Consider the following 72089-nt stretch of genomic DNA (forward strand, 5'->3'; position numbering starts at 1 on the left):
AAATAACCAAAGCAAACTTCTCCCTACCCCTCCAAGGAAAAGACAGGAAGCTAATCTAAGAGGAAGGCTAAGGCATACGGGTTTACAGCAGCAAAGGACAGAGTCAAAGAAATATAGAACACAGACAAACTGGGCTGCATCTAAAAGGGGAAAGCACTGAGAAATGCTGCCTGCAAACAGAGGAAGACAAAAAGGGAATCAAGGGAGCAGAAATCAATTAGCACATGAATCAGATTCAGGGCGGAGGAACAAGAAAACAGGAACTAGGTACAAAGGCAAGGAACAAGGGACTAGTCACAACAGGAACACTGCAAACGATGACCAGCGCTGGACTGAAGTAAGACTGAGGCTTTTAAAGCTGCTTAACGAGCACACGCCTCAGGTGTGCTGACTGCTGCACCTGCAGCCACAGGTGTTGCCTATCCTCCACCCAACCTTGTCCTGCAAGGGTGGAGGTGAAGCAGTGGGCCAGGCATTCTGGGAAGCATAGTCATTTGGTTAAAGAAGCATGCTGGCTGCCAAAAACCTGGAATGGATCCGGAAGGGAAGTAGCTTGGAAAATAGGGATTTAGCGCTCCCAATTCATCACAGCACTGTAGCATAAGGTTCGGAGGAAAGGTCCTGTAGGGAATAAACCCCAAATCATGCCCCCAAGTGGTGGGAAAGGGAGCGAAGGGAGCGAGTCGTGACACCACCCCCCAGCAGTGCCCCCACTCATGTCCCCTGCACCCCACCCCTCAGCAGTGCAAGGCACCTGCCAGCAGGCCCCCACTCATGTCCTCCTGCATCTCCATTGCTTCATGTTCATAATAAAAAAAAAGAGAAATCAATCCATAGTTCTCCTATTTACAATCCATTGTCCGGAAAATGATCCCAAACAAACAAATGAAACCTACCTAACAAACTACCTAAAAATATAATTATATACAAATTTGTGTGGCATTGTCCATGGACCACAAATAAAAGGAAAACGAAAAGGAAACCTAACTCTCAAAACTATTTACAAGGGCAGCGGGCTAGTCCGAGGGCTCACTTTTGGATGTCCCGGGCCAGGGCATCATCGAACTCCTGCTCGATGTCCCGGAGGCGGTCCTCTTTCATGACCCCGAGGGTTCGCAGGGACAATGACATCTGGACCTCCAGGTCCCTGCGAATTGCCTCGAGGCACTCGGCCCGCCTCAGAGCCCTACGCATGGAGTTCTCCGCCCTGACCATCGTGAGCCGTGCCTCTTCTGCCAGCTGCCGCTCCGCATCTATAGCATGGCCTAACCGCTGCCACACGGAAGACACTTCCAGTCCTGGGTTCTCCTGCCCTCTGGCCGATGCCTGCCCCTCCGATGTTGAAGGCCCCGAGCCATCATGACTCCCACCTTGTTGCTGCTGCTGGTGTTCCTCTGCCTGTGCCCTGGCTCTTGCTGTCTGCACATCCTCCTCTGGCTGGGGAGCAGTTGTTGAGGTGGCCACCCCTACTGGACGTCCGACTCCCGACTGTGGCAGGGATGTGTCCTCCACCAGTCTGGCCGCAGGGTCAGAGGCAGCTCCACAGGGTACCCAGGTGATACATGGGTGGGAAGAGGCATGGAGGACGACTGGCGCATAGGGGGTTCAGGTGAGGAGGGGGTCGGAACAAGGTCCAGCAAACGGAGGAATCCGCCGCTGGTGAGCTGTCCCAGTAGGTCTACGCGGTCAGCGAGGCATTCGAGATGACGTGCAGTGTTCTCACCAAAACACTGCATGTCACCTCGCATGCCCCGTTGACGCAACGCCATCCCACTCAGGACAGGCTCAACCCGGTCCCGGATAGCCACGTCCGCAGGGAGAGGAAGGCCAGTTGTTGTAAGCAGATCCCCTCCCTGAAAACGGGTCTTGACGTAGGCATCCCTGCTGGTGCAGGATGATGCAGTCACAGGATCGGGGACAGGATTACACACAGGCACCTCCGCAGTGGCCTGTGCTGCCTCCTGTCCCTGCCCCTGCACTGCACCACTAGCACCAGTGGAATCCCCACCTCCAGACCCTGTGTCTGTCCCTTGCACGGCCTCCTCCTCCACCAAACCCCCACCAACCTGGATGACTCCGTGCCATCTTCCTCTGTCGGACCCTGTGGGGTCTCAACTGCCCCTTGTGCTGCCGAGGAGTCCAACTCCGACCTCCGCCTCTTGGACCTACCCTCGGCAGCTGCGGCCTGGGACGCGGCACCAGACTCCTCACGCCCTGACGAGATCACAACCTGGGAGGGGAGCCGGGCCTTGTGTCTCCAGCTGGCAGTGCGATCCCTGCCGCTGTGCTCCACAGCACCCTCTCCGCCCTCTTCATCAGTTGACGCTGTCGACAAGGAGAGATAGGACACAGGCATCAGGGCACTGTACAATGGACTGAAACACACATGACAGTTGCACATGAGTGGCAGTGTCAAACTTCAGACATGGCATCACAATCCCCAACACACATGTCATTTCAACTCACACACATGAGCAATTCCACAGCCATATCACAACAGCCAGCACCATCCATACACATACAACAGCATGAGCATCCAAAGGTGAGGTGAGCCACCCATCACATGAAACACAGGGAGTGCAGTAGACATGCACACATGCCACCACACTTACATGCATGTCTACATCTCGTCCAACTGTTGCAGTGATGAGATCGCCATACATGTCAGATCTGCCATTCAGCCTTCTACATATCAGTGTCATATGCATCCATGTTGCATCACAGTTGCACACTTGTCAAGTACACACACATGCACATGTACACAGTGCAGATACATGCATTAGGAACCACCATCCATGCCACAACAATGCCAATGTACATACACAGAAATTCAAACATGTGTGCTCCCACACCTGCATTTGTCCAGCATGCTTACCAACACATACACCATCAATGTGTCTCACACATGAGAGGACACACATGTGGCAGCCTCACGCCCATGTTCATACACATCCCTACATGGCCCTACAAAAACACATGTGCAACCTGCACACTACTGGCACACCACGACACGCACAGTGTCCAATCACTCTGCATGTACACTTACCGCTCGACTCCAGACGGGTCTGCCTCTCAAGGATCTGGACGTAGAGCGCTGGGCATATGCGTTCCAGGACCCTCATTTGGTGGTCCGACAGCTGGCCTCCGGCGCCCCTTGGCATCCGCTGCCTTTGCGAGGCACCGGGCCTTGTTGAGGGTCCTGGACCTGAAGTCCTCCCAGCGCTTCTTGACATGATGTAAGTCGCGGACTGCCACCCCCTCCGCGTTGATGGCAGTCACGATGTCCATCCAGATCCTGGTCCGTCCTTCATTGTCGGTGTGCAAAATTCCAAAGAGGGCATCATACTGCCCCAGGACTTGCTCCACCAGGACACCAACTTCCCTGGCACTGAAGCTGGTGGCCCTCTGCCTCTATGGCTGGGGGCTGCCAGTGCTGCCCGATGGTGTTCTGCTGGACATGGCAACCCCAGAGGCAGGAGTGGGTGGGCAACTGGGTCCTGGGGTTGGGCTGTGGAGCAATGGAATCCCATTCGGGAGTCTTCAGTTCCAGCAGGGGTGGTCACAGCAACTGCACCCCTGGCTGACGTGCAGGCAACAAATGGCAGGGCACGTGGGCAGCAGGCAGTCAGGCAGCAGCAGATTGCAGGTGGGAGCGTGCTCGGGGCTCTGGGGGGGCAGGAAAATGGCCTTCAGTGCAGGAGTGTGGTCTTCCATGTGTGTTTGCGTGGCCAGCTTGATACGGAGTGATTTGGCACGTGAAAAAATTGCACGTCAGCGTGTAATTCGAGGAAAGGCCCTTAGCGCATAAGAGCGTCAGCACACGTACGCGATTTCATTGGACCAAAGGCCCTTAGTGCGTAAGCGCGTCTGTGACGTCTCGCGCACGGGCGTTGCCCTTTCGCGTGTAAAACTTCCCGCGAACCCCAGGAATACACGTACCCCACTCGCACAGGGCCCTTTCGCGTGTAAAACTTCCCGCGAACCCCAGGAATACACGTACCCCACTCGCACAGGGCCCTTTCACGTGTAAAACTTCCCGCGAACCCCAGGAATACACGTACCCCACTCTCACAGGGCCCTTTCGTGTGTAAAACTTCCCGCGAATCCCAGGAATACACGTACCCCACTCGCACAGGGCCCTTTCGCTTGTAAAACTTCCTGCGCACCCCTGAAATACGCGTACCCTGCTGAAATCGCGTGTGAAACTTCCTGCGCACCCCCGAAATGCACGTACCCTGCCGAAATCGCGTGTGAAACTTCCCGCGCACCCCCGAAATACACGTACCCTGCTGAAATCGCGTGTGAAACTTCCCGCACACCCCCAAAATACACGTACCCCACTCGCACAGGGCCCTTTTGCATGTAAAACTTCACGCGAACCCCAGGAATACACGTACCCCACTCGCACAGGGCCCTTTCGCGTGTAAAACTTCCTGCGAACTCCAGGAATACATGTACCCCACTCGCACAGGGCCCTTTCGCGTGTAAAACTTCACACCAACCCCAGGAATACACGTACCCCACTCAGTATATGCGTGCTTTTTATTTGTGCACACTTTTGTAATGCGCAGGGACGCTACCGCCTGCCTTCGTGTGGCGGACATGTTTAGGCCTGTGCGTGTCTTTGCCCTATTCGATTCCATGAATATGCGTAGTTCGCGTGCGTGTGGGCGTTCCGTGTACTTCACAGCAGTACTTCCACCGTTACGCCTTCTTTTTCACGCGTTATTCCCTATTCCGCGTGTTACGCCCCCTGTTCCTCCTACTTTTGTTGTGTGTGCTACGCTATGTGCGCTTTCGCTGTGCGCTTAGTGCACGCTGTTTGGAGACGTGTGCGCCAGCGTGCACCATGCATGGATTTGGCGCACAACCAGTGGGAAAGTACCGCAGCGCCTTCCTTGAATCACACACGTGCGCGTGCGCTTGCTTTCTCACGCTTGCGCCTCCTTGCGCCTGCTTGCTCCATGAATCGGCCCCTCAATGTCTACAAGTAAGTATGAAGCATTTTAAATATTGAGCATTATATTGCGACATGTGCATACATCGTAGGCATAAGGTAATGGTACATAGAGTAGTATCTTAATAAGAGGATCGTGTTGTGTTTTACAAAATAAGATCTTGGACTGATACTGGCAATGATAGAATCCTATGCAATGACTGCAATGCTAGGAGCATATGTTCAGATGATACATCATACAGGACCAGGGATGACCAGCAAACAGAACACAAGTTGCAAGAAGGGGCCAGTCCCTGGTCACAGACATGTAGGCCCGCAACTACAATGAGATGATGGCTACTTTCCAATCTCTTTTGGACATGGAGGGTCAGAAAGCACTGTCAGTATCCTACAGCAACAATACCATAGTCCATCTACAAAAAAACACACATGGAGTCAGCACCCATACAATCCTTGCCTACATCAGCATTAGCAGAGTTGTCACGCCCCTGTCTAGGCAAGGATTGCTCCTGCTTATGCACTGCAGGCTGGTTTCTAGAGGGCTTACCAATAGGGGTGTAGGACTCTTGGTCATTCTAGCATCAGGCTCCGTCTTGGGAGGGTAGTTCAGCGGCAACATGTTCGCCTTGGAAACATGACACCACGGTGCAACACAGGTTCGATCCCCGGGTCCGCCGCTTAGAAACCTCTGGGTATTAAGTGCGTTATAAATAAATTATCAGAATCAGGCCCAGATTAAGGTCCGGCCCATTCTCTCCTAGCCAATGTATCAGATGCATTGATTGGAACCTAACATCATCTTTATCTGGTTCATTCTCCCCCTTAATATCAGTCCGGCTGATGGATCTCCCTTTCTACCTCTATTTCAATATGGCTGCGATGCTGGAAAACTATCATGCCTGCTTAAGTCCCTCTTCTTCTGCTCCCTTGTCAACAGCCAAATATAAATAGGCCCTTGGCCCCACGTAACCCAGGCCTTATACCCCCATAACTCACTGAAGCGTGTGCAAGTGCCCAGGAAGCTCGGCAAAGGTAGAATGTGCTACGGGTAATGGCTCTTTGCAGCCTTGCTGAGAAGGCCCTACACTCCACATAGGCCTGGCTTTGACTGCAGGCCGTGATCATTCTTCTGGTTGACTGTGAGTGCCTTTCCAGTGGACACTATCCAATTACATCCTCTAAGCCTAACCTACATTAGGCCCATGGACATATGATCAACCACTTCCTACCAGGCTTCATTTTTCAATCCTTTAAATCTACTTGCCATCTGTAATCTGACTCCATGCTTTTCTCTTTCCGCCTTCCTCTTTCCTATTTTTCTGTCGGAACGTTGAGTCTCCTACATCATGCAGTAGTCTTTCATTATGGTTTTGACAGCCCTGTTACCAAGGTAAGGACTGACAGCTTAGGGAGTACTTCAATTTCTGACAGCTCATTATACCTATTAGAGCAGAGAATACTGGGGAATCCCTTTTACTGGAGAGTACCCCAATTACCCAAGATCCGCTTAACATATATCCTTCAAAGTTGTAGGTTTTAGCCCACACAGGATCATTGACTGTGGGCTCTGCCTTGCAGCGGCTGCTACTAATTGCCTTTTCGCTTTCCATAAGTGTTCAAAATTTAAATCAAAGCCCATTTCTTCCTTCCTTGTGAACCATCTTCGCAGGCAGTTGAGGCAACCAGGAGTCTTTTCGAATGATAATGATTTAGGGATATCTTCTTAGCCTTACACTTAGAAAACCCCTTAACACGTAACTTGAGGCCGCTAACCCCTCCCTGCTAAAGTCAAACATCGAAGTGAAAGATGCATGGTGCAAAGTGCAGAGTGCAGAGTGCTAAGTGCAAAAATGCCATTGCCTTAATTTATGCAGAGATTCAGAAAGATAGTTCACCCTCATCAATATCCAGAGTTCTGCAGACAACCACAATTGGCTTTTGGGATTCCTAACAAGTAGAAGAAAATGGTAGGAATATCAGAAATCCATACAATAAACAGAATGCAATTGGTATCAGCTAAGAATCTAGCAGCGTGCAGCAAAAAGTTCTTAAAAAGTGAGATACTAAAATGGCTTCACATAAAAACATGGGAGTAGACTAAACCTATTCCGCGCCTCTGGGCTGCTAGTCAATACCATCGACATTGATAGTAACAAATTGAAAAAGAGGATGTCGAGTGTATGGATCAGGGTCGAGAAAACAGCCAATACATCAATAAATCAATAAGCATACACATACTTTATTCGGCAACGAAGCCATCAAAGTACAATACAGCAAAGATAACATATCATTGCATATGAAGGAGAATCCACAATTCATTGCATGCTCATACCGTAAAAGCATACCATAAACATTATAATTTTGTGTGATATAAATATAAATGTGAAATGTAAAACCATCATAAACCCACAGTTTATCCAGCTAAATCCCTTTCTCCAATCATCAACAGAGAAACCTCAATATGAATTAAGAAACAGTATCCGGACATAAGTTTCTAATAATCAATGCATTTACAATATATCTCCAAGAGTCAAAGCAGCATCCTCTGATTTGCACGCTTTAAGGAGAATCATTTCATTTGCTGTTCATCTAATGATCCCCAGGCTCTTAAAACAAGGGGCCAACCATGTCTTCTTTAAACTTTTATAAAGAGGACCTAATAGCATAACATGAATTACATTCTCCACTTAATCAGTTTAAAAAGGGCAATTGCTGCAGTGGGTTAACTGCTATTTGGAGACAAACTCGGGCAATGGCAGAATACCCAATCCAGGTTTCATCCATAAAGCTCTCACCTATGTAAACTGATAAAAAAAATAGGTCAATGCTTAAAACTTCTTTATAAGAAAATAATTATTAGTTGTGACCTATTGAATTACGTGAAAATATGCAACGTATCCCATTCGCCAATAACACCTATGGAGTCACAATTTTCTCAGTTAAAGTAACATTCTCACACCACAAATAACCAAACCCAAGTTAAATAAGGAGTGATTTAAGATATTTAATTGATTTCCAGGTAGACCCTTCCAAATCGTTTGCAAAATGCCAATAGATCTCTTTGTGTAAAGAAAGCTCCACAACTTGGCTGAAATGGATCCAGAATACAAGAGGCTTAGGGCGAGCTTCATATATGGGCAATGATAATAGTAACATTTAGTTCAGCCGACTCCAGAGGCTTCACTGATACATGACCCCATAAGTTGTCCCTGCACAGACTTGGAGTTTGCTTTCTATATCTCCAGAGTAGGCTGAATAGCCTTCCCACCATGGTCACGTGAATATATCACCCCAGCCCTCTGACAAAATACTATGGTTGCATCAAGACCCATTATTAGACAGTCGAATACCCAAATACTGGAAGCTTTTTACCAGGTGAATTTACATGCCAAACAAAGTAAATACAACTTTTCGAACGCTAACCTGATGACAAGGCATAAAAACAGTTTGAAAAGTATTAACCACTGAACTACACTCATTACAGGATTTTTCTAAAACTTGAAGTTGGCATCTTTTGGCCATAGAAGTTCTTGGATAAAATGGCCATGTCACCTACATACGTCAAAATGCCAAATATAGTCCCTTCGATATATGGGGCAACACAATCAGTGTCTTGTATACGTTTAGCCAGACTATTGATATATAAAATCATTAAAAGTGGGAAGAGGACACAATCCTGTCTTACACCACAACGCACAGGAAATGGATAGTACACACCCTGCCTTGACCACATCCAGATGAGTTATCATAGTAGAGAGATTCTATATCTCTCAATAAGGCTACCGGCACGTTCAACTCGTCTAAAACCTTCCTCAAAGTCCGCCAATTCCTGTCCTCAAAAGCAGGTCTAAAATCAATAAATATGGCATAGATTGGTTGATTTTCAATAATGACAAATACATTCATAACAGCACACAATAAAAAAGCTTGAAGGACTGTCGCCTTGCCCTTCCTAAAAACCACCTTGCAAATTTGGAAGTGTGTTAGGCTCCTGAAAATAGTCCTCTAAGGGCGTCAACAGGACCTTACTATAAACTTTTGCCAGACAGTCTATAAGGGAATTACGGCAATGGCTTTTAAGCAACATGTTTTCGTCTTTTTTACATATAGGCACTATAACCGCCATGCACCAACCGGAGGGGACTACATGTTTTATTAATCGGAATAAATAATTTTTTTAAAAAGCAGTCCCCACCTGGGAGAGAAAAATACACTGGACTATTATCAGAGCCAGAAGCCTTATGAGCTTTTGGGGATTCAAGAGCATAGACACTTCTTGTTCCATCCCTGTATCAAGAGAATTATTCCTGCAACTAAGATCAGATGACCTAATATCAAGAAGGGCACAAAAAGACGGTTGTGGACCATAAAGGTTAATGAAATGTTGAAAACCATATAGGTGCTGAGATTGAAGCGATAATTTCACCTCGATTCCCACATCCATTACTATTAACAACCAGACTCCAATATGTATTTTGGTCTTTCTTAACCGAGGCGTCTATGATATTTAACCAGAGCTGCTGTTGGGCCATATGTTTCTTCCTAGTCACTAATGATGTGTGCTTGCCCGAGAGACGACACATCAACTCTTTATTCATATGCCTGTCTCTTTAATTCTTCAACCAAACAGCCCTTAGCAAATTTACAGTCAGAATCAAATGATGCGTGGGGTTCTCTTTGGTTCCCCTTCGAAATTCTTCAAACTTCTATCACATGGTATCCCATTCCTTGCTGCACATTGGTAGGATTTGCCATGGCTAAACTGTTATCACTTGAAATCACATCTGGTCACGCTTGTTCACTTCCTCTTCTGAGCAGTGCTTATACTCTCGGTCGGGTAGGAGCCTTGCATAGGTTTATATACATATGTATGCATGTCTAGTTCTCTGCAGTGTGTTACCATTTTCTCCCACTGCACTTCAATGTATTACCTTACTTAATTTGTTTTGTAGGAAACACTGATTCATGGTTAACGTTTAGCGTAAAGGGTGACTTCCAGTGGTGCAAAAGTGCACTCTCTCTATGATGCACTCTACAAATGTATTATTTACTATTCATTATATTTCCCAATGGTCCCCCATGTCACAGAATAAGGTTAGGGCCTCTGTTACATAATGGTGCCCTCCCACTCTCTCCCAGCCACTGATTGCTATCAGAGTATGGATCCAGGTGGGAGGGATTTCATTTGTCATTTCGCCCTTTTTTTCCACCAACTTTTCTTTCAGCACAAAGCCAACTCTTGGCTCTGGCACCTTTGTCAGCTGGCTCAGTAGCACCAGGTCTCTCGAGGTCTCCTCAAAAGGAACATGATACAAGCATCTGGTGTCACTGCTTCCACAACATCCAGGAACTCTGGAGCACATTTTAAGGCCATCACACATCCATAACCTTACTTATAATTAAACCTACAATACGTTGTGCTGCTAACTGACAATATTGATTTGCCCATTATGATTCTTATCATGCCCGTTTGGCCCTAACCTATACTACGGTACACACATTCCAGCTAATGCAAGCACTCAGTCCTCATGGTATCCTCCCCTCCCCTTGTCACCTCTGTCTTCTGTTCTCTCTCTGACTTTCTCCCGCTGTTCCTAATTCTCGCTCACCTTTATCCTCATCTCCTTTTCACCCTACAGACTACGGTCCACTTTGCACACTCTGTGGGTGGTGTCACAGTTCACCCACACGGACATGGTTTTGGCACTCTTAGATCACCACGGTGGTGACCACGAATTGCCATAACCTGAAGGGTGTGTGATGTAAGGTGCAAGAGACCTATTCAAACACATAGGAGCCCATTTTATATGTATCGACTTACTGGAGCTGGAGGATGCGAGCTTTTCCTGCACCAGGATTAGGTTTGAATAAATAGAAGGAAGACAGACCCTAAATCAGACTAAGCTATTTTAGTATTTGTTTATTTTTTAATTAATCATGATAAAGACCATGTTATGACTAACACAGACCAGCAGAACATGATGTAAATTAATCTACTGGACCACAGGATCACGATCACCCTCCTGCCTCATTATGACCTCTAGTCCTTGTGTCAAATATCAACAGGCTGAGATAACTATAATCTATTCTATATGGGAATTTGAAACTTGCAGCTGCAGGACAATCACCCATCAGTCAACCATTGCCAGCTCTCAACCCTAGCACTGAAGAAACATTGGCAACATTGACAGCCTACCTATGTTGGCAGGATGGCAAACTAGCCTCTAACAGAGACCTCGGAAGGACAGACATTCGATTTTGAGTACACGTAAGAAGGGTACATTCCCCTGTCTTTCACGTAGCCACTGTAATAATGTGACTAAAGGGACTAGTTCCTCTCATCCACACACAGGGAAGAAGATACCCTTACACGATTATGCCACTTGTGTGACGCCTGGTGTTATTTACAGCATCAAATGTCCATGTAGGCTTTTATACATACAACAAACAGCAAGATCTTCATGTTAAAGATGGACGGAGCACAAATCTAATGTACGATGTAGAAGTCCTTAATCAACAGTGGGGAGGCCCTTTAATGAACAGAGACACATGTTGGATGTAATTTATCCTAGGGTTAACATGCCACGAGGTATAGGTTGCTTCTGTTTAGGAATTAGGAATTGTACTGTAGCATGTTAGATGACTTTGATTGTATAAAGGATACAAATACCGATAAGTTATATTCAAATGTGCCATGGATATGGCCTCAGATGTGTTGCCCATCCCCCTATATGATGCACATATGTTGAACCTATACAGCCACGACATAGAGGATATGTACAGTACACTGTGAGCTTAGAGTTGATTTTTATCACACAATGTTTAGGTCGAGACATCTCCACTACCCTAGAGTGGTACAAAATGTGTAAATTGAGGGGGCTTTTACTTTAGATACACCACTTTGGGAAATCAGCTGACCCGGTTCCGGCTAAAGGTTCCTTATGGAAATCACCATCACTTCCAGTTACACATGTGAGTACTGATGTGGGGCCACGAATTAGAGTAGAATACAGATACGTCTTTATCCCCTCTAAGATGGTGCACACGTTGGCCATCTATGTGAGTCTAGGTTAAGAATAAACATCCTCACGTGACGCACTATGCCTCACATGATCCTTCTAGGAAACACTTTATCGTTAAGTAGCGTTACAACGTGAATGCGAGAGGTGACACTCCCGGTGCACTCGAAAACTTACGGTGAGCAGAAGAGGGCACTGATAGTTACTTGTTTGCACTTTTGCCATATTCCCGTTGGAAGTATGAGAGTGGGTGGACACGGGAGCAGTGGGCTCGGCGTCTCATATCTATATCTACTATTTCTATTGTAGGACAGCCTTCTTTGGTCGTCGCCTATAAGCGGAAAGTATTGATGACTCCAGAGACTAAACTCCAGAGCTTTAGTGATTGGGAAAAGAGCATCCTCCCTCAGGGGTTTGAAGATACAGGTGAAACCTGCCCACATATTGGTGAATGGAACTGGAGATAATTGGATGTACACTGACCTAATAATTACGCTACTTGTGACTCCTACAGCTTTCCCTAAGTCTATTTACTGACTGAATGAAAACTATTGAAGAGGCTAGGTAGGCACTTTTTGTTATACCCTCTCTGCTCAACTGTTTGGGTGGCCCCTAAATAGAAAGTCGAATATATGGTGGTGACCTGATATATAAGAGTGTTTATTATGGTGGGTAGTCCCCCACGGTTGGTTACAACCAACCGAGGCATGCACACAGTGTACCATGGGCCATAGACTGTACCCCCTGGCATGTTGACCACTTGGGAATTTGGATGAGGTACACAATTAACAATATGGTGAAATGAGATGATATGTATCTAAAGAAAATTATGTGTAAGACATTGAGTTCATTTATGTTTGAACCCGCAGTTATTTTGCTCCTGAAGAAGGGGAAGACATCCTCGAAACGTGCAGAGCATCTTTGGCCTCCATCTAAATATGAAAGAATAAAGAACTTGAAATGATTTATACAGAGTTTTCAATTTGATGGTATTTTTGATGTTAGTCCTAATTAAAATATTGGCTGATTCGTCAGCACTGAGGTGTGCAGGGGACGGGAGTGTCCAAAGATTGGACACTATTTGTTCCTAGTGTATTACGGCTTCGTGTCAGGACTGGTATTCCTCCCCTGCACCCAAACATTAGTTGAACTATTGAATACGTCAAAGAATAGCTTGGGAGTTACTAGGTGTGCACCTATCTAGGTAGAAAACATTGACAGAATCCCTATGCTGCCAGGATGGCAAACTAGCCTCTAACAAAGGAATATGCCATACCTTATCTTCAGCATCTAAACATCCGAGTTAGCTATCAAGGGTTTCTGCTGCACATTTAAGTCACCAGTTACTAATAATACTGCAAAAACATTCTAAACTCATACAGAAGCCATTCTAAAATGTCAAGTGGTTTATAATCCAATTTGCCTCCTAATGGTCAGTTATAAATATTAAATTAAAAATTATTTGAACTTTAGAAGATGCTATACATTTTAAACACATTGAATCGGCATTGTAATTATCAGCAATTTCAACGGTGAAGTCCAGCTCATTCTGGACCCAGACTGATAGGCCCCTACTGGTTCTGCCTCTCTCACTTTTGAAAGTACAAATATCAACATTTTGGAAGCCCAGTTAGCAAACTGATGCTAATGCCCATGTTGCTCTGAAACAACCAATCGAGATACGTTTCTATGAAATCCATCCAATTCCCATCTCAGACTGTAAACCAGCAATATTCCAGGAAGCAATAGCTACCGACTGGAAGGAAAAAAAGGGTAAGCAGAGAGCTCTTTTCCCATTGACAAGCGGGGCCGAAGCTTGTCAATTAATGGTCGTATCAGTTTTACCAACCGCAGCAGGCTGACAATTAAAGGGATTTTTTTGGGGTAGTCCCTTGTCATTTATGCTTGTCAGGAATGCGGTAGCCTTCTTATGGGTATGCAGAATTGTGCTGTTCATGAAACTAATACATTCGTATCACAATTGATGCACCCTTTGGAGGCTATGACCTAATATTAATTGATAGTAACACTTCAACTAATCAATCATTGATCAATGTTACTTAAAACGAGTAAAGCAGGTCATTATTTGAATTCTGGTAATCGGCTTACAGAGATCATATTCCTTCTTAATATGTAAAAACAGCCTTTCATACAGCAAAATCAATCTATACCTTTGTTTGGCATGTTGTAGCAGTGGGGCTCCATAGCAGCCTCCCCAATTACAAGCAGAGAGACACTCTGGGCCATCAAAAACTCCCCCCTGCAAGAAAGGAAGAGTTAGCCATGGGGAAAAGTTTACTGTCCTTATTATCTAACAAAGCGACAGGGATCACACAAGAAAAACATTAATTCTCCAGAGTTCTTTTCTGAGCATGTGCCGCCTGGTTTTATCCAGGTGTGATGTCACAAAACCAAGCTCTGTCCCTGAAACATTGGTCAGTTTAGGTGAACTAGGTGTATGTCCTATAGAGGTTAATTCTACTATTGGATAGCCATATCTGGTGGCTCACTTGGGACCACCTCTGCATGTTTCAATCTACAATGTTGCAAGGTCGCAGGGAGACCATTGGCTCCTGCAACATATTATATTGTCACGTGAAAGGTGACTCTGGATTGGGTAGAGTGGGTCCTCCCAGCCCAGGGACCCTGGACGATTGCCAGCCTGAGTGTACCTTCCCAAGGCAATGAGAATGGACATGGAGGGGCTGTGTATTCCCTAATGTTGCCACCTCTGATCACCTAAGCCTGGGAGAGGGAAAATGCAGTTGGCAGTTCGTGAGCAACACTTGTATCTTTCCAAATAAGATTTGGTGGGAACAGCTTCTCTCTGTGTACCTCAATTGAATGAGCATTGTCTTGTTCTGTTGGGTCACGTAGATTGAGGCCATGAAATTGAGCTCTATTGCCTGTAATTATGAGAATTGTAGTCTGAATTCCTCGCAGGTGGATTATTGTCTTGGTAACCAGGCTTATTGTCTTTCATCCTTTCTCTTACTGCCAAGAGGGCAGCCTGGGCGGACTTATGAACCCGTTGAATATCGCTCAACAAAGCATCCACATCAGGAAATGCCGAAGATCTACAGGAGGTTGTAGGAAAGCAAACAGGATGGTATCCATTGCTGCACATGAAAGGACTAGTGGCAAGAGCTGAATGTTTTGCATTGTTGTAAGCACATTTTTCCAACGGGAGACGCCCTTCGGAACTGTCCTGAGCAGCAGAGATGAAACAATTCAAATAGGCTTCCAATGCCTGATTTAGATGCTCAGTTTGACCATTCGTTAGAGGATGGTATCCAAAACTCAATGCCCTTCTGATGTTTAATCTGGAGCAAATCTGTTCCCAATATCTGTAGATATATTAAGGACCCCTATCTGAGAAGATAGTTTCAGGTAATCCATGCTGAGAGAATATGGTCGATACAAAGTGCCTTGACATCTGAGCCACAGTAGGAACTGCAGGTAAGTCTACAAAGTGCCCCATCTGACTGAAATAATAGTTTTTTTATGTTGAATGACCTCTTTGTTAAGCTCTCATGTGAAAAAGACTGATTTACAATTGTCTGATTTTCTTTTGATCATAAAACCGCCATTGTAAAGGTCTTTTTCGCTCGAGAGCCTGACAATTCATTTTAAAAAAAAATATGTGTGGGGTTTCAACCCCCAAGCCTGCCATTGTTTCACCCCTCCCCCCAAAACTCCTGACCCCACCATCACCCTCTCCCACAGGATTTCCTTAAATTCAGGTGTTTTGCCCCCGAACACCTATCTCTCATCCTGTTGCCCCCTTCCCACCCAAGACCCCCCAATGGAGACACCCCTAAATCAAAACACAGCCAGACACACAACACACACACCAACACACACATGCACTCGCACTCACTTATCCGTTCTCCTCCTCCTGCGCTTCCTGGTGCCTCTGAGCCTGTCAGCCCCTGCATTCACTCGTGTGTGGCAGGGGTGTGACAGTTCAATTTAGAAAGACCCCTCCGTGCGGTCACAGAGTGGTCTTTCTAAATCGATCTTTTGTGAAAATATCTTTAGAAAAGAACCTTTTCACCTGGAACAAAATAATCGATTGTTACAATAACTGCTGTGTCTCTGTTACACTTCAGAAGAAAGACTATAAAATCAGTAGAAATAACATGCCATGGTCTAGTTGATACAGGCATGCTGATGAGATGTCCCAATGGGGGGTCTTCAGGGATTTTTAGTTTGAAGACAGACCATACAAAAAGAGACGTAGTCTATCACATCCGTTTTCAGTTCAGGTCACCAAAAAATGTCTTTCTATCAGCTGTAGTGTGTTAGAGATTCCTCAATGTCCGGCAGCTACAGTATGGTGACACATTCTTAGTACTTCCTTCTGTAGATCTGGAGTAGGGATGAAAACTTGCTGATAGTGAAAATAGTAGCCATTCTCCAGTGACAACTCATATTTTCTAGCCACAAGTCGACAGTGTCCGATGTTCTCTTTGGTCTTGTGTTGACCTGTTGTGAGAAAGTCTGACACCACACTAATTGTGCCCTAGGGAACGGCCTCTCTGTTTGGAATCCAATTGGGTCCAATTTGCCTTTGCGTGATAGAGCATCCACTTGTAAATTGTTTTTACCAGAGCTGATGGTGAACGTGATATTATATGGGGAAAATAAATGTGCTGATCTTGCTTGTCGACTGTTTCTGGTTTCTGCATATTGCAGGCTTTTTAGATTCTGATGGTCGGTGCGAACTTCGATGGGGTGCTGTGATCCCAACAACAGATATCCCCATTCCAGGAAAGCTCATTTGATTGCAAGAAATTATTTCTCGGAGCAGTGTAATTTAATTCCGAAGAAGAAAATGTTTTGGACAAATAAGCAATGGGGTATTCTACCCCAGGAGAAGTAATTTGTTTGAGAACCACCCCTAGAGCATTGTGTGAAGCGTCTGCTTCCACTATGAATGGTTTAGACTGATTCAGTGTCTGTAGAATGGGTGCAGATGAGAATAGTTGTTTCAAATGATCAAATGCTTGTTGAGCATTTCCTGTTCATTCCTAAACAGTTTCCTTCTTCAGCCGGGTCGGCAAGGGAAGAGTGATGTTCGAGAAATTCTTGATAAACATCCTATAAAAAATCACAAATCCTAGGAATTTCTGTAATTCCCTGACTGTCTGAGGTGCAGGCCATTGTTAAACAGCTGACACTTCACTGGGATCCATTGAGATCCCATGGGCCGATAAAACGTACCCTAAATACGTGACTTCTGATTGGTGTAATTCACACTTTTCAGGTTTACAAAACAAATGGTTCTCTTGTAAGCTTTGTAACACAGTCTGCACATGCTGTGTGTGTTCAACTTGACTATGTGAAAATATGAGAATATCATCAAGATATACTATCATGGAGGGGAGTAGCACAGCAGCAAACACATGATCCATAAATCTTTGGAATATTGCGGGGGCGTTGAAGAGTCCAACAGGCATCACACGGTACTCAATGTGCCCAAAGTGGTGTGAAAGGCAGTCTTCCATTCATCTCCTGCCTTTATATGGATGAGATGATAAGCTCCTCAGAGATCTAACTTGGTGTACACAGAAGCCCTTTTACCACTGCTAATATGTCTGGAATTAAGGGCATGGGATACTGATCAGGGACTGTGATTTTATTAATTCCCCTAAAATCCATACAAGGGCGAAGCCCATCTGTATTTTTCTTTGAAATAAAAAATAGAGATGTCCCTGCCGGGGATGTATATTCCGCAATAAGACTGCTCTGAAGATTAGTTAGTAGGTATTGTTTCAGAACTACCTTCTCCCATTCAGACAGAATATACATTCTCCCAAAAGGTATGGATTGCTCAGGCAACAATTTTACCTCACAATCATCTATGCGATGAGGCAGTAACTTAGCAAATTGTGGATCCAAAAAGATCTCCTTGAATACTCTGTATTCTTCCGGTATCTTCAGCAAATGATTTACCATCCTGGTAGGAGGGACCAGAGTAGCCAGAGAGGCAGTACAAAGTCCTACGGATCCTTCCGATGAACAATGTGCTACACAATATTCAGAACCTAGAAATAAGTTGCCTGCAGTCCAGTTTACAAAAGGATTGTGTAGTTGTAACCACAGTAACCCCAGAATGACCGGGTAGTGTGCTGCTTTGATAATATAAAATAGTACTTCCTCAGAATGGGAGGCAATGTACATCTTTATGGGGGCTATTTGTTCACTAATGGGTCCTATCCTGAACTCAAAGGACCACCATCCACTCCCTCTACAGGTATGGCCACAGACTTGGAGACCCATGGAATTTCTTTGTCTTGGGTCCACTGATCATCAATGAAGATGCCGGCAGCACCACAATCGATTTAAGCAGGAACATTCTGAAGTTCCTTGTCAACCAGTCAAAAAGTAACTTTCAGTATCAACATGGAAGGAGTCCAAGAAGTAGTTGAATGTATATTTTAATCTTGACTCTCATCCTTCACTGTGGTTCCCTCTACGGTTGGGATATGGTGTTTTCCGACTTCACTGGTCTCCTGTGTGGGTCTACAGGACAATTCCGAACCAAATGTTCCTTGGAGGCGCAGTACATACACAGCCCGGATGTTCTGTGATGATTACATTCTTCTGGGGTCAAAGGACCTCTAGTGGTTCCCAATTGCATGGGCTCTTCTTATTCAACCACCCGTTCGGGTGTCCTTGGTAGTTCGAGAGGGTATCTGGTACTGCAGCCCTTCCTTCTCCCAGAGGGCCTTTCCTGCCATCAATAATCTATTTGCAGAGCCAAAGTAATCATCTCAGGTAGCTTTACCAGTCTGGCAACCCTTGCAATCTCATCCTTTAGTTCCGCTGTGAGTCCTTGTCTGAATAGCGTAATTAGAGCATCATCAGGCCAAGCAGCATCCACAGCCAATTATTTGAAGCGTGTAATATACGTCAATACATCTTGGGATCCCTGGTTGAAATCCAGTAGCTTCTCCTGAGAGGAAACTGTGATCCCTTGTCAACCAAACATAGCCTTGACACTGTTGACGAATGCAGACTAGGAATCCAGGATAACTTTATTTGTCAAAATTAAATGGGTGGCCCAAGCCAATGCCGCTCCAGTTAAATGCGAAATCATGTATCCAACTTTGTCTCTATCAGAGGGAATGTTAAGTATTTCAACCAGGTGATACACCCTGGTCTCAGCCTAGTATGCAGCGCACAACTGAAATGCTTATTTTGTTATATATATGGATTCAATATTTGAGAGATACACCACTCATATCACACCCCTTTTTCAAATACCCCGGGTCACGTTGGAAAAGGAACCAGGCTGGTTGGTAAAGGTAATATTTATTTATTTATTTAAAATTCAAGAAAATCATACATTTTTAATATATGGGGCAGCAATCACCAGTGTGGTGACAACAATAGGAATGTAGGCAATGCACTTAAATTAACCCTTTAGCAACACAGATAGAAAACACCAGAGAATAGAGACACTTTTGAATTTTTAGAAAGATAGCACTCAAGTTGGGATTTCCCCCTGCAATATTTCTCAACCCACAAATAATCACTTCTAAATAGATATAAGAAAACAGCAGGTCATCAGGAATGAGGAATAAGAAAAAAATTTGAATCCAACCTTCCCTCCCCAAACAAGAGAGAAAAACGGATTTTAACCCTTGCAAAGTTAAAATGACACTCAGAAATTACTGAATAACGACTGAATAAAACAATGAATGTGTGCAAAAATCCTTAAATAGGTTCGACTCTCTACGGGAGAAACATTGGAAAGTTACAAGCAATCATAAGCAATAGATTGAGCAAAAGCATACAATTCGAAAATGAATGGAAGGTTTACAACAATTGATAGTAAAAATAACATGTGTAAAACTTTGCAAAAATGTTAATTCCCGCCTGAAATTAACCAGACGGTTTTTTGATGAAATTCACTGATTTGTTTTGGTTAGGGTGTAGCTATAGATCTTTGGTACAATCAGGAAGTGAAATGAAGTCTCTAGCTATTAAAGTGAGGGAGATATGCAATGTAGAATAAGAGGCGCTTTTAGACAAATCAGGTAGTGAAAACAGAAAAGAAATTCAGTTTGGACAAGAATAGTTTTACTCTATACTAGAGCATTCATGCTAGAATACCAAAGAGGGACACCGTAAGCTCAAGGGTTGATTCATGAGTTCAACCCCAGTTCCCCCGCGCCTGCTCTGGCAGAACCAGTCCGATCACTCGAAAGAGGATTAATAGCTTAGAATTTACAAAACAAGATAAAAATGACTAATGAAATGGCGTTTAGCAAGATAAATCAATGGCAGGGTTGCAATAAGTATTCTGACAATGGTCCAAGTTATTAATGTAAGGATAGGATGGTTTAGAGCTTGGGATAGGACAAGGAAAGGCAAGTTATACTATGGTTCTATGGTTCCTATTGATACACACAGTCCACTTTTAATTTGGATTTTGGACAGTCAGCGCTCTGGATCACCACACGGATCTGGTCTAACACAGGACAGCCGGACAAAATCAGCGGGTACGGACTGGATACCGGGTAGCACTTCTGGTTACTAGATAATATAGGCCATCAGGAGAGCAGGATGAGAGCAGCATGCAGTGAGTGGCAAGCCAGGTTAGTTTAGGATGCTTCCCAAAACACCACAGCATTTCCCTTGGTTATGGGGATTATTTTAGAATTGAGGCCTAGCTGAAGCAAGATCAGCAAGGTTTGGCCTTGTGGTTGGGATCTGGAGTCTAGATGAATAACTGTAAGATAAAAACACGAACAGGCAGGAACAGGATGCCGGCATAGCAAATCAGGAATCAGTTTGTCCCGAGTGCTAGTCAGGGCCCTTATTTATAATGCCAGAGGACATCATTACAGTATATGACAGGGGCACAGATGAATGTCTGATGAACTTGTGAACTCCCATTGTCCTGTCCCATACAAAGTTTTTCAAGCTGGCAATTAGTACTTTTGGTGTCCTGGAAGTGTATGCCTCACTTCCTAAAGGAGGTTACAGGGCTGGAACCTGAACAACTGGAAGACCAGGTTTTTATTTTAGAGATTGCCAACTCAGCCCAGTTGATTTAAAATTCTTTATTTCCTATTTACTGAGCCTAGATTTAACAAACCTGTGGAATAAAGATAGCCTATGCATGTATTATCACCAGCCACATAATCCCTTTACATTGCTAAGTAAACAGGCCTTCACTCAACAGTTTACTTTGGCCCTCATTACGACCCTGGCGGAAATCGAAAAACGATGGCGGAAATGCAATACCGCCATCGAATAGCGCTCAGTGCGACTATGACCCGTCACCGCAAAGTACGAAGCCATTAGCGACACCGTAGTGAACGCCAACGCTAACTGCACCAAGCACGCGCGCGCGCGCCATGCCAAACCGCAAACACCACCATGGTGCAACGGTACGCCAATTCCGACCCTAGCGGACATGTACCTAACGCCATCAGGCATGGCGGAATGTACCATTCCGCCATGGCGAGAAGTACGGCATCGCGAATCAACCGTAAACGGCCCCACTGAGTGCCTGTACACCGCTCCCTGCCCACAAAGTACAACTCCCGGTAGGTGCAATGAAGTCACAATGCAACCATTGAAATGTACAAAGCACCCATGCATGCCAACGAACAAAAGCAACACAAGAGGGGCCAATGGGAGCTGCAGGTCACAGATGGCACCAATACAGAAGCCATCCCAATGGACATGACCACAGTCCCCCACCAAGAAACGCACGCAAACACAGGCACCTGTGCCCAGCAACATTCCGAAAATCACATCATTCCACCAGTCCACCTGGCTGACCGGCATCTGTTACACAAAACCCAATCCCCCGCCCCTGAGCATGACAACATTCAAACTGTCATATAGGCAGCCCCCATCCCTGACCCCACGGGCTTAGTAGGCAAACGCGCCCAGTACAGTACCACGCAACTAAACCCCGAAGCTGGAACCCAATGCAGATCTCCTCACAATACATCGCCCCCCAAATAGGCATATGCCACATCACTTGCAAAGAAAAACGCTACACGGGCCAAATCAGAATAGCAATTTATGCACATCAAAGACACCAAGCCCATACAGCCATCAGGCCATGAACTCCAAAACACTAACCACCATTGTGGGCTGCATCCGCAAGAAATGACCAGCCACTACTTGTGTGTCGCCCTGTACCCCCATGGTACACAGAGCCACATTCACGTACGAAAAGGCAACATGGAAGCGCACAGAACCGCAGGGCTGTCCCAATGGGGAGGCACTAGTCCAGCTGAAAGGCCGAAATGTTGCTCCGAGACACCAGTACTGCGTAAGGGCATGTGGGCCATTGGCGATCGTCCCATAAGATCGTAATGCTGCTCCACCGATTAACACGAAGCAGCAGGTGTCGGGAGTAAAATCCATCTGCAGGAGTGGCATACAGATGGCAGTGGCAAAAGGGGAGGAGATACCTGTCAACCAAAAGAAAAGAAAAAGAACAGAATGGCCATCAGAACTACATTCGAACAACTCACTTCAATGATCACACGAAATCCACAGCCATATGCATGCTAGCCCACTCAAAAGGATCATCACCACCCCAAAACCACTTGCGACTCATAACCATCTATATCGAGGTGCAAACACCATCACAAACGAGTGTACCTGTGCATGCGTCTGTCAAAACAGAATCCATCAGATGGGAATGTCAACGTGCATGGACACAAGTGTCTGAGGGCGCCTCGAGACAGGGAGGGCTCAACAAGGCCAGATAGACGATGGTCCCACCATGGCAGGCCTGCATCACATAGCGTAGGGGAGGCGGATAGATCCCAAGAAGCCCTGTACATGGCAAACTCTGTATCAAATCACCTGCCCATGCATCCATTCATCATTCCCTCATCCCGGGATCAAAACGCCTGAATATTTACTCACATGACATTAGAAACATCTATTGAGTCTGTGCGTCATGCAGCCTGCAAAATCCACAGTGCCCCAGCCCGTAATTCCAGTGTTGTGAAGTAACATGTATTTGGGAACGGCCGGCCTCATCGCCCACGTAGCTAATGCGCATCCCAAACTATTCATATCAATCATTGCTCCCTCGCCATGGGCCCTGTCTCAAGGACATTGAACAATAGAACGTTATATTTGCAGTCAGACCTGTGGGCATCTCCTCGCCGCCAGCTGATAACCGAAAGCGCCGCCCTTCGAATTCCTCATTTGCAACATCACGTCGAAAAGGCATCTGTGGCTGTTTGAAATCACTAATTATTCCATCGAGTGCGGCTGTGTGTGAAAATGGCAACTGCCTTCACCCACGAATGGGACGCCCCGCCCGTCGTTGCAACTCGGTACAGTGATGCATGAGGGCCCACCGTTACTCGAGTACTACGTACCACTGACCCTTCACAAGTCTGTTCGCGACTGCACAGATAGAATGGGAAACAATGGGACCATAGCCGAATGAACATAACAACCAATCCAACACGCCCATCGGGTACAAATACATGATAGCAATAGCAAGATACCATTCCCCGAATTGCAGCGTTGTGCGCGTGACGTGCTCGGCCAAAGGGGAGAGCAGTTTGCACAGGTGGAATGAATCACCACAGGTGGAGGCCATACAGCCTGAAAACACATGAATTGCACAGCCAGTCTCCTCCCACAACCACACCGAAATGCTACCGGCAGGACTCGCGATGTTGGCCCTGGGGGACCTGATAGCACTGCAAGTGCTCCAACTCCAAGAGGAAGACGAACACCAACTACAACCGGCCGCACGGAGGAGACGCAGGAGGAGGAGGAGGGCAAGGCAGGGCCAGCAAGGGCCACCAGCACAGCCACTACCACCACGCAGGCAGCCCGCAATCCCACGCCTCCGAGCACATCCGTTCAACCTCACTGATGAGCAGATCCACACCCTCTACAGTTTGGACCGGGACACCATAGCCGCCATTGTGGACATGACACAGGCTGACCTTGTCAGCATGATAGATAGCCCAACCGCCATCCCACCCCTACTGAAGGTGGTGTCTGTACTCCACTTCCTGGCCACAGGCACCTACCAGCACACAGTCGGACAGTTGCATGGCATTTCTCAGCCACTGTTCTCACGGACACTATTGCAAGTGCTCGATGCCCTCCTGCAGCACGCAGACGACTACATCTCCCTACCACGCTCGGAGCAGGAAATTACAAACACGAAAGTGGGATTCCATGCACTTGGCGGCATACCGGGTTGCATTGGTGCCATCGACTGCACCCATGTGGAATTGGTCGTCCCACATGCCATGGAGGCCCAGTACCGCAACCGAAAACAATTTAATTCCCTGAATGTACAGATGGTGTGTGACTCCAACAGGATCATTACACATTGTTGTGCCCGATTCCCTGGATCAACCCATGATTCTATGGTCTTGAGGAACTCTACAATACCACGCTACATGGAGCGACACGCAGGGAACAGATCCTGGCTACTCGGTGAGTCTCATTACATGCATGATGATGTGGGGTATGTGAATTGGCAATGACCTGGCAGGAAGGGGGGGGGGGTGCGTACGTATCAATGGCATTCCACATCATACGTTTCTCGTCCACATACAGGTGATGCTGGATATCCACTGAAGAGATGGCTCCTCACACCAGTCCGGAACCCACGGGACCAGCATGAGGAGGACTACAACCATGCCCACTCACGTACCCGTGTAGTCATAGAACAGGCATTCGGCCTACTGAAGGGCCGTTTCCGCTGCCTCAGCAGGTCTGGCGGGGCACTCCTGTACCGCCATGAGAAGGTTGCAAAGATGGTGATGGCATGTGTCATGCTCCACAACATGTGCGTACGTAGAAATGTGCCCATGCCCCCTGACGCAGAACTGCAAGCACCTGATGATGGTCATGATGAGGGTGGGGATGTGGCAGCACCTCATGGAGTCTGCGAGGCACCGGAGGCCCGTGACATTCGTCAGCATCTCATTGATGTATGCTTCTAGCACTCACGCCTGGTGGCTGATACATGGACACGGGACTCGTGGCACTGCGTGTGTCTGGGACATGCACAATATGGACTGTACGCCTATGATGGCCTAGTACACAAAGATCAATGTCCACACATCTCATTGGTTGATCGTGCACTTTTTATGGCATATGTGATGTCATGTTGAACACCCTATCGACCCGCCACCCAAGTGAGCCCAACACACCCCCTCCACCCCCCTACCTCCCCCCCGAACACCAGTGTCCAAAGATGCTCATTGTCAGTGGGCTGTCGCTATTGCAAGCCCCCTCTGCGGGTATCAGGGGCACCCCTGCCTGTGGAGCGCAGGTTCCTTCCAGATCTACGTTGGGGGCTGCCCTGGACGGAGCTTGCAACGGATGATGTGTCTGCCTGCTCACGTCCATGCATGTCCCTAAGGGTTTGCGAGAGCTCAGTGAGCACACGGCGCACTGCGGCAAGTTCGGCACATACGTCCTTGGCCGTCGCATGCAGTTCCCCCCTGAGGCTCTCGGTGCTTCTCTCCATTTGGACTCTCAGGCTCTCGGTGCTACTCTCGATTTGTGCCCTAAGTGTCTCAGTTGATGTTTCTATGTCTGCCTTAGTGCCCCCACATTCATCAGCATGGTCCTTGAGGAGCGTGGCCAGTTGCTGCTGTTGTTCGATCAACTGGTCGAGGGACTGTTGCCTCTGCTGGGCCAAGGCCATTTGCGGGGGTGTCACAGAGGGGCTGTTGTCCTCATGTTGCATTGCCACAGGGCTTGTGGGGGATGGCCAGTCGTCGTCTTGTGGGTGCCCCTGCGTGGTATCCTCATGTTGTACGGGATGGGACAGACAGGGGGATTGGGACAGGTCATGGATGGATCTGACTTCGGCATCCCCGTTTTCTGTGTCGGAGCATGCTGCCATCAATGGGGTGTCACCTATGGTGCTGCTGCCACCGGAGGCAGTGCCTTCTGTGGCATCCATTGGGGGGACCTGTGGTGGTGGTGTTGTGGGCATGCTGGCTGCTGGGGTGCCTGTTGATGTTCCCTCCTCTGTGCTGCCACCTGATTTGTGCTGCTGCCGTGTCTTGATGCGTGCAGCTGAGGTGGAGGGTCTCTGGCCGTTGGTCTTGGCCCTCTTTGCAGGTGTGCTGGTAGGGGTGTCCTGTAGCTCGTCGTTTGGATCGGACCCTGTGGTGGAGTAGAGGAGGGCGAGGGTTATTGGTGGGTCTGTGGGAATTGGAATTGCATTGTGTCACATGCATTGGGGTGGTACCTGAGGGTGATTTGGGCCGGGCCCTTGGAGGTGCTTTGATTTGTGTGTGGAGTGAGGGTGCAGTTGTTTGGCAGCCTGCAGTTAGGGTGTGCCTGCTGCACGTGTAGTGCGTGTATTAGGGGTTTTTAATTATTTATGTATTTATTGTGGGTTTTAACGTGCGCTATCAGGCCGATGTGTGTGGACGTTCTCCTGGACATGTGTTTCTGTTGCACTATGTGGACGCATGGTACTTCACATGGATGGACTGTGTGGATTTGGCATTGTTTTTCCTGGCCCACCTACCTGTATCTTCGGATGTCTGCACTCCTTTCTCCATCCCTCCGACTCCCTCTATGCTCTCCATTCCGATGGTGGAGGCACAGATTTCTTCCCAGGGGGTCAACTTGATGGGTGATTCAGGACCTCCCCCGGTGGCTGTGGCAATGTTGCGGTTGGCAGAGAGTATGCTGCGGACGCGTATCCGCAGGTCGTCCCATCGCTTGCGGCATTGCTGTGGGGTGCGGGGTGCGGTCCCCACCGCACTTACCCGCTGTGCCACCAGAGCCCATATGGCCTTCTTGTTTGCAAGTGCCGTCCTGGTCATTTGCGTGCAGAAGACGACGGCAGCATTCTCCTGGAGGGTCTCTGTTAGCACGGTGAGTTCCTCACGGGAGAAGTGGACCTGCCGCTTGCGGTCGCACGCTTTCTTCGCTGCTTTTCCCATTATTCTTGGTTTCGCTAGGGTGGTTGACGGGTTGGGGTGTGTTTCAGGGTAGTGATTTTAGTGGTTGTGTGGTTTTAGTGTATTTATAGGTGTACGCCGGGATGTTTCCCGTTCCGGGCCCATGTTTTAACTTCCGTTTCCGTATATTTCCGGCCACCGTACTTTCCGGTAGGCGCACACTGCGGTGACCGCTAAGAGGGGTGGCGGTATTGCACCTGGGGCGCCGTACGGCGGCGGTGTGGGCCGTTTTGGGGTCATTTCCGCCATCGCGGACTTTGCACTTCCGCCATGCCGTGGTGCTCGTGCCCGATGGGTCGGAATGGGCCGCACTTTGCTCCTTCGTGCAATGGCGGAAACGCTATTTACGCTGTGGCGCTCCGGTCAGTCGATTTCCGCCAGGGTCGTAATGAGGGCCTTTGAAATAGGCCAGTTTTCTTCAGTCAGCAAAGCCCATTTTACCACATGTGTTTAAAAACTGCTAACATTTCTTTCTTCTAAATTCGATTTTCATCTCCAGCAAATTCACACACTGCCATGCAGCTATGGATATTATCTTGAATGCTGGAGTTGTTCTGCAGCATGGATACATTTAAACAGGCATGGCTCAGCTATTTAGAGTCTTTCCCTGAACAGCTGATTTTTAGATACTTTTGCAAAGCAAATAGACGTGTTTCCCATGTAAACTGAAAACAAAGCCCCTGGTTGATTTCTTGCCAAGCAAAGATGACTGGGCCTGTCATTCAGGAACTAGACATGGTTTTGCTAATGCACAATGATTTTTCCTGGGCATGGCCGGGCCTTTTCAATCACAGCAGTTTAATAGTAAATGGATGGATTTAGCTTCAAAACTACATTTTTAAAGGTTGAAAAATGTGCAATTTTAAAGGGAATGTTGGGGGTTTTCAGCAAGGCAATGTTGCCTATTTCACTTAATTCCATGTTTAATGTTGCAGAGCAAGCTGGCACACACCTGTGGTGTGTACTCTGTTCCTCCCCACCTGAAATGTGTGTGGCAGGGTGATGCAGCCATTTTCTTTGGTGGTTGTAAAAACGCAATTTTAAGATCCTGGCATGCACAGGAGTCAGCGCAGCCATTTTGCTGATTCTTGCCCCAATGCAGCAAAGTGATGTGGTAAAGCACATCTGAGTGGGTCAATATATCCCACAGGAAATGTGGTTTTGAAAGAAAATGATACCATGCATGTGTCTAGGTATTCTCTTAACTTGTGCGGATTCCCATCCTACTTCTCCTCTGGTAATGGCCATGGAAGAATGGCTACAGAAGGAGAGTGATCTGCCACCAGTTGCCATAACATGGTGTTTCTTGATTGAGAGACTGAACCTATAACATTAGGTGTTGTACTTCTGCTACAAGCTACAAGCTGCATATGTTCCGTATTGAAATGCAGGCATCACTAACTGTTATGAATACTACTAATATATTGTAGACAGAAAGGATTGAGGTGTAAGATACAACAGTCTTGGGGAGCTTAGAAGAAGTGTTCCCTCTATCCCTGCCTTCCTTCTCCCAGCTTAACGAGATAAAGTGACGGAGGGCCAGTAGGGAAACCTTCAGGGGAATAAAACCCTATGGCTCGGGTTGAGAGTGATGCGCCGATCTTAATGTAGTCGCGCGCTTAGAAGAAGGCAGTTGCAATAGTCCAGCCTAGAGAGAACCAGAGCTCTGGTGACAGTGAGCTTCTGGGGGAAGGAGAGGAAAGAAAGAATACCTCTGAGGAGGTGCAGCTGGTAGTGTGACTTCTTAGAGACGTCGGAGATGTGAGGAGAGAAGGAGAGTGTGGAGCCGAAGACAACCCCGAGGTTTTTTGTCTCACAGGTGGGAGGAGGAAGAGGGCCAAGAGAGGCCGGCCAGAGAGTGACAGGAAAGGAGGGTGTGGGTGTGCCAATGAGGAGAATCTCAGTCTTACTGGCATTAAGTCAGAGATCATTGGCGGCACACCAATCCTGGATGGCGGGCAGACAGTCAGAAATGAGAGAGGGAGAGGCGGTGACTGATGGTAGCCTGAAAATGAGCTGAGTGTCATCCGCATAGCACTGGAAGTTGGGGCAGAGCACGGCAATGCGGTAGGCAAGAAGTGCCAGGTATTGGGTGAAAAGCCAGGGAGAGAAGTTAGACCCCTGGGGGACACCACAGTTAGAGATAGAGATAGAGGAGAGGAAGGACCCAAGTTGAACCTGGGAGGGTCGATCAGAGAGAAAAGAAGTCAGCCACGCCAGGGCCTGACCGGTGATCCCCAGGTTATCACAGAGATGGTTGAGCAGGATGGCATGGTTGACAGTGTCAAATGCAGAAGAGAGATCAAGTAAGATGAGGACACAAGGGATGTTGGAATCAAGGTTGGAGAGCAGGTCTTCACAGATTTTCAGGATCTACTGACATCCCGTGCTTTCCACAAAGCAAATTACTTCGATATAATTTACTTCCTGGAAATTACTTGGAAAACACTTTGAAATGTACGTATTCTTGTAGGGCAAGGGGTAAAAGGACAGTGGGCAAAAGGGCAATGGGGAGGGGCTTGGGGTGGGTGTGCAGGTTGTGGGTGTGAGGGTGGTAGTGGAGGGGAAGGGGGCTTTGGCAGGATTCCCACCCCCCAAAAAAGCATTCCAAAGTGTTTTTGAAGTAATTCCAATGAAGTAAATTGCATCGCAGTAATTTACTTTGTTGGAATGACATGGAACCCTCTCTGCCTACTGAAGTAGAGATATTAATGTATGTTTAGTTAACCCCATTTTCACTCTAGCAATTAATGACCTCCTGTTACAAAGACCCCTGGGTCTTACCTGGCCTATAAGTGACAGCAGGGAGAGTAGCAGGGGGGTTACCACCTTTCATCAAAACAGTTTCCCATTCTTCAAGAGGCATGGAGTCAACACACATTTGGCGGGGCCTCCTCTTCTACAGTAAGGAGAGAAAATCTCACTTGAGTGATCGGACTATCTGCACTTGAGCTGTATTAACGGCCCGCAAATATCTCTTAACTACATTTTGTTTTTGTTTATTTGTTTCTAAACCAGAGTTATTTATTTGCATTATTATTTATTTGGAAGTTCTTAAAGAAATGTCAGACCTGGGATACAGTACAAATGTTAGAGATAATCCCTTTCCAGGGCACCCTTACAAGTTTCAATGAAGGTAAGGTTGAGAGCAAGCCAATTGGTGAGGGGGTAATGCAAATGAGTCATAGACAGTGGGCATTAACCAGGAAACAGACATACATGTGGTAGGTGTTTTGGCCTTGAACCAGCATTTTCATGGCTGCATTTAATAAGTATACATGCAGCATGTGTATTGCTTCTTAGAAAGGCAGGCTTTGTGGTCAGATGTGGAGGGAAACAATGTTAGAATCAACTTTCACTGATTGTCAAGGATAGTTTGAACCTTGTTTTGAAAAGTCCCATTGATTGTGTTGCTTTGGTGGTGAGTGTGCATTCATGTTGAAGGGGGCTAGGCAAAGAAGAAATGGACGTGGGAGGATGTGTGGAGGGTAGTGGGGAAGACATGGGGTGGTGTGAGATGAGGATTGCAGAGTTGAAGAGGGATAGAATATGAGATGCACTGAGCAAGGCATTGAGGACAAGGCCATGAATTCACATGAAAACGAGGAGTAGAAAGAAACAAATTAACAATTTTGTGAAGTGGGCCATCCAGCATGGTGGCAGTATGTTGAAGGAGAGAGAATCTAGGTAGGCTGCAGAGGGTGGTTAGGTTTAGTGAGCACCATAGTCGTAAACATTCGAATTTGGCAGAGTGGTGGGTTAAGCGTGGCAGTTCTTCCTAAGGTTTAGATGGTTGCTCTTGGCTCTGGTGCCAGTGGCCATGATGAAGTGATTGAGTTTGAGGTTGCTGTAAAAGAGGTTACCAAGTTTGCAAGCCATGCGTGATGGAGTTGGGAGGTCAGGAGAATAGGAGACGAGGAAAAGACGTAGGGCATAGGAGATTGGAGAGTGTAGTTCGAGGATGGCAAGGGAACGGGAAGATAGCTCAGGGGCAACGTGCTGCCTTGGAAACAAGACCACACGGAGCAACACAGGTTCAATCCCCGGGTCCGTGCTTAGAAACCTCTGGGTATTCAGCGCGTTATAAATAACCTATCATATCATATCATGTGAGAAAGATGAGTTTTGTCTTGGAGGAGTCAAGCATCAGGCAATGTAAAGCCATCCAGTGGCAGATAGCAGGAAGCAGGTGGTTGTGCATTCTGAGATGCCAGGGTTGAAGGATTGGAAGGAGAAGACCATTTTGGTGTTGTCAGCCAAATCCAAGGAGAAAATGTGTTCACCCAGCGAGGTGTAGTGGATGAATTGGAGAGGTACAAGGATGGATCCCTGGGGGATGCCCACTGCAGTGGGTGCGGGAAGGATGTGTGAGAGAAGATGGACATGGAGTGATCAGAGAGAAAGGCGGCAATGCAGGTGAGTATGGTATACTTGGTGCCAAGGGGGGGGGAGAGATGATACACAGTGTCAAAGGTAAGATCCAGTAGGCCAATTAGAATGAGGAGATCGGAAGGTGAGTTTTCAACTGTGGTCAGAAATTTGAAGACATGATTTAAAAGAGTTTCAATGATGAGCTTATTCAGAAATGGAGCGGGTAACAGGGCATGTACCCCGAGATGTTTAACAAAGGATTCAAAGACAACTTTCGGACAGGTATGACACTGACTATTTTGTAGCAGGATGGAGAGACAACCATTGAAGGAGAAAGACTGAAGATGGAGGAGTGGTAAGAGGAGATGATGAGTGTAAGTTGGTTGATGCTTGGGAGTTGTGACGGGCTCTATGGGAGCAGAGGGCAGGTTGATGGAGCAGAGAGTGGGTATGAGCTCAGTGGGGGTGATACAAGAGAATTGGGCTAGATTACAGGGGTCGGGGTGGAGAGAAGGAGGATAAGGGTGAGAGTGACAGAGAATGTTCAGGAAACGTGGCAGAATCATCAGCGGAGAGTGAGGAGAATATAAAGCAGTTTTAAGGGGGAAGCATCCCCTGCAGGGTCGTGCACAGCTTGGAAGTGGGAACGCAGAGAGAGTATATGAGATGTATTTAGTAGGTGGATCTTGCAGAGGCAAATGTGCTGGTGAGTGGAAGGAGATGGTGTTCATTGGTAAAGAGTAGGCGAGTGAGATTTGAACCTGTGCCGTAAATGGAGACACATGGTAGTCCTCAGGTGTTAGATGGTTGGAGGGATCCATGTTTGGGAGTGGAAGCAGTAGGTGGTTAAGTAGTGAGGTGGATTGTTATAGCCAAAGTGGGTAACGAGGGCGGTGTTGAACTCAGCAAAGGTGATGGATTGAGAAAATGGGGTCATTTTGGATGGTGGTCCTTGCTTGGTTGAGGTAGGTGGTCCATGAATTTGGGTTAAACCTTCCCAGACCCAACCGTGCAGGGGGGGGGTAGCCCTTATCTTCCCTGAGTGGACTCCTGCCACTGTCACTCCTACGCAGACCTACTCCTTTTTTGAATGTATTGTCTGCCGACTCTCTCTCTCTCCTAGCCATTCCCTTACCGTGGCTACTATCTATCGGCCACCTGGTCAAATTTCCTCCTTCCTCTCTGAGTGGGCTGACCTCTCCTCCTCACTCCTGTCCTCTACCACTCAACTCCTCTCTCTTGGTGACTTCAACATCCACCTAGATGCCTCCTGTCCCCCCACTGGACTCTTTTGTGACCTCTGCGACTCTCTCTCACTCTCTATTCTCCCGTCTGGGCCTACTCATTCTGCAGGGCACACTCTTGATGCTCTGATCTCTTCTGACCTTCCCCTCTCTGTCCCTCTCTCCACTCCTCTTTCCTGGAGTGATCACTTTCTCCTATCCTCCCACCTCACCCTCCCTACCCCACAGGCAAAGCCACCCTCATCATTGCCACCCACCTTCTCGGTCATCCGACCCATCAAGCGCGTGTCAGTTGCGGCTTTCGCTGCCACCTTCTCTCCTCCCCCTCCCCCTTCGGCTGACTCCCACCCTGACACAGCCCTCTCCTTGCTCCACTCTGCTATATCTGATACTCTTGATATCCTTGCCCCTGTCATGAAAATCCGCCTGAAGCCCAAAGCCAAATGTAACTTCTGGTATGATTCGGATCTCGTCACCCTAAAACGCAAGTGCAGGGTGGCAGAGAGGAAATGGCGTGCTTCATGTTCATCCTCTGACAAACTGGCCTGCCGCCTGATCCAAAGGCAAAACCGTCTCTCTGTTCTCACCAAGAAGAGAGCCCTTATCCAAGCCCGCATCTTTGCGGCATCTAACAACTCGGCTGAACTCTTTAAAATCTGCAAGGAGCTTGCCAACCCTGCTGCAGTCTCTACCTCTCCTGTCCCCTCCCAGGCCCTCTGCACTGCTCTGGCCTCCCACTTCATCTCTAAAACTCAGGACATCCTGTCCTCACTCTCCTCCTATCACCTCCCCCCTCTCTTCCCTGCTCCTCCTCTGGCCCTTCTGCAGCCACTCCTCCTCCCTCCTTCTCTGCCTTTCCCCTTTTTTCTGCTGACGAGGTTTCCAGACAAGTCCGATCTATGAAAGTCTCGTCCAAACAGATTCACCCCTGTTCCTCCAAAACTATCAAGGACCACATCGACTCCCTGGCTCCTGCCCTGGCTGACTTTTGCAACCACTCCTTCGCCTCTGGAGTCTTCCCATCCCCCCTCAAGCACTCCCTTGTGCACCCTCTCCTTAAGAAACCCTCTGCCGACCCTCCTGTCTGGCTAACTATCGCCCAATCTCCATCACTCCCTTCCTTGGCAAGCTCCTGGAGAAACTGGCCATCTCCCAGCTTAACCTCCATGCTGAAGCTGTTGACAGTCTCCATGACTATCAATCTGGCTTCAGAGCGGCCAGAAGCACGGAAACTGCTCTCCTGAACATCCGCGAGGACCTGCTCTTAAACCTCGACTCCAACACTCCTTGTGTTCTCATTCTGCTCGATCTCTCTTCTGCCTTTGACACGGTCAACCATGCCATCCTGCTCAACCGTCTCCGTGATAACCTGGGTATCACTGGTCAGGCTCTGGCGTGGCTGACCTCTTTCCTTTCCAATCGACCCTCCCAGGTCCAACTTGGGTCCTTCCTCTCTGACATCTTTTTCTCCACCTGTGGCGTTCCCCGGGGATCTAATCTCTCTCCCTGGCTGTTCAACCAGTATCTGGCACTCCTTGCCCACTGCATCGCCGCCCTCTGCCCCAACTTTCAGTGCTATGCGGACGATACCCAGCTCATTTTCAGGCTACCCTCGGCCTCCTCCTCTCCCTCCCTCATCTCTGACTGTCTGTCTGCTATCCAGGATTGGTGTGCTGCCAATGACCTCTGCCTTAATGCTAGTAAGACTGAGATCCTACTCATCGGCACACCCACTCCCTCCTTCCCTGCAGCTCTCTGGCCGGCCTCTCTTGGCCCTCTTCCTGCTCCTACCTGCAAGGCAAAAAACCTCGGGGTCATCTTCGACTCCACACTCTCCTTCTCTCCTCATATATCTGACATCTCTAAGAAGTCACATTACCAGCTGCACCTCCTCAGAGGTATTCTTCCCTTCCTCTCCTTCCCCCAGAAGCTCACCGTCTCCCGAGCTTTGGTTCTCTCGAAGCTGGACTACTGTAACAGCCTCTATCTTAATCTGCCTTCCTCCACTCTCGGCCCTCTGCAACTCATCCAGAACAGAACTGCGAGACTTGTCCTTGGCCTCAAGCCCAGGGACCGTATCACTCCAGGACTGAAATCTCTACACTGGCTCCCAGTGGCTGCGAGGATTAAGTTCAAAACCCTCTGCATTGTCCACAAGGCCTTCTGGGGCCTGGGGCCTAAATACCTTCAACTCTTCCTAAATATCTTCCTTCCCGAGCCCTACGCTCATCCGTCTCCAACTCCCTCAGGGTCAGCCGCTTCTCGAAGCAACGAGCTGGGGGTGGATCTCTCTCCGCGGCAGGTGCCTCCCTCTGGAACAGCCTTCTGCCTCCCTGAAACTTGAGGAGAACCATCTCCGGTTCCGGAAGCACCTCAAAAACTTCCTCTTCACTTCTGCTTTCTCTCTCCCTCTCCCCTGCTAAATTCTTCACTAAAACTGCACTGATTCTGCAACTGGGCCACTCTCACCGACCTCTGTCCTGGGCCCAGTCACTCTTCACTTGCACTGCCTCCCTGGCAACCCCTGCACTGCGGGACTGTCTCTGTATCACTACAGCCCCCCCCAGCACTTGTCTGCACTTACCTTGCACTTGCCACCAGCTCGCTCTATTTATTTATTTTTTTTATTTCTATTCTACTATTTGTACTGCACTCCCCCCCTCCCCCTTCCCCTTGCACTTTTTCCCTTCCCCCTACCCCTACACTTGCGTGGTCTGAATGACACCTGGCCTAGTAGGATCGCTGTCTGTCTTCCCCTTGTTCCCCCCTCCCTGCCTCGTCGCGCCTTGAAACACTTGTGTATAGGCGCGTTACAAATGCCATATCATATCATATCATATCATTTTGGTGATGGCTGAGGGAGAAGAGGAGAGTGAAGGTGTAACAGAGATGGTAAAGTAGGTGAATGAGTGGTCAGAAGCAGTGGGGGGACCAGAGGAGTTAAGACTGGAGAACGGGAAAATACTGTCGGGGGGGGGGGGGGTGCCATGAGTATGGGTAGGAAGATTGAGAAAAATGCAAAGAAAGTAGTCAGAGAGTGTAAAGCCCAGCATTATATGATGGGCCTTGGTCATACTGGAGAATTTGAGGGTGACCATTATGATGGTGGAAACAGCCGTTAGGTTTTCTTAGTTCATATGTTTAGTCTTCGCAGTTACACATCCAAACAAAGCTCAACTCGCGACTATATCCTCTTCCTTCGAAACGCAGTAAATTCTGTGTCTCTGTGAAGCAGCCATTTTAATGGCGTGTAGAGTATTTGGAAAGCCCTAAAAAAATAAGAAAACAATACACTATATAACTTCGAGGCTGCAGTCCAACAAAATGCCCTGTGTATGAAGGCTCAATATTGCGTTAGAAGCGTCAGTTCCTCAAGGGCTGCTGCCATGGTTTCCAGAGCTGTGTAATGTTACATGTGGAGCCTGTCCTTTGCCACATGAAAAGCACCAGCTTCTTCTTCCCGCAGTATCTGGTGTCTATATTTGCCACTCCGTAGGGAGCATGTTGATACAACTAGCTTCTTATTTTCTGCAAAAGTGACGTCGAATCCTTTCACAAACATGCTTTGATACAAAGTTATTTTTATTCAATGAGGGAAACTTCAGTCATGAGAGTTGCTACAGTGCTTCTGATGCCAGCGCCCTGTGCGTAGGCATGAGTCAGACGCAGACAATCAAAAGGGCCAACTGGGCAAGGCGGATTGCAACTAAGCCTCCTATCTTCCCTGGACCGCTTGTTTTTGTGAAAAGACACAAGCTATCGAACGCTGAACCGAGATGCTGACCAGTGACGCTGATTACGCACGCTTTTCCCTCGTCTCCTTGTACAGTTGGAAAAGCACTCTGGATATTTAGCTTTAGAATCATGGCTAGAGTATTTCAGGAGACGTGCCGGTCGGAAACTATCTGTAGCAAACTATATGCTTCAGCTACACTGAATTCTGGAGAACGTTATGTTCCTACATCAATGGCCAAAGACTTGGCTCACATCACAAAGCACAGCGCCATTAATTGCTGAATCTTCGTCCACTCCCCTTTTAGCTTTCCATCTTAGTTCATGTTATTTGCTCTTTAATACCTCCCTACCCCCCCACTGCTTAACTCTATCTCCCTATGTATTTCTCTCTCTTCCCCTTTCACTCCTCACTTTTTTCTTTCTCTCTCGCATTTATCTCTCGCATTTATCTCCTTCAGTCCACAAGTTCCCTTCTAACCGTCCTTTAGTCCCTGCTTTAGTCCCTGCTTTAAGTCCTTTTCCTCGCCTGTCTCCTTTTCCTCGCCTAACTATAGCTAGCGAGTTAGCAAGCTGTCTGCTTGGCCCAAGCTTTGAAATCACGAGATTGTGATATGTCCTGGCCATTGGGGTGACTGGTAATTCATGGCCTGCCTCTCACAACAAATCACCTGGAATAGGAGCATGTGGCGTGGCGCTTGCTCACTTTCCCTATGCCATACGTCTTTGAGTACCCTAGGGAGACATTTAGCTCTGTGTAGGCGCTAATGCATGTGCCAAGTACCTTAAGAGGGCCCCGCTACTCAATGGCGCCCATTTAGCTATTGATTGGTCAAGTGCACTGCGGTTTTTCTGATCTTTGGAATTGAACAGTGCGCATCCGCCAAGCAGTGAGGAAAGAGTGCATGTGGGCCAGACACACGTCTGAATGACCAATTTACACAATCAATCTGCATTAACTGATGCCCTGATGATTATCCACTTTAGACCATAAACCAGTGCTGCTGTCCCGCTTGTCGTCATAATTTACTCGAGATGGGCTCATTAAAAAGGGAAACTTAATTCAGCATGAGGTATGTTATACAGTGCTTTATCAAGATACCTGGCCTGGTCTGCAACACCGAAAGGCTGTAACAGCACTGCCCAAAAAGACATTCCTCACTAGCTGTGATGGCCGCAGAAGTTGGCAAATGCCCCTTCGCTCTGTGTCCCAAAATTCTGTCTCCTGACCAATAACTAAATGCTGTTCCATTCTGTGTTCACAAAGGAGATGTTTGTGACCTTTGTAATCACAGCAACTGTGGTGCTGCCCCTTTTGCAGGGACGCCCACGCGGCGGAGTGACGTTGCACGCGGTTGCGTGCAGCATAAATAAAGGGGGCGTTCCGGCCACGGGCAGAGCGACCGGGAAGCCCGAACAGCAAGGACGTGTGTGGTGTGGTCCTTGCCTGGTTGGGGGCTTACGGGCATCGCATGGGGGGTCTGAACCAACCCCCAACAGTGGCGACGGGTGGATGATGATGCCTGGGCCCGGCTGTCAGACTTCTTACTTCTCCGCAGAGGCAGCACAAACGTGGCTAGAACACCTCCCTCCCCGTCGGGTCTTGGTACCTGGGAGCTAGTAACGCAGGCCGCCTTGACCCTTGGGGGAAAGAGGGTTAGGGTCCGATGGTTGGATGGGTAGAGGTTGTTTGGGAACACCGGAAAGAGGGAGAGGTAGAAGTTATGGATGGGGATGGGGAAGATCAGGGTAACATGCTCCTCAGCTCCGGCTCCAGTATCTGGAGTTCTCCGCCCTGGTGCTTTTGCATTCACTGGCACTCTCTTGCTCATACCAGACGAAATGGGCCTTTGTACTGGAGCCCCAGACCAGTTACTATGTTCGATTCACATTCAACAATGCACTCAGATGCCAAATAATGTTGGGCTTTTGTACTGGAGCCCTCTACCAGTTTCTAGACCTTAAGTACTACCGCTATCCACCCATTACTTCATGGAGGGAAGCTGTGTCTGCATTACGTCATACAGAATTATACATTCAATGCCCCGTTTCTAAACATGCCCTACAGTACTGGATGGGGCCTTTGTGGCGAAGGTGGAGCACGAGGGCTCGCAGATCAAAGCCCGATTCTACGTAACGCCAGTAAGCAATAACATTCTGCTTAGCTGTGCTGCCGCTGAGGCTCTTGGAATTGTCAGCTTCGCGTACTCGGTATACCTAGAGGACATTAACGACCTGCTCGAGAAGTATGCCGCTCTCTTCAACGGGATTGGGCGGATGACTGGTGACCCCATGAGGTTGCATATTGATGACTCTGTGCAGCCCATCGCCCTGAAACACTGCAGGGTGCCATTCCATCTCTGTGAACAGGTGGACAAGGAACTGGACAACCTGGTGGACCTTGACATCATTGAGAAAGTGGAGGGCCCGACCCCCTGGGTGTCCCTGATTGTCGTGGCTAGGAAGTCCAAGCAACGTGACTCTGTCCGCATCTGTTAAGAGGAAGAGGCATCTTACCCCTACTATCGATGACATTATTGCGAAAGTGCAAGGGGGCTCGCTTCTTTTCCAAGCTGGACCTCCGATGGGCTACCATCAGGTGGTCCTCCATCCTGAATCGAGGTACATCACCACATTCACCACCCACCGGGGACTATACCGCTACAAAAGACTAAGCTTCAGAGTGTCCTCGGCAGCGGAAGTCTTTCAGAATATCATCCGAGGCACCCTCGCAGATCTGGAGGGCGTACTAAACATCAGTGATGATATCTTGGTGTTTGCAAAGACTGAGGTGGATCATCTGAGGAAGCTGGCGAAGACGTTCGAGAGATTGCAGTCACTGGGACTCACCCTTCATAGGGACAAGTGCGAATTCCTGCGCCCCTCCATCAAATTCTTCGGATTCGTATTCAAAGAGGGAGGGGTATCGCCGAACCCCAAGAAGGTTCAGGACATCAAGAAGGCGCAGCCGCCCAAGTCGGTGTCCGATGTGAAGAACTTCCTCGGTATGGTCACTTACTGTGGGCGGTTCATTCAAAACCTCACCTCCAGGTCTGAACCTCTCAGGGCACTAACAAAGAAGGAATCCAACTGGCACTGGGGCCCACTTGAACAGGCGGCATTCGAAGACATCAAGGGTGCGCTGGCGCTGAGGACACGATGGCGTTTTTCGATCCTGCATTGCCATCGGAGATCATCGTGGATGCCAGTCCGTTTGGCCTGGGTGCCGTACTGACTCAGATAGATCGTGACGGGGTGTCCGGCCAGTGGGATACGCCAGCAAGGCGCTGTCCGAGACTGAGCAAATGTATTCACAGATTGAGCGCGAGGCACTGGCGGTTCTCTGGGGCTGCAGGCACTTCCGGCTCTATGTCCTGGGATGGCCGGTGACGGTCGTGACTGACCATAAGCCCCTGCTTCCCATTCTGGCAGGGTCATCATCGAAGCCACCGGTGAGGATCGAGAGGTGGATGCTCGCTCTTCTAGAGTATGGAGTCACCTTGGTGTACAGACCAGGGGCCAACAACGCAGCGGACTATCTCTCCCGGCACCTGGGAGTGCGTGGGGGAGTGGAATATGACACCTGTTCGGAGGAGGATGATGATATCCGAATGGTGGTGGAGGCGGCCACTCCCAACGCCATGCCCCTGGCGGAGCTAGAAGCGGCAGCTGCCAAAGATGAATGCTTTCAAATCCTAAAGCATTCCATGCAACAGGGGTCGTGGAAGTCAGTGCTAGAATCTTTGGTTGGGCGGACTCAGGAAGCCAAGACCGAACTGGAGCAGCTGTGGAAGGTCAGGGAGGAACTGTCATTCTCGGCGTCGGGCCTGCTGCTCCGAGGTGACCGGATAGTAGTCCTCCAAAGGTGAAGGACGAGATCAATCTGGCCCACCATGGACACCAGGGCGCTGCGAAGACCAAGGCCAGGCTGAGGCTGAAGGTTTAATTCCCAGAACTAGAGAGGAAGGTCGACGACTTTGTAGCGGCCTGTGTTTGGTATCAAGCAGCATCCCCATTACAGAGGGGCACGCGACCTTGGGAAGTGGTCCATGCAGACTTTGGATCGACGACCATGGGCACCCACTTCCTGGTAATGGTCGACGAGTACTCGAGATATTTGGAGGTGGAGTTTGTGGAGTCTGTGGCGTCCGAACATGTGGTGGTGGCCGTGGAGAAAATGGGTTCCCCCACATGCTGTGCTCTGATAACGGGGCGCCTTCCAGAGTGAACGGTTCTCGGAGCTGATGGAGAGCTGCGGAGTACAACACCGGAAGATAACCCCGTTGTGACCCAGGGCGAATGGAGAGGCAGAAAAGGCTAATGCGGACACTCAACAAGACATTCAGGATCGCCCAAGGACAGGGACAGTCCCTCCAGAGAGCTTTTATCAGTTTCTGCGGGTGTACCGCACCACCCCGCATGCCTCCACGGGAGTGGCTCCGGCAGAGACGTTGTTCAGGCACTGCCCGCGGGGTCTGCTTCCCGAGGTTGGGGAGAAGGAGCCGGGGGTGATTGACAACCAACAGGTCGAGGCAGACCGGCGGGTGAGGATCGAGCAAGAGAACTTGCGAAGGGGGCTTCGCCCGCAGCGGCTGGAGCCCGGGGAGGAAGTGCTCATCCACAATCAACACCCCCACGGGAAACTCTTCCTCCCCTATGAGCCGGAGCCGTTGGACTTTGTGGCCGTCAAGGGGTCCATGGTAACTGCCTCTGATGGAAGGTCTGCCATCACCAGGAATGTCAGCTTCTTTAAGAAGCTGGGGGATCCCCGAACTGAACCACCTCTGGAACCTGACTTGGTGGAGATACCGGACGATGGAGGAGGCCCTCCCAGCACTCCAGAATCCCCTGTCCGGGGGGGCGTCTTCGGAAAGACTACCCGTACCGGAGGTAAGCGGGAGGTACCCCCAGAGGGCTGGGCGAGGGAAACCTGCTTACCTCAGCGATTACGTGCTGGGACAATTGTCTGATCAACCTGAGTCCGGGGATTGTTGAGAAGGGGGACCCGGGTGGTTGATAATAAAGGGACCAATGGGGAAACTGTATTGATCGGTTGTGTTAATAATTTTGTGTGGTTTGCAGTGTGTACCATCATAGTATTTTGTGTGTCCTCCCGAAAAAGGAGGAGTGTGGCGCTGCCCCTTTTGCAGGGAGGCGCACGCGGCAGCGTGACGTTGCACGCCGCCGCATGCAGCATAAATAAAGGGGGCGTTCCCGGACGCGGGCAGAGCGACCGGGAAGCCCGAACAGCAAGGACGTGTGTGGTGTGGTCCTTGCCAGGTTGGGGGCTTACGGGCATCGCATGGGGGGTCTGAACCAACCCCCAACAGCAACAACCTGCCTTTAGAGATTCGAAGGTCAGAATACTGATGTGGTCTGTCTTTATGAATAAAATTAGCACAAAAAAACCTTTGTCGTTACTTTTTTTCTTTCATGAATTTGTCACTTCTTTTTATTTAAATGTGCGGTGGGGACACACCAGCCAAGCCCACAACAACCCACCTCCCATAGCCAGCTTCACATTCCTCTGTCTTTTGCCATATTTCTTTCTTCTCCCTTTTTCTAAAAACTCTATTCCACTAACTTCTGGTTGATTCTTATTTGGTTTTGGCTCATATGATGGTGCTGACGCCAGCCATGTGGCAAAGAATTGCTAACACAAGAAAGAAGCATGGGTGCTCAGTAGCAGGAAATCGTTTTTCTTTTTTTTCACTCTTTTCCACTAACATCTATCTGATACTTTTTATCTGTCTCCGAGCTGGTCATCAGGAAAAAACTGTCCTTGTTTCCTATTCACTGTAGTAGGATTGTCAAACGACCTTAATTACCTCCCTCTCACAGCAAAAGAGATCTACCTGTTTTATGTTTGCACAGTAGCTGGATATGTATCATGCAAATGTGTAGTCACTGCTTCCAACTAATGTATCATGATTTCAGGAGTGGACATCAAGGGGCACAGAGTGGCAATGGATAGAGATTTTGGGATAGAAGATATAGAACCACAACGCTCTGCAGAGGAGTCTGTAGAGAGTAGTCTAGTAGGAGGAAAAGTAACAATAATAAAAGGCTGTGTAGTTATGTGCAACAAGGACAACCTCCTGAATGCATCCCATCTTTGGGTTTGACCACTTCATAATCTCAGAAAACCAGGTTATCACAAACGGGCCACAAACCTTGACGCACCTCCCGTGGAAGTGGGAACGGCAAGCGCATTAATGGTTAGGCCAATAAAATGTGTATGAAATGAGTAACCTTATTGGCTCCTGACAAAACCTTTCAATGTGTCCAAGACCCCACCAATCTCACAACAATCCAAAGTCAACTTTTAGCAAACCCAAATGAAAAAAAGGTGGAAACCGGCCAACGAAGGAGCCAACGAGAGATTTGATTCCAGCCATGTCACCTGCTGGAATCCACATTGGCAAGGCTTTTCCCTGTTATAATTTAATTCATATATGTGGTCTCCAGTCCAGGTTATTGAACAGGACTACCTTCACTCTTAATTGTCCTTGGATGACACCCACATCCACGCCTGGTATGAGGAGGATCTGTGACCCTCCCTCAAATCCACCTTTCCCAAAAGGTCATGTTCAATAGAATTAAAGCTAGGTTCTTACACCTGAGAGATTCCCAGGCGAGCATTTGTAACCATTGATCACTGGGGAAAAAACAACCAGCCAAAAAGTGATGGCTCTAGAAATTCGATTTTATTCCAAGCACTCCCTCTATCATTCCCGACACACTCTAGGTCAGGGGTCTGGCACCTGTCGCTCTCCGGATGCCTTAGACTTCACTTCCCATGATCCTCCACCATTAATGATTCTGGATAGGACTGATGGTAGTTGTGGTCATGGGCGGGACCAGCCTGTGGCTAGAGATTGCAGACGGAAGGCAGCCCTCTGCCATTATGCTCTGCCTGGGACTGCAATGGGAAATGACCGATATGGCAATAGCCTGTCATATTTCTCACTGAGGACAGCTGAGCATTTACATTCAAGACATGTTTTTTTATATATAACAATTGTATTGATTTTTAATTGTAACAGACAAACATTAACAAACCGTCAATATATCATCAAAGGTCAATATATTTACACTTGTATTAATAGCGCAATCATATAATTGTTAGAAAACAGTATTGGAACCTGATGTCGGTTCATCTTACTCTCCACTGCATAGATATTCAAACATATTACAGTTTATCAGTTCTCTTCTTGTCTGCCTTTTCAGGACATTCCCATGCAGTATAGATTTGTTGTTCCATGGACATACAAATATCCACATCAGCGACCCATTGCTCAAAGCTACGGACTTCCGAAGCAATCCTTTCCTGTGCAATGTGAAGCTTGATCATGCCAGTTGTTGTAGATAGAAATAGTTTCTCATAAGGATTAAAGAGTTCATCTCCCCAGACACCCAGCAGCAGTAATTTGGGGTCTAATGGCACCTCCACTCCTGGTACTCCTGACAGTTTATCACAGCGTGTCTGCAGAAGCTTCGGATTTGGGGGCATTGCCACAGATTATGAATAAAGGTACCTTCCTCCCTCCTGCAATCTAGACAGTTTGGGCTAGTGGCCCAGTTCCAGCGAAACAAGGCAACCCTGGGATAGTATATTCTATGAAAGATCTTAAGCTGTATCAGGCGAAGTCTAGAAGAAATTGCAATTTCATGTGGATACATCATTGCCAACATCCAGTACTCTGGGACAATAGACACCACATCCCATTTCACTTTAAGACTAGAGAGTTCTGGAGATGCGAAGGCAGTTATTGTTTGATGCAGCGTAGATGTAACATTGGTAGCAATGTGTTCTAAAAGAACATTTGGCTCTTGTGGTGAACATTGTGGTGTGTCTGATGAACAGGGAAGCTAGTTGTTTAATGTGTGGGTAATTTGTAGATAGCGATAGTGCTCCGTGTTTGATAAGCCAAATGTGTGTCTCAGTTCAGCAAAAGAGGTGAGAGTCTTCCCAGTGAGCATATGCCCGATCGTTACAATACCTGCCTCAACCCATTTTGACCACACTGGTTATTTGTTTACTTACGGCAAGTTAGCATTCCTCCATATGGGCTGTGCCAGAGTCAGTTTGCAGTCCCAACCAATATGTCTGTGGGCCTCTTTCCATATATGTGCCGTATGCAACGCCAGCATTGGGAGGGGGACCTCTCCCGTTGTCTGGTATAAGTTAAAGAGTGGCATCGTATCTTGCAGCCCCAAGACCTCTGCCTGAATATGAGATAGATCCTGATTCCCGTGTACTACATCATTTATAACTGTCATTTGGCACACCCAGCAATATGATTTAATGTGCGTTAGTCCAATTCCACCCTACCAGATCGACCGCTGTAGTGTGGTAAGAGCGATTCATGGATGTCCATCTCCCCGCAAGAGATCTTTAAGGATGGTTTCTATACTATGGAATTCTGGTTCTGGGATTCGTGACGGGGTGTTTTGCATAAAGTACAGGAAGCATGGCAGCTCTGCCCAGTAGGAAAAACAGAAGTGTCTTCAAATGTCAGCCATCAATGGAAAAGCGTTCAATAATCGGGTGTAAATTGTGGGTGAGATATCTGTAAGGGTCCACTTTGACTTTTACGCCCAAGTATCAGAAATGCTCATATTAGATTTGGTATGTCCAGTTTGGAGGGATTGCTTGATCCATCCCTTGGGCTAGAAAGAGTGTGATTTATCCCAGTTCACTCGTAGACCACTGAATGTCCCACATTCCCTCAGCAATTGTGTGACATATGGACAATAGTGGGCTGGGCTACCTACGTATATTAATAGGTCATCAGCATATAGAGAGACTTTGCCTTCCCCTCCTGCTGGCCAGCGAAAGCCAACCCACGACGCATGCTGACGGAGCAACATGGCAAGGGGCTCAATGGCAATTGCAAATAACAATGGGGGTAGGGGACATCCCTGACACATTCCTCTACCCAGCAGCAAGTTTCTACAGAGCAAACCAATAACCCTAACTTCTGCCAAGAGAGATTTATAAAATGGAACCTAGTTCAAGAAGCTCGCTCTGAATCCCATCTTTTTCATAATTTCCCAGATACTACTGGGCCTCATTCCGAGTACGGCGCTAACCAATGGCGCTATTAACGCCTTGGTTGACGCCGTACCCGGACCGGCAGCGCCTTGGTGGATGGCGGAATTACCGCCCCATTCCAAGGTTGGCGGGGCGGTAATTCCCCAATCCCCATTTACCCTTCCCCATTCCCATTCTTGCCCCATAGGGCATAATGGGAGTGGGGAAGGCGTTAATTACGCCACCGTAAATTACGGTGGCGTAATTAACATCAAGGTCCCTTAGCGCCATGGTTTTTAACACCTGCTAAAAGCAGGTGTTAAAACCTCCATGGCGCAAAGGGAACTCGGAGTATGGCGGTAAGGGATTACCGCCACCGCTCTCGTTAGCGGTGGCCGCTATCCCTTACCGCCATACTCGGAATGAGGCCCACTGTCCGCAAATCACAGAATCAAATGCTTTCTCAAAGTCTATAGCTAACAATGCAAGAGGTTCCCGAATAGCAGGGGCCCATTAGATCATTAAATGTAATCGATGGATGTTCATGCGGGTTGATTTGTCCGGCATAAAGCTGCATTGGTCTGGGTGAACTGGTGATGAGATTACTGCATGTAGTCTATATGCAAGTACTTTGGCAAGTATTCTGGTTTCTCCATTTTAATAGTGAGATTGGTCAATAAGATTTGCACAGCTTTGGGGGTTTTCCCAGTTTGGGGATGACCACAATGCTGGCTTTGCGTAAGTCGAAGGGAAGAATGCTGCTTTCCTTACAGTAAATGAACATATTATGTGTGAATGTGTGATGAGCCACTATCTTTTCGTCCATTTTTTTCTATGTTTCAATCAGGAACCCATTAGGACCAGGTGTTTTCCCAGAGTGTAGTTGGGTGATGGCAATAGCTATTTCGGTTTCCGTTATTTCAGTGTCTAATTGTGTATGTTGGGTTTCCGACAGACAGTGAAGTGTGATGTTGTCTAGCATGGTCTGTTTGAACCATTACATTTTGCTCAATTCTTATTTCCCTGACATTTTTGTCAGATAAGGTATATTTGATAAGTGCAGAGGAAAAGTGGGAGAGGGACTGTATGGTTACAGATACAGAACCCCAGTGCAGGGGGTGGCCTGGAGGCAGTGCAGGAGGGTTGCAGGGTGAGCAGGTACCTGGGCCAAAATGACAGAGGGTAGCCAGGTGCATGATGCCAAGAGAAGAAACAGTTCAACAGGAGGGAAGGGGGGTAAAGGCAGAGGCAAAGAGGAATGTCTTGAGGTGCTTCCGGAATCGGAGATGGTTTTTCTCAAGTTTCAAGGTGGCCGGGAGGCTGTTCCAAAGGGATGCCCCAGCCGAAGACAGATCTATCCCCAACTCGTTTCTTTGTAAAACAACTAACCCTGAGGGAGTTAGAAGTAGATGAGCGAAGAGCTCAAGAGGGGTGGTATTTACAGAGGGATAGTTGAAGTTATTTTGGACCCAGGCACCAGAAAGCCTTGTGGACAATGCAGAGGGTTTTAAATGTAATCGTTGCATCCACTGGGAGCCAATGAAGGGATTTCAGGGCTGGACAGATATGATCCCAGGGCTTGAGGCCAAGGACAAGTCTCACAGTCCTGTTCTGGATTAGTTGTAAAGGGCGGAGACTGGAGGCAGGTAGATTTTTGAAAGAGGCTGTTACAGTAATCAAGCTTGGGGAGAACCAGAGATCCCAACTTGGCAAAAACTACAGGTGGTGAAGAATGTGGCTGTTCGAATATTATTGCATATCTCAAGCTTCAGAAAAATCATGTGTGCCGTCAAAGCTTTGCAGGGAGAAGGGCCTTACAGATCTTAATATCCCAAGAGTGTATTTTTCTTAATGCCTCAAGCGTGTGTCTTCTGGTCGGAATTCTATGCACACAGCATTGTCCCTTCCAGATGTGCTGTGACATCCTGTGACAACCTGTATCGACAATTCAATATAATGGGCCTCATTCCGAGGCTGGCGCTATCCATGGAGTAAATAGCACCATGGTAAGCAACCATGGAGCTATTTACTCCATGGAAATCCGGCATGGTGAATGGAGTAATTACCGGTCCATTCCAAGGTTGGAGGGACCGGTAATTCCCCATTCACCATACCGGTTCCCCATCCCCATTCCTGCCCCCATAGGGCTCAATGGGAATGGGGAAGGAGTAAATTACGGCACCGTAAATTACGGTGCCGTAATTTACTCCAAGGTCCCTTTGCGGGTTGGATTTTTAACGCCTGCTAAAAGCAGGCGTTAAATGCCAACCCGCAAAAGGGAACTCGGAATATGGTGGTAAGTGTTAACGGTCACCGTTGCCATTAACGGTGACCGTTAACCCTTACCGCCAGCCTCGGAATGAGGCCCAATGTCTCAAAATTTAGTTTTAGTGGATCTATTTTATTACATTGACAATCTATTTTTGATGGGTTTTTTTGGGAAAAAATGTTCACGAAAAAACTCATCACATTTTTGTTTACAGCCTTTTTGGGGGTTCCCCCCAGACATCCCCTCCTGTATTGCTTTATACCTATTCTTGCTCCTAACTGCCCTTTCCACCCCCTATATTTTTCAATTTGTTTTTTTGTAAAAACATTTTTTTGAAACCTCATAAAAACAAAAGACCGTTGATGTAACAACGTTGTACCATTTTAGCTGCGTTATCTTGGACAATGCTTCGTTTTCCCTTTAACAATTTAAGACTAAATTGGATGATGAAATATGATGGCACTCAATTCCCCCCTCTGATACACTTACCTGCATTCTTATCTATTGTGTGGACCTTCTGGCATTTATGCTATAGTCCCATAATTGTGTATCAAAGAAGTCTTCTACCTCATTTCATTGTTGCAGAAACTGCATCCTTTTAATCCGCCTGAGAAATAGTGGAGATAAGGTGAATCGCCAAAGATAACCAGTGCTTAATTTGTGTGTGGCTTGCCAGGGCTCAGCCTGGTACTTATTTCTGATACCCGGCACTTATTTCTGATCCCAGTTTGGTTATGTTGTGGTGCTTTGGCAACTTTATTATTTTAACAGTCAGTCACTTATAGTAATTCACGAACCTGATGACCCAGGTTGGCAGGACCAGGCTATTTATCCATTTTCATGAATAACAATGAGGTGACAATGTTGGGCACTGATATTGACCATGCGCCCACACTACTAAACTCAGCCTACATGACATTGCTGCAAAAGCATCTACTGTAATAACCAGTAGGGTGGGTTGACAGCAACAGGGCAACATGGCAGTCACCAGGCAGCAGGTTCAATACAGGTGCAAGGTCAGTGAAAAGGCCAATATCAATCAATCAATCAATCAATCAATCAATATAAGCTTTGTTTTAGTGAACATGCCATAAAAGCAATGCAATAGATTAAAAAATAGTTAGTACAATAAAAAATAAACTGGCAGTAGATACAAATTCTAAAAATAGTGCCCTTTACAACCTTTTACCATTTCTTTTGAAGGATACTTACTGTGACATTCTATGCTTACGTAAGCGAATGATTTAACGTTCAATCAGATAAAAACTAAATTCATTCATTCATAGATTGGTTGCGTCGAATACAGGCTCTCGTTGGCACAAGATCAAACTTCTAGCAGATTAGTTCAAGGGCCGTCTATTACATCAATTTAATCATAGATGATTTTAGATATGATTATTTGACGCAGATAATGCACATGTGTTGTTAGTTTGGACAATTTTCGCATGTTTACTTCTCTTGTTCCATGACCTCGTTAGAAAGTGGAACACAGCAAAATTGACATTGATGAAATCCATTTTTTACAGTATGTTTCTGCTGCAATCATAGTTCTAATCTGGTGGTTATTAAAACATGGTTTTAGGAATGTCGATCTAATTTTCTTGTATGCTCGGCAGATTAACAAAATATTTACAAGGGTTTCCCTCTGCGACATCTATCTGAGCCACCCTTCTTCCAGTTAGATGTAAAAGTGCCCAGCGGTAAGAGACCTGCCCTTAATTTGCATAAAAGGGTACGATCGAATGGGGTTTTAACTAGATCAAGCTATTTCACAAATTCAGCTTTGTCTTTTATGGGCAAATAGCCAAAAAGAAGGCGATTACTCATTGGTTTGTTTAACAATAGACAGAGTTTCAACTCATATATCTCAACTTTCCGTATGACTCTTGCATTGGCTGTGATCGTATCGGGCGAGGTCCACCAGCTTCCCCTTCCCAGGGACTCACAGAGTCTTTTGATGCGCAAGAACCACTGCAGGGTCCCACTATCATGTATCCTCCTCAAATCTAATGTGGCTTCCCTAGATTTAGCAGGAACTGGTGATGTCAAAAGATGCAGCCAATAGAGGAAAGGCCTCCTCCTCGGTATTATGTCGGTTCCCATCCAGTTGAGTTTTAAATAAAAAATTGATTTAGGTGTCCATTTAGGTACACAAAGAATCTATTTTCACTCGACCTTAATTGAAGATCCACTGAGGGTCCCCGGATTTCTGCATCATATTTGGCTGCCTGTCTTTCCTTAGATTTGGAAACTGTCAAAATGGGTCCTACTGTTTCCTGGCCATGCTGTCGGAAAAATGGCAATGTTACTTCCAAGAGTCGTTTCGAGCTGCTTGCGGTTTTACACTTATGCCCCTTCCATAGACCATCACTGGAGAAACGCATCGCAAGATAGTCAAAGAATTGGACCTCCTCAACCCTTTGATCATTAATAACTAGATTGATTTTCCTGGAATTGTGACTTTGTACTATTTTTTACGACCATAGTTTTAGTTGTATTAAGTTTAAGGGCCTCATTAGACGGAAGGCAGTAAGGGTTAATGGTCACCGGTAAGGGTACCGGTGACCGTTATCCCTTACTGCCTTACTACGAGGTCCTTTTGCGGGACCCGACCTTAACGCCTGGTGTAGCCCAGCCGTTAAAGTTGGGTCCCGCAAAGGGATCTTGGTGCTAATTACGGTACCGCAATTTGCGGTACCGCAATTAGCTCCTTCCCCAGTCCCATTATGCCCTATGGGGCAAAAATGGGAATGGGGAAGGGCCATGGAGAAAGGGGGAATTACCGCCCCGCCAACCTTGGAATGGGGTGGTAATTCCCCTTTTCTCCATGGTGGTGCCGGTATGGTATCGGCGGCAACCATGGTGCTAATAGCACCATGGTTTACCGCCTTCCGTGTAATGAGGCCCTAAGTATTTTACCTGACAGATCAGGCTGCTTATGGTTCTTGACACTAATATTGCATCGTCTGCGAATAAGAGAATAGGTAGTCCCTCAGGACGGGGCATCTGCGCCTACGGACGAGAGGCGAGTAGCAATGTTGTGTATGTAGATGGAAATAATGTAGGGGCAGGCACACATCCTTGCCTGACCCCTCTTTCGACACTGAATCAGTTAGCGCATTCACCTTGTTTGCCCCATCTCACTACCGCAACATTATTAGAGTAGAACAATATTATAGCTTTTATGAGCTCATTTGGAATTTTATACAGTTGGAGAGATTAAATATTTCACTCCTGGACACACAGTCAAATGCTGTTTTTAGATCTGCAAAACAGAGATAAAATAGAATTTCTTTAAGTTTTTGTATTTTTGGGATAATAAAAACAATTGTTAGCTTTGGTTTGTAGTGCTATTTCCCTTGCAAAATCCGGCTTGTAAATGTGTGATAAAATGTGTGCTCTCAAGCTAATTTTGCACTTTAGTTAAGAACACTTTCCCAAACAATGTCCCTGTCGAGTCGAAGGGGGAGATTGTTCTATAATTCTCTGGGATTTCTCTCCCTCCCTTTTTGTGTATTAGGGCAATTGGGTCTTTAATCCAAGACTTGGGGAATGCCCCATTGCGTAAAAAGAGTTAAAAGAGAATATTAGGCATGGAATCCAAAGTCTATTCCATGCCTAATCAAATCTATTGCAACTCCATCTGGGCATGGCGCTTTCTCCGGTTTAAAGGAGTTAATCGCTATGACAACTTCATTTTGTGTAAAAACTATGAAGTGTTCATTATCTACATGTGTAAGGCACTGTGGTAAATCACTGTAACGTGACTTAAAAGATGTCCTATCTTTTTTATATAGATTTTTAAAATGGTTAAACCATGCCTCATTTGCTATGCAGCATTGGAGGGATGTTTGATGGAAGTTGGACTCTGAATCATTCTCCAGAGGATTTGCTGTCTCCAACTTCAAACGATTTTAGTAGGTTTTCCCAATTCTGTTCTGAGAAATTCTTTTTTTCTTTTATCATTTAGTCTCGTTTTTCTGAGTTCCTCTGTCAGTGGGGTCATTCATTGTGAGTAAAGATTGGATTTCCCTTTTTTGTCCTGCAGAATTCACTGCCATACCACCCTGCCCTACGGGGAATGTTAATCATTTTTTGTTGACATTTCCTTGCGAGTGTACTGCCTATGATTCTAATTATCTGGTCGTATGAGTACCGATGGTGCACCCAAATGTTGGCATTCCATTCCAAATTGGGTAAATTCAATCATTGGTATTATTTTGCCATATAGTGCAGAGATAGATTCAGGGTTTATTCTATGCCACTTAATACACATTCAAGGGTCCAGTCCAAAGGCGTCCGCAGTTAAGCAACACAAGTCGGCTTTCCTTCAATGGCACCTGTTAGGCATGGGGGATGTTGATCACTTTCAGATCTATTTACTACTTCAAAATTGACTGCTTTATGCCAAGATTCGAGATTTAACAGAACGTAATCAATTGATGACCTGACACAACTCTTATTATATATTTCTGTTCTGGCGGTTGGACGCCTTTATGTCTCCCATTGCATGAGCAGAGACCAAGCTCTGGTAGCACTTCTCCTACTGGGAGAGCATATTTCTGCTCCTTTTTGGGCCAAGCTGATACCAATTTATTTTATTTTATTTTATTGGTTATTTATAAGGCATTTCTACAACAAGACAGTGTATCAAAGCGCTACAAAGCAAAAGGGGAGAGAACAAGGGAGCAAATAAAACATTGATAATTGATAATGAATAAAAAGAAACAAACAACAGTCCTACTAAGCCTTGTGACATTCAGAGCTTTCAAGTTCAGTGAAGAGAAAGAAAAATGGGGGTTGGATGGAGTAAGTGCTATCAGGGTCCCCCACGGGGGAGGAGGTGCAAAAGGTGCCTGTTGAAAGGTAGCAGGTAAGTGCATGGGTGGAGATGTTCCATGTGAAGGGAAGGTCTACTGCCCAACTGGTAATTGCTGGGTGCAGGCAAACCACCTGACAGGCGGGTGTGTGCCACAGAGGGCAGTGCAGGGGGGAGGGGGGCTGCTGGTAGCGATTGGACAGGGTGGATGGTTAGCACAGGAGAAGGAGAGGGAAGGAGGAGGAGAACAGAAAGGTCTTCAGTTGTTTGTGGAACTTGAGGTGGTCTGGTTCCAGACGGATAGAGATAGGGAGACTGTTACATAGGAGGGAGCCAGCAGAGAACAGGGATATGCCCGCAGTGCTCTACTTGGAGAAGCATTTGACCAGCAGAGAGTTGGAGTGAGCATATCGAAGGGATCTGGAAGGAGAGTATTTAGTAAGAGAAAGCTGCAGGTAGTGTGGTTCTAGGCCCCAGACAGCCTTGTGGATGATGCATAGGGTCTTGAATTTGATCCTTGCAGTAACTCGGAGGCAGCAGAGAGATGTTAGGGCTGGAGAGATAAGGTCTTGCCCTTAGGTAATTCCCAGGCTTGCTCCTCTTCCGGGATTATCTCATGCATAATATCTAGAGGATCCAATTTCACCTTGGAATTGGCCAACCATATAATAATACAATCCTCATTAATATCCGCCTTCCATTGGTCCCAATGGTGATACATTGTTTGGGCAGCAGAGAAGTTTCCACAGTTCCATCAAGATGATTATAAAGATTGATTAACAAAATATGAGAGTCTTGGCCAGTACTAATTTTTAGTGTCAAGACATCAAGACAATTACACATTCATTCCGAACAAGAATTACAAAAAAACTGAAGAGGAATGGGGACATTCACACCCTCCACCCTCCTCCTATAAGGTACATGATGCAGAAGAAGACAAGGAGATACCGTGAACGCCCATATTATTTTGGACCATTTCCTAGTGCTCCAATGATCTTTAAGTATGTTGAGAGGTACCCACTCAGTCAGCCCTACACACCAGGAGCAGTATAAATCTTCCCCAGAGTGGACGAGGAGCCTGAGGCTGCAACTAAAGAGACCTCAATTGTCAGTATTGACTAAAGCGCAGAGAAGCCAAAGCCACTGACCCCGTTAGAGCCCAACAACATAGCAGTGTTAGACATGAAGCACACGTGACATCCGCACATCGGGACACAAACACACACCCGAATACATGAAGAACATATGTGTGCAGATAGATAGAGGACAGATACACATACATACTGTCATTGCCTTTATTACTTTGTCATTAGCTAAACACAGCAGCACAGTAATTGCAAGAAGCAAGAGAAACTGAGTAAAGCTTGCAGATGCTTATATGCAAATAACCTTATGGAACTGCAGGAGCACCTATGGGACCTGACAGAACCAAGTGTGACTAACATATGGAGAATATAGAATAGCATGGACACTGTAGGAATCGCATAATGGGTTAGAGAGATTACAACAGCCACAAGCCTCTCAGCAAGAGCTGAGCTGAGTAGAATTCAGGCTGGATAAGAGCAAACATGTGAGACAGGACCCGCTGCTAAGGCCACCAGATACAAACGACATTCCATTCCCCGACTGACAGTAACAACAGCTGCAATAAATGCAAATAATTCCTCATAATTCAGAGTTACAGAAGCTCCAAATCATGGTCTCCGAACACGTGACCCAGAGGACTCAGACAATGGACAGCAACTAGCTCTGGGAAAGAGAGTCGATCTCACACCACCAGACAGAAGCTTGCATCAAAGATGTTACAATGTGAGACAAGTGTTGCACGAGATGAACAAGCACTCTCATAGTCTAAGGTGGTGCACACAAGTTACAATGCAGACACATAGTCGCTCTTATTACCTTGAGAAGGTACACCAAGAGCTGATAACCTTTGGTGAGAAGCCCAGGCCTGGGGAGGTCAGCTCTAGCCAATCACAGTTCGGACTCCAAGGGGTGGCTAGCAACGGGCAAGAACCAATGGTAAGACCCTCACACTGCAACATTTTTAGAGATCACAATTTTGGGGATGGTCCAGCACAGCTACCTGACATGTGAGAGCCATTTGACTAACATGTATAGTGTCCACTATAGGTGGACTATTACTCAGTACCCAATCCAGTAGTGTGATAGGTTTTCTGGAGAGGGGCCCAGGTTGTTACATCACTATGACGTAACTTTATGACAAAACTGGCCTGCGAGCAGGAGACGTTGAGTGGTCTTTGGATTTCTTCTATCCTTGTGCTGATCCCTGTTGGTTTTGCTAACATAAACGCAGTTTGAACTTGCTGTCTGGCTGTGTCTACGTTCCTTTTGGGGGAAGGTGTTAGGCCTTTCAAGAGTCTGCGAACTCCTAGTAGCCCTCAAACCTACCTGGGCATTTGTCTTCAACAAATCACTCTCAGCCAGTTGTAAGACTCGCACTAGGGCGATCCTTTCTACCTTTACCTGCAGTAATACATAACCATTGATATAAAGGTCTTCAATTGCCTGAGTCTCCTGGAAACAAATTACATCCTTCTGATCTATGAAATTAATCCAATCATCATCAGTCAGGTTTTTGTTTAAACCCTCAATATTCCAGGAAATATTTGTGGAGTGCTCAGGGCAATGTATATTCCCAGATAAAATTAAAGGTGTACTAGTAGAATGGGCTTGCGTGAGGGAATCCCGTAAGTCATTTTGATCCACGGTACCACCATACATCATCTTCCTCAGTTGTGAGGGTTTCTTTATCTGAGACCTCGTCTCTTAATGATGTTGGTTGGGATGGTCTCCAATGATAGTTTCCTGACTTTATCCCTGAGCTTTTCCCTTGGGTTCAGCCATCAGGCTGACCCAGCGGTTTGATACTTGAAGGAGCAATCTTAATTTGAATATTTGTAGAAGGGGGGAAAGGTCCTAAAACTATTTGAATGTAGACCTTCAGCAATGCGTTTAGCTTTAAGCGTCACCTTTAAGCAGTCAAGACCATTTGCCGAGTAATCTTCATGTCTAGAGGCATAGGCAATGTCATCCCTCATTATCGAATAACAGCCTTTTGTTTTCCGAAACCAGTATATTATGTTGTTAAGTAGAGAATCTCCATTTTCCATGAGCCAGGATTCAGAGCAGGGACATTAACTACGTATATTTTGTAGATTGTGAATTCATTATAGAAGTACTTTGTGTGTGTCTATTGCAACTCTGTGGACTTGGAACGTTATTGTGCTGGAAACATTAGTGAGCTAAAACTTGCAGTTTATGAGGAACACTAGTGGCGCTCTAATATGTAGTTTGCTGCATTGCTTTTATTGTTAACTTGCAGACTGCATCTACCAGTAGCCCTTTCAGCCTATTTCCTATCTAATCAGGCCCGTCAGCACCGGCACGTCTGAGCCAAGCTGGTCTGTGTCGCTATGCTGAAATACTATCTTTGGAATCTCGCTTTGCAGGATGCATCATCCAGACCCAGCTCCAGCAGGGGGGCCAAGGGGGCCAGGCCCCCCCAGAGCCAGCCTTTGGCCCCCCTAGAAAGGAGGCCATGTCAGTGGTGTTATACACCTCTAGTAACCGAGGGAGTGGGAGGTGGATGTCACTCTAAACATTCAGCAGCAACCTCAGAGACATCATCACGAGAGGCTGAATTGCAAGAGGCCTGGCCAGGATGTGTTTTCTTGCCCTGGACAATGATTTATGTCCCACAGCCATGAAAGTACAAATGACCAGGGAAATGGAGGGCCATTCACACCTCTAAGTGAGGTAGCACAATTATTCAAGGAGGCTACTTACAACTATTTTCTGAAACCTAAAAACTCAATTTTGGTTTGTATAATTTAAGGTATGCTTGTTTTTTGTGGGAATATACTGTTTTTTCACATCATGCTTAATAAAATGGTTAACTATATCAAACAATGACAGGTAAAGTTGCTTGAACATAGATATCTGCAGAAGGTGTGCCAACTGATGGGGGTCCCTTAAAAATTACATTCAAAGTATATATTCTGCTGCATTATCTACTTGAGTATAAGTGAAAAGATAAGGTTGGTAGTAACAAAAATGTAATTCTGGAGGGCAGAGTGTAGTAAAATCAAAAAGTGATAGATACAATGCTTTGAATTAAACATTACCACTACCATTGCTCTGTGCAACATTCCATGCCATAATTCTGTAATATAACTGTGCGATTAGAGAAGGGGACAAGCCTTTAGCAAATGACTTTTGGTGCTGCCACCATGTGCAGAGACGTTTTACCTATTAGGTAGAACCAAAACACATGCTGTGGAACATAGATATGATAGAAATAAAATGTGAGGAGAAACACACATCCTGTGGGTGTGTCTGGTCATTTATCCACCTAATTAATAGCCATGGCTATGTTATTGCCTCACCACCAAAACCTAACCTTTCTAGAACTCTTTGAGCAAGCTCTATCATAAAGTAACACCAAACATGTTGCTGTATAGGGTCTGCCAGTGTTATAGCTAAGCATTCTTTTGAGTGTTTAATTACTTAATTGCCTCTGTAAATGAGCTCCTGGTGTACTACCATTTTCTTAATGTGTGTCTTCAGCCAGGTGATTTTAAGCAATATATTTGTCAATGCCTCTGTGACTTGCACTGAAGTCCTGTCTTAAGCAAGCACTCACAAAGCCAGCAGTGTTGGCATGCCTATAGATATTAGCAGACATTTGCCATGCCATCATATGCCCAGTTACTGACACCATTTCTAGTTTTCCCATCTTATTGGCCAGATGGTACCTTTATGGCAGTGCCTGGAAAATGTCTATCCATGCCTAATCAAAAGCCCAATCTGTTGGCTAGGCCAATGGATGTTGCCTTGAGTTTGTCTCCCTAAGTGAATGTGTATATGCCCAGATGTGGGTGTCTTGCTTGCTTCGGCTAGGGAATCAAGCTGCACCTCACTGAGCTGGTCCAACAAGGCCCTACCTGAAAATGACAAGGCTAGGTTGGCAAGTATTGACCAGTTTCAGATCTTCTCATGAATACTTACCAGTGGGGCTCCGACCTAAATAGAATGTATCTTTGTTTGGAAGACTAGTCTACTCTGACAGAACGTTTCACGATTCAAACTGACTTAATAACCTCATTCTGTTTGAGTAAATTTACAGAGTTTGCATGCAAACAGAATATGTCATGTATGTTGTGGGATTTGTTTGGAAAGTATGATGTAAATACTGGGTGCTGGGTGTTTAGGCAGTGCTGGAAATTAAACATGAACACCCGTAAAATAACAAAAAAGAAGAGCTTTTTCTATAATGTTACGGGCAAAGAATAAAAGGTGTACATCTTTCAGAACTAAAAAGCAGTATTTAAATATTTTCTGTAGAGTGCAATCAGAAGTGGATTTAACATATGGACAAGAGACAAATGCCAATGCCCCTCCCCCTGCTCTACTCTCTCCCCTCAAATACAAACAGCAGGGCTGATCAGGCCCAACCAGTGAGATATTATCTTTTTAACGTGTCTCAGAGACAGATTTTATAACAGGACATGATTAGAGATGAGAAAAGGTAAAAAGGCAGTGACCATTGCTGGGGCACTTTAACAAAAATAATTATATAGGGTTTTAAGAAGCTATCTAAGTGTGATTGTTGGGTGATTAATAATTAAGGGGATACAGAACAAGCTGTGTGAAACAATAACATTGTCATGCATTTCATTTCACTTTGTGTCTGTATGAGATTTTTTGTAAGTTCTCATTAATTGCTATGCTGGAGCTTGTAGGCTTCCATTCAGGATGGGGAAACTAAAGCTACAGTCATAGAGGATAATTTTCCAGGTCAAGCAGAGAAGAGGAAGTGGCACTAAGTGCATGTAGCTCCACTTTTTATGAGCTGCAGGATTTTGTATGATCTGGCAGACAAAGTTGGAGAGCAGATTCGACTTAACTTTGTCCCCCTGCCGAATCTGGTTGGTATTCCACCAGCATCTATTTTTATGTTGGCAGAAAACCAATGGATTCCTATGGGATCTGCCTGACTATTACACCTACTAAAAGTGGGCAGAGTCCAAAGGAATATATTATGGATGGCTCTCACAATCATTCATTGTGGAAGTGATTTACACTTTTCCAGACACATAGTGGTAAAGTAAAGAGCAAAGTCAATTTTTGCCTGTTTTACTCTTTACTTTTCCAGTACTTGGTGGAAACAATTAAAATTAATGAATAGTCCCTTTTGCAAAAAAGTGGAAACAGGAGAATTCAGCTTGGTGCAATTTAGGATTCAAAACAAAAGCCCCCCCCCCCCCTTAATCTTTTCATCACATGTTTCTACAATGATGAATACATTGTCAGGTTGGATCATCATGTGACTTGTGCATTTTTTAAAATAATCTGTACAACAGTATTATTTTAGGTATTGAAAGCCAAACTTCGACACATATTTGTACCAACTTCAGCTCAGAAGATGTGTGGTCAAGTATCTAAATTAAGATTTTATACATGTGTATGTTATTGGAGGATATGTTGTGCTTGAAATATTGTTGAGATCAACGAGGCTACCTGTATTGATTGGACATGGTATGTTCTGTTCATGAAATTAAAAGAAGTTTGAAAAAAAATGAATTTTGTAGGAAACTAAATCTCCTATTCCTTGCTTCAGTATTCTGGGAGGGTCTATCTTTCACAACAAGATGGAGGGAGCACAAGCATCTCATCCGGGGTCTGCTGGGAGCAGCCACAGTGCTCAGGAAGGTATTGTTGGTCGGACACCATCTGAGATGGTACAAAGACTGGGGGCCTCACTGCTCAGCCCTCTCAAGGGAGGAAGAGGAGGCATCACCCTCAATTCTCCCAAGCCAGGCCAGGAAAGGCAAGCTGGGTGCTGGTGTGAATAGGTGGGAGGGGAGGTAAATGGGGACAGTGGTTAGGGCAGTTGAAGGAAGGTGACTGGACGGTGAAAGGTGAAGGAGGATCAGATATAACAGAAAGGGGAGCGCAGATGGGAAGGCAAGATAGGTAGATTGATGTTGCATTTTCCTTGCTTCTCTTTTGCTATTGATTTCAAAGAGGGGTGCAAATGTATTTTTGCAGATCTGGGAAGACATTTCTTTTTGCTGGATCACGGATTTGGGAAATCTGTATTAACACCAGCACTTTGTTTAGGGTTCTCCTAGACCCACACCCAATGGAATGTGGGCCCCCCTGATCACAACCCTAGACCAACCAGATGGAAATTCCTGGAACCGGGCCTGGCATCATCTTGAATGTGTTCTACTACGGCTGCTGATTCTGAGGTTAGTTCTGTGATTAGTGAATCTCAGCCGAATGAAATAGTGGCGCAGGCCCATATTGCCCAGACTGTAGTAGAGCCATTATAATTGCACTAAAATTCTTGAGCTAGAATATTTTGAACCTGCTATTGCTCTCATTTCACCCACCTTCATTGGGGCTCCAAACACACCATTTATGACTTTGTGTAATGGAATCCACAACGCTGGACTCCCATGTTTTGAGCCAGAGGTGGGACCATCTGATTGCACTGTACCCCATGGATCTGATGGTCTGAAACTGGTCCTTCTTAACACCAATCCTTAGTCCATCACGCTACTGGAGATGCTGATTTGGCTAATGATTTGGATCTTGACATATTATGTCTGACTGAGACCTGGCTATATGACACCGTCACACATGCTGGATTGCTAGCATCACCTGCCTGTTATCAGATCTTTAGAGTAGATCGTCACGGGACCAGAGAAGGGGGTGTTGCTATCATTGCAAAACAAGCATGGAGAATGCCCATTCAAGTACCATCTCATTGGATAGCTGTGAACATATGCTAGTTAAGTTGAATTTGGACCATAATACGTCAGTTTTGTAATGATTTATAGTCCTCCACAAGGAACCCCCTCGTATTGTTGTTTTAGCAACAATTGCTGCCTTAATTGGGTGACACTTTGAAAAATACGACAAATATGGTACTATTGGGTGATTTTAACCTATGGGTTGATCAGGATGCCATTGCTGTAGTCTCGGCTCTTAGTGCCATGTGCTTCCTCCAACATGTTACCTGCCCCACCCATCGGGAAGGTAATATTCTTGACTCATAATATTCTTATCTCAACCTCTCTCACTACCTTATTCCCCTGGACACCATCTTCTAGTCTCTTTTGACTTACGTGTTCCTTCTACTCCAAATGAGGTGAACACCAAACCATGACTGGAGTGTAAGAATAGAAATCTGAGGGCGGTCACCCCTGAGGCTTTCTCGGACCTCATTATATCCATGCTTATTAATTGGACAACCTCGACTGACATTGATGTCATGGTGTGTCAATTTCAGGAGATAAGTTCTAGAGCTTTTAACATACTTGCCCATGAAAGAATAAAGGTTGTAAAAACTGAGACCAAAGATAACATCTGGTTTAATAATGAGATCATATTACACAGGAAAGTGAAAGAATTATGTGAACGGAATTGGCGTAGTGATCTGTGCCCGAAAACAAAGACTGCATATAGACTTGCTTCAGCAAGCTACAAAAATTCAATTTTGTTAGCCGAGCTTGGCAATTATAACACCATGACTATAGGGGAAAAATCTAGTGCCAGGGAATTTTTTATTATCCTCAAGGAGCTAGAAGGTAGGAAATGTGCTAGTTCTAACAGTAAAAAAAGTGACTTATGGTGCACAAGTATTCAAAATGAACTTGTTAAGAAAATTGAGCTACTCCAATTGACCATCAAAGGACCATCAAAACAAGCCAGAAACCTTTACTGGATCCTTCCTCCGTTCTGATATTAGAACAGGGTGCTCATAATACATCTAATGACATTCCACTGACAATCGACTTCTGGCAAGTCAATGGAAATTGATATTGATATTTTATTTATAAGTGCATGGGAGAGGGAAAGGGGGAAGTGCATGAAAAGGGAGAGAAGTGGAAAGTGCTGAGAAAAGGAATACAAATAAATGATAAATAAATAAAAAATAAAAATCAACAAACAGTGGCAGTGCAGACAGCGATTGGCAAGTGCCATGTGTAAGGCAACAGACAGAGTGAGTCCGATAAGTGCAGAAAAAGGGGTTGTGGGGGACTGTAGGGTTACAGATACAGACCCCAGTGCAAGGGATTGCCAGGAGGTGGTCCGGGTGGTAGGCAGGGTGAGCAGGTATCTGGGCATGAAACTCAGAGGGTAACCAGGTGCACAATGCTGAGACAGAACAGATCAGCAGGGAAGAGGAGGAGCGAAGGCAGAAGCAAGGAGGATGACCTTGAGGTGCTTCCGGAACCTGTGATGGCTCTCCTCATGTTTCAGAGGGGCAGGGAGGCTGTTCCAGGGGGAGGCCCCAGCCAAAGACAGAGATCTAGCCCCAGCTCGTTTCTTTGCAAAAGGACTGACCCTGAGGGAGTTAGAAGTGGAGGAGTGAAGATCCTGGGAGGGGAAGGTATTTACGGAGGGACAGCTCAAGGTATTTTGCACCTAGGCCCCAGAAAGCCTTGTGGACAATGCAAAGGGTCTTGAACTTAGTCTTTGCAGCCACTGGGAGCCAGTGGAGAGATTTCACGGCTGGAGAGAAATTATCCCAGGGCTTGAGGCTATTGACAAGTCTTGCAGTCCTGTTTTGAATGAGGTGCAAAGGGCGGAGAGTAGAAGCAGGTAGATTTAGAAAGAGGCCGGTGCAAAAATCCAACCTAGAGAGACCCAGGGCTCAAGAGACAGTGGCCCTCATTACGACCCTTGCGGAAAGCGACTGACCGGACCGCCACAGCGTAAATAGCGTTTCCGCCATTGCACGAAGGAGCAAAGTGCGGCCCATTCCGACCCATCGAGCACGAGCACCACGGCATGGCGGAAGTGCAAAGTCCGCGATGGCGGAAATGACCCCAAAACGGCCCACACCGCCGCCGTACGGCGCCCCAGGTGCAATACCGCCACCCCTCTTAGCGGTCACCGCAGTGTGCGCCTACCGGAAAGTACGGTGGCCGGAAATATACGGAAACGGAAGTTAAAACACGGGGCCGGAACGGGAAACATCCCGGCGTACACCTATAAATACACTAAAACCACACAACCACTAAAAACACTACCCTGAGACACACCCCACCCCGTCAACCACCCTAGCGAAACCAAGAAAAATGGGAAAAGTAGCGAAGAAAGCGTGCGACCGCAAGCGGCAGGTCCACTTCTCCCGTGAGGAACTCACCGTGCTAACAGAGACCCTCCAGGAGAATGCTGCCGTCGTCTTCTCCACGCAAATGACCAGGACGGCACTTGCAAACAAGAAGGCCATATGGGCTCTGGTGGCACAGCGGGTAAGTGCGGTGGGGACCGCACCCCGCACCCCACAGCAATGCCGCAAGCGATGGGACGACCTGCGGATACGCGTCCGCAGCATACTCTCTGCCAACCGCAACATTGCCACAGCCACCGGGGGAGGTCCTGAATCACCCATCAAGTTGACCCCCTGGGAAGAAATCTGTGCCTCCACCATCGGAATGGAGAGCATAGAGGGAGTCGGAGGGATGGAGAAAGGAGTGCAGACATCCGAAGATTCAGGTAGGTGGGCCAGATATAACAATCCACACAGTCCATCCATGTGAAGTACCATGCGTCCACATAGTGCAACAGAAACACATGTCCAGGAGAACGTCCACACACATCGGCCTGATAGCGCACGTTAAAAACCACAATAAATACATAAATAATTAAAAACCCCTAAAACACGCACTACACGTGCAGCAGGCACCCCCTAACTGCAGGCTGCCAAACAACTGCACCCTCACTCCACACACAAATCAAAGCACCTCCAAGGCCCCGACCCAAATCACCCTCAGGTACCACCCCAATGCATGTGATACAATGCCATTCCAATTCCCACAGACCCATCAATAACACTCGCCCTCCTTTACTCCACCACAGGGTCCGATCCAAACGACGAGCTACAGGACACCCCTACCAGCACACCTGCAAAGAGGGCCAAGACCAACGGCCAGAGACCCTCCACCTCAGCTGCACGCATCAAGACACGGCAGCAGCACAAATCAGGTGGCAGCACAGAGGAGGGAACATCAACAGGCACCCCAGCAGCCAGCATGCCCACAACACCACCACCACAGGTCCCCCCAATGGATGCCACAGAAGGCACTGCCTCTGGTGGCAGCAGCACCATAGGTGACACCCCATTGATGGCAGCATGCTCGGACACAGAAAACGGGGATGCCGAAGTCAGATCCATCCATGACATGTCCCAATCCCCCTGTCTGTCCCATCCCGTACAACATGAGGATACCACGCAGGGGCACCCACAAGGCGACGACTGGCCATCCCCCCCCAAGCCCTGTGGCAAGGCAACATGAGGACAACAGCCCCTCTGCGACACCCCCGCAAATGGCCATGGCCCAGCAGAGGCAACAGTCCCTCGACCAGTTGATCGAACAACAGCAGCAACTGGCCACACTCCTCAAGGACCATGCCGATGAATGTGGGGGCACCAAGGCAGACATAGAAACATCAACTGAGACACTTAGGGCAGAAATGGAGAGAGGCACAGAGACGCTAAGGTCACAAATTGAGAGAAGCACCGAGAGCCTGAGGGGGGAACTGCATGCGACGTCCAAAGACGTATGTGCCGAACTTGCCGCAGTGCGCCGTGTGCTCACTGAGCTCTCGCAAACCCTTAGGGACATGCATGGACGTGAGCAGGCAGACACATCATCCGTTGCAAGTTCCGTCCAGGGCAGCCCCCAACGTAGATCTGGGAGGACCCGGCGCTCCACAGGCAGGGGTGCCCCTGATACCCGCAGAGGGGGCATGCAATAGCGACAGCCCACTGACAATGAGCATCTTTGGACACTGGTGTTCGGGGGGGAGGTAGGAGGGTGGAGGGGGTGTGTTGGGCTCACTTGGGTGGCGGGTCGATAGGGTGTTCAACATGATATCACATATGCCATAAACATTGCACGATCAACCAATGAGATGTGTGGACATTGATCTTTGTGTACTAGGCCATCATAGGCGTACAGTCCATATTGTGCATGTCCCAGACACACACAGTGCCACGTGTCCCGTGTCCATGTATCAGCCACCAGGCATGAGTGCTAGAAGCATACATCAATGAGATGCTGACGAATGTCACGGCCCTCCGGTGCCTCGCAGACTCCTTGAGGTGCTGCCACATCCCCACCCTCATCATGACCATCATCCGGTGCTTGCAGTTCTGCGTCAGGGGGCATGGGCACATTTCTACGTACGCACATGTTGTGGAGCATGACACATGCCATCACCATCTTTGCAACCTTCTCATGGCGGTACAGGAGTGCCCCGCCAGACCTGCTGAGGCAGCGGAAACGAGTCTTCAGTAGGCCGAATGCCTGTTCTATGACTACACGGGTACGTGAGTGGGCATGGTTGTAGTCCTCCTCATGCTGGTCCCGTGGGTTCCGGACTGGTGTGAGGAGCCATCTCTTCAGTGGATATCCAGCATCACCTGTATGTGGACGAGAAACGTAGGATGTGGAATGCCATTGATACGTACGCACACCCCCCCCCCTTCCTGCCAGTACATTGCCAAATCACATACCCCACATCATCATGCATGCAATGAGACTCACCGAGTAGCCAGGATCTGTTCCCTGCGTGTCGCTCCATGTAGCGTGGTATGGTAGAGTTCCTCAAGACCATGGAATCATGGGTTGATCCAGGGAATCGGGCACAACAATGCGTAATGATCCTGTTGGAGTCACACACCATTTGTACATTCAGGGAATGAAATTGTTTTCGGTTGCGGTACTGGGCCTCCATGGCATGTGGGACGACCAATTCAACATGGGTGCAGTCGATGGCACCAATGCAACCCGGTATGCCGGCAAGTGCATGGAATCCCACTTTTGTGTTGGTAATTTCCTGCTCCGAGCGTGGTAGAGAGATGTAGTCGTCTGCGTGCTGCAGGAGGGCATCGAGCACTTGGAATAGTGTCCGTGAGAACAGTGGCTGAGAAATGCCATGCAACTGTCCGACTGTGTGCTGGTAGGTGCCTGTGGCCAGGAAGTGGAGTACAGACACCACCTTCAGTAGGGGTGGGATGGCGGTTGGGCTATCTATCATGCTGACTAGGTCAGCCTGTGTCATGTCCACAATGGCGGCTATGGTGTCCCGGTCCAGACGGTAGAGGGTGTGGATCTGCTCATCAGTGAGGTTGAACGGATGTGCTCGGAGGCGTGGGATTGCGGGCTGCCTGCGTGGTGGTAGTGGCTGTGCTGCTGGGCCTTGCTGGCCCTGCCTTGGCCTCCTCCTCCTCCTGCGTCTCCTCCGTGCGGCTGGTTGTAGTTGTTGTTCGTCTTCTTCTTGGAGTCGGAGCACTTGCAGTGCTATCAGGTCCCCCAGGGCCAACATCGCGAGTCCTGCCGGTAGCATTTCGGTGTGGTTGTGGGAGGAGACTGGGTGTGCAATTTATGTGTTTCCAGGCTGTATGGCCTCCACCTGTGGTGATTGATTCCACCTGTGCAAACTGCTCTCCCCTTTGGCCGAGCATGTCCCGCGCACAACGCTGCAAATCGGGTAATTGTATCTTGCTATTGCATTCATGTATTTGTACCCGATGGCCGTGTAAGATTGGTTGATATGTTCATTCTGCTGTGGTCCCATTGTTTCCCATACTGTCTGTGCAGTCGCGAACGGACTTGTGAAGGGTCAGTGGAACGTAGTACTCGAGTAACGGTGGGCCCTCATGCATCACTGTACCGAGTTGCAACGACGGGCGTGGCTTCCCATTTGTGGGTGAAGGCAGTTGCCATTTTCACACACAGCCGCACTCGATGGAATAATTAGTGATTTCAAACGGCCACAGATGCCTTCTCGACGTGATGTTGCAAATGAGGAATTCGAAGGGCGGCGCTTTCGGTTTCCAGCTAGCGGCGAGGAGATGCCCACAGGTCTGACTGCAAATATAACGTTCTATTGTTCTATGTCCTTGAGACAGGGCCCATGGCGAGGGGGCAATGATTGATATGAATAGTTTGGGATGCGCAATAGCTACGTGGGCGATGAGGCCGGCCATTCCCAAATACATGTTACTTCACAACACTGGATTTACGGGCTGGGGCACTGTGGATTTAGCAGGCTGCATTACGCACAGACTCAATGGATGTTTCTAATGTCATGTGAGTAATTATTCAGGCGTTTTGATCCCGTGATGAGGGAATGATGAATGGATGCATGGGCAGGTGATTTGATGCAGAGTTTGCCTTGTACAGGGCTTCTTGGGATCTATCCGCCTCCCCTACGCTATGTGATGCAGGGCTGCCATAGTGGGACCATCGTCTATCTGGCCTTGTTGAGCCCTCCCTGTCTCGACGCGCACTCAGCCACTTGTGTCCATGCACGTTAACATTCCCATCTGATGGATTCTGTTATGGCAGACGCATGCACAGGTACACTCGTTCGTGATGGTGTTTACACCTAGGTATAGATGGTTATGAGTCGCAAGTGGCTTTGGGGTGGTGATGATCCTTTGGAGTGGGCTAGCATGCATATGGCTGTGGATTTCGTGTGCTCATTGAAGTGAGTTGTTCGAATGTAGTTCTGATGGCCATTCTGTTCTTGTTCTTTTCTTTTGGTTGACAGGTATCTCCTCCCCTTTTGCCACTGCCATCTGTATGCCACTCCTGCAGATGGATTTTACTCCCGACACCTGCTGCTTCGTGTTAATCGGTGGAGCAGCATTACGATCTTATGGGACGATCGCCAGTGGCCCACATGCCCTTACGCAGTACTGGTGGCTCGGAGCAACATTTCGGCCTTTCAGCTGGACTAGTGCCTCCACATTGGGACGGCCCTGCGGTTGTGTGCGCTTCCATGTTGCCTTTTCGTACGTGAATGTGGCTCTGTGTACCATGATGGAACAGGGCGTCACACAAGTAGTGGCTGGTCATTTCTTGCGGATGCAGCCCACAATGGTGAAATGTGTTTTGGAGTTCGTGGCCTGATGGCTGTATGGGCTTGGTGATTTTGTTGTGCATTAAATTTCTAATCTGATTTGGCCCGTGTAGCGTTTTTCGTTGCAAGTGATGTGGCATGTGCCTATTTGTGGGGCGATGTATTGTGAGGAGATCTGCATTGGGTTCCTGCTTCGGGGTTTAGTTGCGTGGTACTGTACTGGGCGCGTTTGCCTACTGAGCCCGTGAGGTCAGGGATGGGGGCTGCCAATATGACAGTTTGAATGTTGTCATGCTCAGGGGCGGGGGATTGGGTTTTGTGTAACAGATGGCGGTCAGCCAGGTGGACTGGTGGAATGATGTGATTTTCGGAATGTTGCTGGGCACAGGTGCCTGTGTTTGCGTGCGTTTCTTGGTGGGGGACTGTGGTCATGTCCATTGGGATGGCTTCTGTATTCGTGCCATCTGTGCCCTGCAGCTCCCATTGGCACCTCTTGTGTTGCTTTTGTTCGTTGGCATGCATGGGTGCTTTGTGCATTTCAATGGTTGCATTGTGACTTCTTTGCACCTACAGGGAGTTGTACTTTGTGGGCAGGGAGCGGTGTACAGGCACTCAGTGGGGCCGTTTACGGTTGATTCGCGATGCCGTACTTCTCGCCATGGCGGAATGGTCCATTCCGCCATGCCTGATGGCGTTAGGTACATGTCCGCTAGGGTCGGAATTGGCGTACCGTTGCACCATGGTGGTGTTTGCGGTTTGGCATGGCGCGCGCGCGCGTGCTTAGTGCAGTTAGCGTTGGCGTTCACTACGGTGTCGCTAATGGCTTCGTACTTTGCGGTGACGGGTCATAGTCGCACCGAGCACTATTCGATGGCGGTATTGCATTTCCGCCATCGTTTTCCCCTTTCCGCAAGGGTCATAATGAGGGCCAGTGAGCTTCTGGGGGAAGGAGAGGAAAGGCATAGTACCTCTGGGGATGTGCAGTAGGAAGTTTGACTTTTTAGAGACATCAGAGATGTGGGCAAAGAAGGAAAGCGTGGAGTCAAAGATGGCCGTGAGGTTCTTAGCCTCACAGGTGAGGGGAGGAGGAGGAGGGACAAGGGAGGCCGGCCAGAGAATGACAGGAAAGGATGGTGAAGGTGTGCCAATGAGGAGGATATCAGTCTTGCTGGCATTCAGGCAGAGATCGTTGGTGGCATACCAATCCTGAATGGCAGATAAGCAATCAGATATGAGAGAAAGAGAAGAGGTGGCCGAGGGAAGCCTGAAAATGAGTTGAGTGTCATCAGAATAGTACTGAAAATTGGAGCAGAAAATGGCAATGCGGTGGGTGAGAGATGCCAGGTATTGGTTGAGAAGCCAGGGTGAGAGGTTAGACCCCTGGGGAACAACACAGGTAGAAAGGGAGATAGATGAAAGAATGGACCCAGGTTGGACCAGGTTGGACCTGGGAAAGTCGATCAGAGTGAAAAGAGGTTAGCCATGACAGAGCCTGATCGGTGATACCCAGGTTGTCACGGAGACAGTTGAGCAGGATGGCATGGTTGACCATGTAGAAGGCAGAAGAGAGGCAGTTGGAGAGCAGAGCTTCACGGATGTTCAGGAGAGCAGTTCCATGCTTCTGGCAGTTCTACAGCCAGAATCAGAGTGAAGGTTAAGCTGAGAGATGGCCAGCTGTTCCAGGAGTTGACTCAGAAATGGAGTGATGGAGGTTGGGCGATAGTTAGTCGGGGAAGAAGGGTCGGTCAGCTGTGGGTTTCTTGAGAAGAGGGTGTACAAGAGAGTGCTTCAGAGGGGAGGGGAAGGTTCCTCCCTGAGGCGAAGGAGAGGTTGCAGAAATCAGCCAGGGCAAAAGCGAGGGTGTGAACGCGGTCCTTGAAGGTTTTGGAAGAACAGAGAGGAACCTGTTTTGACGAGACTTTCATAGATCGTACTTGTCTCGAGACCTCATCAGGGGAGAAAAGAGGAAAGGAAAAGAAAGAAGGTGGGGGGCACGGCTGTAGGAGGACCAGGGTTTACAGAAGGAGAGGGGAGAAGAGGGGGAGGGGATGAGAGGGTGGACAGAATGTCCTGAGTTTTTGAGATGAAGTGAGAGGCAAGGGCCGTGCAAAGGGCCTGGCAGGCGACAGGAGAGGTAGAGACTGCAGCAGGGTTGGCCAGCTCCTTGCAGATTTTAAAGAGCTTGGACGAGTTGTTAAATACTGTAGAGACACAAGCTTGGATGTGCGCTCTCTTCTTAGTGTAGACATAGAGTCGGTATTGCCTTGGGAGCAGGAAACAGGCCAGTTTGTAAGAGGATGAGCAAGAAGCCCTCCTTTTCCGCTCAGCCACCCTACACTTACGTTTAAGTGTAGCAAGGTCAGAGTCATACCAAGAATTGCACTTGGCTTTGGGCTTCAAATGGATATTCATGACAGGGGCAAGAGCATCAGGACTATCGGAAACAGAAAATCGGAAATAGAAGAGTAGAGTATAGACGGGGCTGTGTCAGGATGTGAGCCAGCAAGAGGTGGAGGGGGGGCAGGTCGTGGCGAAAGCCTCAACTGACACACACTTCATGAGCCGCTTGGCCTGGGGGGAAGAGAGGGAGATATGAGAGGAGAGGAGGGAGTGATCGCTCCAGGAGAGAGGAGCGGCCATAGGGATGGAGAGGGAAGGTCAGAGGAGATCAAGACATCAAGTGTGTGCCCTGCAGAGTGAGTCAGGCCAGAGAGGAGGATAGAAAGGGAGAGGGGATTGCAGAGGTCACGGAAGAGTACAGAGGAGGAACAAGGAGAGTCTAGATGGATATTGAGGTTACCAAGAAGGAGGTGTTGAGAGTATGAGGCCAGGAGGGCGGAGGAGAGGTCCGCCCACTCAAAGAGAAATGAGGTGATATAACCAGGAGGCCGGTAGATAGTGGCAATGGTAAGAGAGGGGCTAGGAGAGAGAGAAAGCCTGCAGACTATGCATTTAAACGAGGAGTAAGTCTGTGTAGGAATGATAGAGGCAGCAATCCACTCAGGAAAGATCAGGTCTACACCCCTTCTGGACCGGGTGGATCTGGGTGTAGAGAGGATCTTGTAGCCATCAGGGAGGAGAGTGTCAAAGCTTGTGAGAGAGCTTGCCGGGAACCATGTCTCGGTAAGTTCAAGTTCTTCCAGGAGGTGGCAGATGTCAGAAGAGTGTTTGACAGCAGAGTGAGAGTTGAAAGTAGCAAGATGAAGAAGGTTGTCAGCCTTAAAGGCCTTCCAGGGAGGGGTACAAATCAGAGGTACGCCTTGCAGAGGTCAAGAAGGAGCCCAAAGTGGGGCCGGTGAGGAGGGAAGAGAGTGGAAAAATGAAGTCTTGCAGAGTGTCTGGAGGCTGAAACCGACTTCATGCAAAGGCAACACATGTCCAACAAGTGTAAACAAAGGGTCTATCAACTGCCTGAAACCATTGATTACAGATATCATTAACTAGTCCTTTGCATCTTCAAATGTTCCCATGTGCCTGAAAGAAGTCTGGATAACCCCTCCATTGAAAAAGCAGACCCTAGACCCTGAAGTTGCAGGTAATTACTGTCCAATTACCAGTGTCTCGTTTCTCCTAAAAATTCTGGACAGGCTTACCGGCAGCTTCAGGAGAATATTGAAAACAACCAATTGTTGCATTGCCAACAGTCTGGGTTTAGAGCATTGCATGGAACAGAGACAGCCCTACTTGATTTAAAGGCTAATCTTGTGGAAATCATCGATAAAGGCCATACTGCCATGTTAATGTTACTGGATCTTTCCACTGCATTTGACCTCGTGGATCATTCATTGCAGTTTGACAGGCTTACTCAGATCAAAATTGTTCAGATGCTATTGCATCCCAGTTGCATCATCTGTTGAGACTCTCGGAGTATACCTGGACTCCAATCTCTTGATGAAAAAACATATAGCACATTTATGAACATCATGTGCTTATCCCATCAAATTGCTTAAGCAGATTAGGGCATATCTATCTTAAAATAACTTGCCCTTTCTAACCTGTGCACTGGTCTGTTCTATTCTAAAATTGACTACTGCAATAGTCTATTGGTAGGAACATCTCAAACCAACTTAAAGACTATTCAGGTTGTTCAAAATAGTTTGTTGAGGGCAGTTTCCGGGTTGGGCAGGATGGACCATGTCACCGAGGCCAAGTCCCTTAATTGGTTGCCCGTCCATCATAGAGTCACACATAAGGTTCTCATGCTTACGCACAAATGCCGAGCAGGAAACGCTCCACGCTATCTCATTGACCGGCTGCATGATGCCCCAGCTGTAAGATCACTGAAGTCTAATAGATGTCATAAGCTCACTCAGTCACGTTTCAAACTGAAAAGCTATTGTGGAACAGGCTTTGATGTTTGCGCTCCTGCTCTATGGAACACCTAACCACCAACTCTATGCACGATTTCTTGTGCCCTTAACTTCAAGAAAGTAGAAAGTGATTAAAACGACTGAGACCTCTTCATATCCTGTTTTTTTCCTACTGGTTTTAAAGAACTTGCTTTGTTTCTCGGCTCTACTTTGATGTCAATGTGTCTTTGTTTGGTTTTATGTGCGCATTGAGGCCTATGGGTGAGCTGTGCATAAGAAGCATTAAATAATAATACATTTTAATTTTATATGATATGAAATGGAAATGTAGATGTTTCATTTGATTGTTTTTATGTGATGGACAAGTATATACAAAGCCTTGTTGACTGTGAGTATATTAATAAATAAATAATTCTTAGAAAATATGAAGTTGTCTCTAACATGGTTGACCACCCATT

This window comes from Ambystoma mexicanum, chromosome 1q (genome assembly GCF_040938575.1).
Source record: "Ambystoma mexicanum isolate Mex_15411 chromosome 1q, UKY_AmexF1_1, whole genome shotgun sequence".
Lineage (NCBI taxonomy): Eukaryota > Metazoa > Chordata > Amphibia > Caudata > Ambystomatidae > Ambystoma > Ambystoma mexicanum.